The 69,755-nt window shown below is 41.2% G+C and overlaps 1 protein-coding gene across 1 annotated transcript; it reads left to right on the top strand.

Annotated features, from left to right (window-relative positions):
- Positions 1–17,620: 17,620 nt before the first annotated feature.
- Positions 17,621–42,289, top strand: PRFB3 (peptide chain release factor). Its single transcript, XM_089136358.1, has 6 exons — positions 17,621–17,938; positions 19,094–19,311; positions 19,641–19,850; positions 26,949–27,161; positions 28,231–28,414; positions 41,826–42,289. The coding sequence occupies exons 1-6, from the start codon at positions 17,782–17,784 to the stop codon at positions 42,116–42,118; spliced, it is 1,275 nt and encodes a 424-aa protein (XP_088992484.1). The 5' UTR covers positions 17,621–17,781; the 3' UTR covers positions 42,119–42,289.
- Positions 42,290–69,755: the final 27,466 nt, after the last annotated feature.

Raw genomic sequence — 69,755 nt, 5'->3', positions numbered from 1 at the left:
ATAAAGAGTAGAACATGGCTTGTTTATTGAACGTCCATTGCACATATCAAAGACAGAAAAAGAATAATTCCTAGGTAGATGGAGCAAAAACATCAATCAAGTTTTACAATAACTTCATAAAACAATACACGCAAATAAGTGACACACCAGAAAAAGTTCTGAATATAATTATATATTCTTTATTAGAGTCATTTTTTTTGGGAAGAAGATAAGAAAAAAAAACTGCAGCAAGAAAGTATATCTTGGGATTACTCTCAGAATGTGAATTCATACAGCAGTCCACGGTTTGTTCGTCTCCAAGAACCAAGGTGTAATAGGAAGGAGTTTGTGGGATGCAATCTGCTCCATGCATATAGGCTGTATTAATTAAAATCATTAAAGATGGGTTCAAGATCATTTACCTTAGTGATGTTGACTGCAATGGATCTAGATATAGGAGATGCCTCTTTGCATTTTATTTTCCTTGATTTGTCTTGCATACTCTATAAGTTATTCTTCCAAATCGACGAACAATGATGGAGGTTCAAGATTAGCTTATCCCCAACAAGAATTCACAGAGCAAATGAGAATATTCATTAAGTCATCTGTTTCATATTTCATCCCTCTGTTTATAATATTTTTCCTCAACCCTGATTCCTTAATTAGAGTTTTACTTAGACTCAAGTGAAGGAAAGAAATATCAAAGTCCTGCTTAGACTTAACTAAATAATGACGTAGTCATCCTGGACTACATAACCGCTTTACCACCACCTTTGCCGCAAATTGTAGTGGAACCCACCCACTACGATTAGGGGTGTGAACGGTGCGGTTTAGGGCGGTTTCGGGCTGAGCCTAACGGTTTTCGGGCTGAAAAACACCTAGCCCAAACACGACCCATTAGCAAAATAATGGTTTCGGACTAGTTCGGTTTGGTGCGGTTTGGGTTCGAGCTAACTAACGGTTTGGGCTAACGGTTTAGATTCGGGTTGACTAACGGTTTATGGTGTGTAAAAAAAAAGAACAAGAAGAAACAATTGAGCATCCTACAACAAAAGCAAAAATTATATGGAAAGCAAAGTTGCTATTGGTCAATTTCCATTAAAGAAAAAACCCACCCATTCTATAGAAATCAAGAACCTAGATATTAAGTAGTAAAATGATTATTTGATCTTTGAATTCATGCTTAATTTTTTTAATTGACTATACCAACTACCTAATGATAATATAATGATTCAAATCCTATTTAATGTAAAATTACAAAACGGGTTATAATGGGTTGTGGTTCGGTTTCGGGTTGGTGCAGGCTCCACAACCCTCAGCCCAATTACGGCCCATTAAGGTTCGGTTCAGGCCGGTTCGGGCTATAACGAGCCAGTGCGGTTTGGTTTTAACGGTTCGGGCTATAAATTGACACCCCTAACTAAGATTAACATCTCCCACTTGCCACAAGGTGGCGGAGTTATCTAAATGTTTTCATCAACTCTAATCCTTTCAATGCGAAAATGAAACGTGTGACTTAAGAGATGTATCTAGGGTAGGAGTACTATATCAAATCTCCATCTAACCAACATAGCACATCATTCAAAATTATCTCATTATACCCTAAATAATTCAATTATACCAAGTTCCACACTCTTGATCCCTCATGGTGAGCAATGTGAACTATCCTTATATGATGTACTCATGACAAGTCGTCTGGGCAATGAGTCACATCACTATTGGGTATAGAACGAATAGTTTCCCCAAAGAACTCATGCCATTTGGATTATCTCTAACTACTTTCCCAGTCTTGCCCTGCGAGACTGCATCATCCCTGATCCTAAGGAACAAGCAAAACTACCATCATTGAGTTTTCCTTTTCATGGCATAGTCTAAGGTGAAGGGCATAAGTAGGATCATATGAATGTGATCCTGATGGCTCACAAAGTGCCAAAGCAAGGATCCATTCTATCACTCTCATCGTCGATCGACTAACACATATGCAACCAATCATGCATGCTATGGCGTAACTTCCATTCAAATGGGATGTCACAAAAGAAAAAAAAAAGTCATACGAATCTTGGTTCAGTCGCTACCTAAAGTGTCTAACCTGATTCTTTTACAACTAGTTGTCCAACAACCAATTGTAAAATATTCACATTCGGCTTCAACTCACTTAACATGGAAATGTGGTGTCTCCATGTTTGACCAAAGAAAAAGGTCTCATCTTAGTTGTTACTAAGGCGCTCCTCATTGGTTTGAAAGCCCCTTAAAGCCTTACAAACCCATAGGCTCATCTTGCTCGCTATCCACAAGCACCAAGGCTAATTACCCCTGTGAGTGGGTGAATTCAATACTTGGTGACATCTTTATAAAAATATTTGCATCTTTATAAAAGTATACTAACTCATTCATTATAAACATGCGTCAAATATTCATATAAAAAATAAATGATTTCATTATGTCCAAAAGAAGATGTCTTAAAGAAAAGAAAAATAGAAGAAAACATCATCCACGTCCAAGACCCAGACTCCTAACATGTGACAGGAACACATCCCTTAGAGATGTATAAGCTTAGTCAATGGGTCAACCGCCATGTTTGATGTAGAGATGTGTTTTAAGACAACTTATCCCTTCGCAATCATATCTCGGACAAAATGATAGTGGATCTCTATGTGTTTGGCTTTTCTATGGAACTTAGCATCTTTAGAAAAAGCCAAAGTTATCGTACTATCAATGTGTAGTAGCACCACATCATTTTCATGTGAGAATAGGCTGAGACTTCTCAAGAATCTTCTAAGCTAAACTGTCTCTTGAACAATTGTTTAGCATGCAACATACTCAGCCCCCATCGTGGACAAAGCAATGCATGTTTGCTTATTGCTGCTCCAAGTAACAACTCTACCTCCAAGGACAAAAACATAACCTGAGGTAGACTTCCGCTCGTCCTAATCACTCCCCCAGCTAGTATCACTATAACCTCTCAACCTCAAATTTGAACCACTAAAAGTGAGTATGAGATTTGTCATCTCACGAAAGTAAAGGAAAATCCTTTTAACTGCTCACCAATGGGTAAGTCCTGGGTTACTTTGGTAATGACTGACCATCCTAACAGCATAGCATCAGATATCTAGGTATGTGCACATCATCATGTACATCAGACTACCAACCGCATAGAGGACTCTTGACATTTGATTTTTCTCTTCTTCATTCTTAGAGCACTTATCTAGACTAGTCTACACATTTTGTCCATTGGTGTGTCAACGGGCTTGGAATTTTGCTTGTGGAATTGTTTAAGGACTTTCTCTAAGTAAGTTTGTTAAGACAAACCAAGAAAATTCTTTGAGCGATTCCTCACTATCTTGATGCCTAACACAAAGTTGGCTTCGCCCATGTCCTTCATTTCAAATGTGGAGGGCAACCACTCTTTAATGGCGACAATCATGTCAATGTCATTCCCTGCTAAAAGGATATCATTGAAATATAAAGAGAGAACTAAAAATCATTTCTTGGACTACTTTATATACACACAAAATGGTCTTCTTCAGTCACATCAAAGCCATTTGAAGTTATGGTATGATGAAATCTAAAATAACATTTGTGGATGTTTGTTTGAGGCCATATATGGAACGTTTAAGGCAAGAAACTTTGCGCTCATGCCCCTTGGCCTCAAAACCCACTAGTTAATCCATATAGATCTCTTCGTCCAGTTCTCCGTTGAGAAATTGTTTTAACGTCCATTTGAACGAGTTCTAAATCTAGTCTTGCCACAATGGACAATATGAGGCAAATAAATGCTATCCTCACCACAGGGGAGAATGTCTCACCATAATCCACACCCTCTCTTTGGGTGTAACCTTTCACCACAAGTCATGTCTTATATTTGTCAATTGATCCACCAGCCTTATGCTTAACCTTAAGAACCCATTTGTTCCCAATAGTTTTATAATTAGGTGGAGGGTCAATTAACTCCCACACTTAGTTCTTTTCCATAGAACTCAACTCATCTTCTATAGAAACCAACCATTCATCCTTAGCATGTGATGAAGCACTTCCTTTAGGTATGCATGCTCCTCCTCATTAGCTAAGGCACAGAAAAGACATTCCCTTCAATCTCAAATCGACGACAAGGAATATGTCATTTTTTGCTTATGCGCGCATTAAAATCATAGTGGTTTATGGGTGTGTCCCCCACCAGGTACATTCCCATTAGGTTCACAGTCTACATTTGAGATTTTAGAAAAATATTAATGGTAAAATTTAAATTTAACCAAGAAAGTAAATAGAGGGGAGGTGTTTGATATATTTGCTAGGCAAGAGGGGAGGTAAGTGATATTATCCAACTAAGAGGGGGTCTAAGTGCTATTTGTTCAGCTAAGAGGGGAGGTAAGTGATATTTAACCTTTTTTTTTAATTATCGATTCTTGATTTTTCAGTTGGCAATTATAGGTTTTTGAATATGATCATCAGCCTTTTATGGAGAAAAAAATGTTTGATCTAATGGTTTCTCCATAGTTTGGCCAATTGGATATGGACAATTGATGGGGTTTAGGGTGAGTTCAACATTTTAATAGGGTTAATTGGTTAAACTTTCGTGAGGGTCAAAACGTCACCTGTGAGATCATTTATAATTCAAATATTCTATAATTTTCTTTTAAAACAACAAAATTATTTTACTCTAGCTTGATAAAGTCTTAACCAAATATTATCCAATCTGGAAAGTATTTATCCAGTTGCTTATCAAATAGGTACATATAGTTTCTGGTAACAAAAATTTTGAATTCGGACACCCTTAAACAAATACAATAGAATGTGAATTCGGAGGCCGATTTTGACTATCCACTTACAGGCGGTACTCCATCCTTGTGACTTTGACCAAAAAAAGAAAGAAAAAAAAAGGAAAAAGAAAATCCTTGTGATTGGCGTGATGATAAAAAGAAAAAGAGTTTTATTTTGCCCACTTAAGTTGGGCCCAAACTCTTGTTTGCCCACTTCAGTGACCAATATTTTAATTTGCCTAATCTAGTGAACTTGGAATATTACAAAAATTCCAACGATAGTTTTTAACCTTGACAATTAAGTTTTCAAAATTTGAAATGTGTTATGACTTAAATGCCCTTGCCTATTTTGTCAAACTTCATTTGGTTTTTTTTTTTTTTTAAATTTACAAAACAAACTTCTTGGTCACTCAATTGTTGAACAAATGGCAAACTTGACTTAGCGTCATTGGGCGTGTTAGCATTGGCGAGGCCCTTAATATGAGGACCCCTCAGAATCATGAGTTCTAGCCAAACATAATTCAATTATAACATAAGCGTCAATGACCAGAAAAATTGGAATGCATTTCATTGAAATACGGAACAAACGATAAGAAAAGTGGTAAGACCACGTCTTGGAGTTATTTCTCAATGACCATAGTTTCTATCAAAAATCTTAATTCCATGACTCCTTTTCCTTCTTCTTGATATTTGCTGACACCACAGAAGGGCATGGTTAATCTGAATTGGACAGAAAAGGGAAAACAATTAAGTTCCTATTCAACCAAAGGAGGAGAAGCACGACTTTGTTTCTTATTGGTTTCTGATACGGAGAAATTATGATCAAACCGGGTTTATACCTGGTTCGACCCTCGACCCCGGTCGAGGCAGAGGGAACCGACTCGCTCCCGAGCGAACCGGATCCAGAAGATGGCTTGCTGAAGAAGAAAACTGATTCAGCTACAAGCACGCCCTAATCCTACTTATGGATTAGGGTAAATACCCTAATGATGGCAGACTCGAATTGACGGCTGCGGCTAATCATTATCGAAGGGATAATCATCGCATAACCTAAAGAGTTATCTCAGGAGTCCTCTACTAGTCCAAACTAGTAGAAGTCTGTTGCTCAACGGATCTATCTGTTAAGATCCAATGACTACCCGAAGAAGGCTCAAGTGCATCCAACGAAGGAGATTCGAAGGTACACTCTATATAAACCTCACTACCATACGAGGTGAGGAGAGGATTGAAAACACACAATCTGAGACTCAGGTTCAGATACATACTGATAGACTTAAACTATCAGCGGCTTACGATCTAGATCACCTTTCCCAGTTCTTCATTCCTTAGCTCTGTGCTTCTAGCATAGCCGTTTGTGATTAAGTTCATCAACTAACTTAGCCTTCGGAGGTGGACTCCCGACCCCCGCGGTTCGGCCACATCTGACGCTTTCGTTTTGCAGGTCATCGCGAGGAGATCTAAGGGTTGAGTAGATTTTGGACGCATCATTTGGCGCCGTCTGTGGGAAAGACTTGAAAAGCCACGGTGACTAGATCAGCAGCGGCTGCGCAATTCCGGTGTTCAGATCCCTGGAGCGAATAATCCAGATATTCCCCAGGGAAGCCAAAATCCTATCGAGGTAGATGATGGTCAGAGAGGACGTGATCCTCCTGATACATTCCAAGATCAATTGGATCAGGTAAAGATTCAACTTTTGGAGGTGAGCCAAACACTCCGCCTGCTCACCAGACGAGTGGTTTTACCACAAGAACCTGATCAACGGGATTCAGGGAGACGTGCGTTACCACGTGATTAAAGATTTGCTGAAGACCGGAATATTGGTCGAAATTTCGTGAAGGAGACTGAAGAACTAGGAGGATTGATGATCAACCTAGGTGAGACGATTGGTTCGACAGACCGCAAGAGAGTACAACTGATTCAAATACAAGGTTGGATACAGGGGTAAGAACTCACTCACCAACTGTCAAAAGAACCTTTCGCGATGATCGAGCAGTTCGCGACGAGCGGAATGTTCGGGAAGGACGGGTTGTTCCTGATGATCGGATAGCACGGGATGATCGTGTTAATCGAGGTCGTGATCATATTGCTGAAGATCACCCGACCCAGATTTGTCAGGAATTGGCCAACATCAATGAGAAATTAGGGCAGTTGGCTAAGGGCAGGATAGCTGAGGATATTTACTCAGTCATTCGGAAGACCCCCTTTGCCAAGCCAATTGCAGGATATCAGTTTCCCCATAACTTCCGTTTGCCTACCTTTTCTACATTCGATGGCTCCGGAGATCCAACAGCTCACATTGGCTATTACCAACAGACCATGGCAGTTTCAGGTAATTCTGATGAAATTTTATGAAGGGTTTTTGGTTCATCTCTAACTGGAGCAGCACAAAAGTGGTTTTCAAACCTCCCCTTTGGAAAGATCGTAAACTTTGATGAATTGGCGCGCAAATTCATAGGGCAATTCCAGAGTGGAATACATGTCAAGAAAACGGAAGAAACCTTGTTTACTGTCAGACAAGGAAAGAACGAATCAATCAGAGAGTTTCTGAAAAGATTCAACAAAGTAACGATGGAGATAGAAAATTTGGATGAGCAAGTAGCCAAAACTGCTCTATTCACGGGACTCACTAATCGGAAACTCCTGGAGTTATTACTACCTATGGAAGTTCGAGACGATCGGGAAGAAGCAGAGATGCAAAGACCCGAACCAGTGGAGAAGCTGGAACAAATCCAGCTGTGTACCGAGGATGAGAAAAAGAATACTTATATCGGGTCTGAACAGCTGGAGGAATTTAAAGATAAGTTGAAGTTATTTCTTCAATAGAATAAAGATGTATTTGAATGGTCTGCTGAAGACATGCCAGGAATCGATCAGGCTATCGCAGAGCATAAACTCTGGATAGATCCTAAGGCGAAACCAGTGATACAAAAAAGGAGAAATTTCTCCATTGAAAAGTATGAAGCCATTTGTAGTGAAGTTGAAAAACTCAAGAATTCTGATTTCATAGAACCAATTGAATGCCCAACTTGGTTGGCCAACGTGGTAATGGTAAAAAAGGCGAATGGAAGGTGGAGGATGTGTACAGACTACACAGATCTTAACAAGGCTTGCCCTAAAGATTGCTATCCGTTGCCTCGGATGACCTCTTGATAGATGCGACTACAGGATATGAAACTTTAAGTTTCATGGATGCCTACTCAGGGTATAATTAGATCCTTATGAATAAGGAGGATGAGAAGTTTATAGCTTTCATGACTGATCGTGAAAGCTATTATTATAAGGTCATGCCTTTTGGCCTGAAGAGCGTAGGAGCAACATATCAGAGGGCCGTCAACAAGATTTTCAAAGAGCTGATAGGAAAGAATGTTGAAGCTTATGTTGACGACATGCTAGTGAAAAGCTTTACAAAAGCAAATCATATTGCAGATTTGACTGAGGTATTCTCAAGATCTGAAAGTATCAAATGAAGCTAAACCCGAAAAGTGTGCCTTTGGAGTCTCCTCGGGCAAATTTTTGGGCTTCATGGTATCACAGAGGGGAATTGAGGCTAATCCCCGCCAAAATACAAGCTCCGGTTGATATGGAGGCTCCCAAAACTGTTCGTGATGTGCAGTGTTTAACAGGGAGAGTTGCTACTTTGAATCGATTCATCTCCAAGTCTGGAGAAAAATGTTTGCCTTTCTTTAAGGCACTTAAAGACTTAAAGGGCAGCAAGGAAGCAAAATGGACTGAAGAGTGTCAGAAAGCTTTCGAGGAGTTAAAAGAAGCACTTGGACAACCACCGATCTTGTCCAGACCAGAGAAGGGGGAAATATTACAGCTATATCTAGCGACGTCCCGTGTTGCGACTTGTTCGAAAGTAAAAACGATTTACTATGTAAGCCATGGTGTTGCTAGATGCGGAGACAAGATATTCGCAGATTGAGAAGCAGGCTCTGGCTCTCATGATGGCCGCCAGGAAGCTAAGGCCATATTTTTAGGCTCATCCAATTGAGGTATTTACAGCTTTTCCTCTTAGTAAAATTCTTAATAAACCTGATTTGTCTAGAAGGATGGTGTCCTAGTCAATTGAACTCAATGAGTTCCAAGTGAGCTTTAAGCCCAGAACTGCAATCAAGGCTCAGGCATTAGCCGATTTTGTAGTAGAAACTACTGCACCGGTGGAATCCACCATCAAGGATCCCATTATACCAACCACTTGGGAGGTATATGTGGATGGTTCGAGTAATAAAGATGGAGCAGGAGCTGGAATTCTATTAAAAAGTCCAGCAGGATTTATTATTCGATATGCTTTGAGATTTGCATTTGAAGCAAGTAATAACGAAGCAGAATATGAGGCTCTGGTAGCTGGACTTCGGTTGTCAAAAGCATTGTCTATTGCAGATGTTACTATTTATAGTGACTCTCAACTTATAGTCAACCAAGTCCAGGGGGAGTATGGTATTAAAGAACCACGCTTGCAGAAATATCAAGAGATAGTGCAGGCATTTCAAAACCAATTTCGGAATTTGAAGATATCTCAGATTTCGAGGACTGAAAATTCAGTGGCAGATGAGCTATCCCGACTAGCCAATGCCAAAGAAAAGAATCTAGACCCTTCGGTCTATATTGAAGACATAACCTTTCCAAGTTATCATGAGAAAGAAATTTCTTATATTGAAGCAGAGCGTTGCTGGATGGATCCAATAATTGAATATCTAAGAGATGACAAATTACCTGAGGATCCGAAAGAGGCAAGGTTGATCAAGATACGATCAGTGAGATTTGTCATTCAGAATGGGAGACTATACAAAAGATCTTATTCTGGACCCCTTATGAGATGTATAGGCCCCGAAGGAGCAAAATTAGCTTTGGCTGAGGTTCATGAAGGAATTTGTGGAGCTCACATGGGTGGACGAGCCCTGGCTCACAAAATTCTGAGACTTGGGTTATATTGGCCTAAGGTCCAAGAGGCTGCTATGGAATATGTTCGTCAGTGTGGTAACTGTCAAATTCATGCTATAGTATCGAAGTGTCCGGCGGAAACCATGACTTCAATTCTAGATCCCATTCCCTTTGCGATGTGGGGAATTGATATCATGGGCAAATTCACAAAGGCGTCAGGCAGACGGGAATATCTGATAGTAGCAATTGATTACTTCACGAAATGGGTTGAAGCCAGTGCACTGGCAGCAATTACTGAGAGAAAAGTGGAGAAATTCGTGCTTGAATCAATCATATATCGCTTTGGGATTCCAAAGATTATCGCCACTGACCATGGTACTCAGTTCGACTGTCCGCAATTTGAGCAATTTTGCGGAACATATATGATCGAGCATCCTATGTCCTCAGTGGCATACCCCCAGAGCAATGGACAGGTAGAGGTTACTAACCGAACGCTACTGGAGGGAATAAAGAGAAGACTCGAAGCTGACAAAGCTTCTTGGGTCGAAGAACTTCATAATGTACTGTGGGCCTATAGAACTACGGTTTGAACACCCACAGGAGAAACTCCATTCAGGTTGGCATATGGATCCGAAGCATTGGCACCAGTGGAGATAATGGCGGGGACATTGTGGGATCGTGAGTTCGAGGAAAAAGCAAATGAACAAGGACCACTTGATAGTCTTGATCTGTTGGACGAAGTTCGGGCAAAGGCAATAGCACGAACTCAACATTATCAAAGAAGGATAGCGTCTCATTATAATACTCGAGTGAAGAATCGCCGGTACTTAGCCGGAGATTTGGTGTTGAGAAACACCCTAGCTTCCGACCCGCGTCACCAAAGAAAATTGGACCCTTCTTGGGAAGGACCTTATATGGTTGTAAAACCAGTTGGGGTTAAGGAGCTTATAGGCTGAAGAACATCAACACCCATAAAAGGTTGGATTGGTCGTGGAATGCCAGGCATCTCAAAAAGTTTTATCCTTGATGATGATTTCAATTTTGTTTGCGATGTAAACATTTTCAACTCAATCAATGCAATTTTTGGCTTTCAACAAATTATCCTTTGATTGGGGGGCATCATACACCACATTCAAGCACAAGATCCAACTATAAGGCATCGGATGAAAATTCGTGTGGGTCCTTCAACACTTATGGAATTTTTTCGGATCTTCTTAAGTCGAGGCATCGGATGAAAATCCGAGTGAGTTCCTTTTGCAAGGTGTCGGTTTGAAACCTGAGTAAGTTCCTTCAAGACTTATTGAATTTTCGAATAATCCTTAAGTAAAGGCATCGGTTTAAAACCCGAGTGAGTTCCTTCTCAGACTTATTGTATTTCTCCGGAAATCTTTAAGTAAAGGCATCGGTTTAAAACCCGAGTGAGTTCCTTCTCAGACTTATTGTATTTCTCCGGAATTCTTTAAGTAAAGGCATTGTTTCAAACAACTAAGACCTAATTCAACAGCAATGCAAGTGGCTAGCAAAGTTCAAGATGAAGTTAATTTCTTATTTCTTCAAAAGATCTAAAGAGGCCAGTATCAAAACAATTACAAGAGCTGGATACAATCTTTGGTCAAAAAAGAAAGTCATCATCCGTGACTGTTAAGAAGTTATACAAGATCGACACAACTTTGCTAGAACAAACATATGAGTCAACCATTGGTGTAGATTCAAGGAAAAGAAGAGGAGAAATGAGGATTACAAAAAATGTGTTCGGTATGCATAAGATCCTCCGCAATTTCATACTCTTTGTCCAGCTTGTCTAGGAGAAGTATGGTCCTCGACCAAACTTGCATTCAAGACGAGCTCGTCATAATTGACTTCTTCCAGGGGAGAATAAACAGGAGAATCTTCCAGATAATGCATAATATCTGGATCGGAAGGTGGAGGATCAATCTTATCTTTGGTCCAGTCAAGAGGAGGAATACCCAGGTCGGTAAATACTTCAGGATGGCAAACAGCACTGTAGGGAGTCGTATCAAAATAAGGATCCTTCCTTAATATTGATTCCCATACTTCGTTCTCACCATCCCGGACGCCTTGCAAGTTATAAGCATTTAGCATATCAACAAAGGGCTTACTGTGTAAATACTTGAAGACGCAGGCTCTGCGAACATCAGTTGGAAGGGATTCGGGCAAAGGAACGACAACTTGCCTTTGGGGTAACGTTTCAGATCCTTTGGCTCCTGACTTTCCAACTGCTCGCTCCAGTTGCCGGATCTTCTCCCTGGCATCATCCAAGTCTGACTGAAGATGACCGATCATCGAATTCTTTTCTCCTACCACCTCCCAAGCTAGTTTCCGAAGGCGAGCAATCTCAGCATCTTTAGCTTCAGAGATTTATCGAAGCCTGGAAACTTCATTGCTCAACCTACTGAGCCTAGAAACTACTTCCACTTGGTTGTGGAAGTTACCAGTAAGACTCCTGCAAACAACTTCCGAGTTAAAAAGGAGCAGAAGAGTAATTTTTCAGAATCAAAAGATAATGAAGAAAGACTTACATCACCAGTGACTTCGTAAAGACTTCATCTGGAAGTTTGGAAAGAACTGCGCTCTCAGAAGTCATTCGAGCAGCAGTGCACCATTCCAACGCTCTGTCAAACTCGTTTGACACTAATTCGATCGAAGGATGAGCTACATCAAGAGAAGGATGAGCTGCATCACCTATCACCCGACGGCGCTTCCTGGTGGCAAAATCCTCCAACTCCAAAGGAGAGGAGGAGGATGCCAAACAAGCACTAGAATTAGATATAGGAGCAGCGCCTGCTGGGACCACACCTTCATCAGACACCAACATAGTTGCCTCAGATGCCCGAAGAGTCTCCTTCGGGGGTGCACCAAAGGTCTCTGCAGCAGGGGCGTCAGCAGCGCCATCAACAACGGAGTGATCAAGATCTTCCTGGGAAAGACGAGCGATCACTTCGGGCAAAAGAGGCGTATGGGCGGCATCAATAGAAACTGTGGGAATCTGACTTGAAGATTCACCAACAGCAGTCGCCTTACGCTTGGAGGATTCACTAGCTAATACCACCTCACTGGCCCCAACCACCACCGAAGAAACGATTTTCTTGCTAGATTTCGCTCTGATAAAGTTCGGGTTGATCTTGGGAGCCACTATGCAAATAGAAAAGCCGTATCAGTACAGATATCCAACGACAACAAAAAAAAAAGGGAAAACCCTAGTTCTCTATCACTTCTGACAAACCCGATTAACTAAACCCCAAGTATTACTACTATGCAGTTTACTCAGGGGGGAAGTGGGGAAAGAGATGAGTAATCAAAAACAAAAACTCACTTGTTCAAAAGTTGATAGAGCTATTGTTGGAGTACGAGGAATACGGGAGCAGGCAGAAGGACGGAATGTCGCTTTAGCACTTTAGCAAATCTAACTTGCAGATAGCAGGATTGATGGAGAGTACCCATGAAGGCTTTAAATAGCCTCAGGTATTAAGATGACGGTTGAAAGCTAAGGACAACCAATGGCCCAGATCGAAATGACTCTTCGAAATCCGCAGAAAGCAAGATCAACGGCTGGAGGGATGCCACATGGAAACATGTAGAGGTGAGCACCCGATGCAGAGATACCTCCAATCGTCGCACCGCCATTATAATAATGGGTGTATTTCGGATTCATTGGAAACAGTGAATGGTATACCAAAGCAAGAAAATGTTTGGACTTTGCAGAAGGGAAACGTGTGGACTTTGCAATAAATGAAGTAGTGGGGAAGATTAATGCATCTTTCCGAAACACATCTTCACAATATTTCTACAAGATTATTATTCGTCGAGGAATGTGAAGTTGAGTGATAAGTTTTATCATTTAAACTTTGATATTCAAGACAAGATTTCGGCAGGAGACAGGGAAATAGAAAGGCCAACATGAAAAAGAAATGTCTATTCATTAACAAGGAGGTCAATCTTTACAAAAAAGATAACTCCCTAAGCCTCTTCTTCATTGTTGCCCGAGGGACCCTGGTCGGGAGGACTTTTCTCAGGATCTTGAGAAGAGCCTTCCTCAAGAATGACATTGACTGAGTCCTCTATAGCAGCAGCTTAAGACTCGGCTTGTGATTTCTCCTCTAGAAGCGTCGGCTCGTCAGCCAGGTATGCCTCATATTGAGGGTCAGCTGGAAAAGGATCATCTTCTTCCCGACCCCAGTCTGGGAGATCCATGCCAACTTTCTTGAAGACCTCTTTATGGCACACCTCACTGAAGGGAGCAGTATCGAAGTTAGGGATTGATGAGAGAATGCGCTCCCAAACGTCATTCTGCCCCAAGCGATAAGCTTGAATGTTTGAGGCCCCTAGCAGCTCGGAGAAAGGTACGATGTTCAGGTATTTCCGAACACACTCCTTCCGAAGCTCTGGCTTGATATGATCGGGCTTGCTAGGGACCGCCCACTTCAGATATTCTTCGTTCTTCCTACATTGAAATTCAAGCCTGTCACCGAACAACGTGGCAGCTTCTTTTTGCTTCCTGGCCTCGCGCTCGGCAGCAATGGCACGAGCCTTCGAAGCATCAAGGGCATCCTTGAGGGAGATCACTTCTTCCTCATGCTTTCTCTGCAGCTCCTCAGCAGCTGCAGTCAGCCGGTCTATTTCAGAATTGGCCTTGGCCAAGTTCTCTTCACAAGTTTGCAGCAAAGAGCTGTTGCGGCCAACCCGGCTCAATGCTTCCATGTGTTGATAGAAGTTCAACACAACATTCCTGGGAAGGCGGAAAATATCAGAAGAAGTCATAAGAAATTATGAAAAAATAAGTAAGCAAGAAGACCGGTACCTTGTGGATTGACTAACAAGGGCAACGTCATCCAAGTTTTCAAATTCCTGGCGATCAGAAGGAACAAGACTGAGGGAGCTCCACTCTGCAGCTTTCTCAGGGTCCCGAGTCACCCTATCGGTCAACTTCAGGGTCCACTGGGGGGAGAAGACCTCCTCACAATCCGTTGAAACTTGGGATTTTTTATGGGAGGAAGCATCAATTGTATCATGCCTCCTTTTGGTTCGGGCGGAGGAGGAGACATTAGAACTCTCCACCATTGGCTTCTTCCCTTTACCCGAAGCATCAGCCACGGGCCTGATATTCCTGATACCCCTATAAGAGGGGTCGGGAGAGGGAACAAAAGCCTCTTGATCTACAGTCAAGGCTCTGGGTGATCGTTGCTCAGCTGTCGCAACGGCCCTAGCGGCCTTCACTCGCAGGTTCTCGGGGTTCATTCTTGGAGGCACTGCAAAGAAGAACAAGGGTCATAATTAAAGACATATCACTTCAGTAAAATTAAAGAATGATGGTTAGAAGCTCACAATGAGCCAAGCCCCAGTACTGAAGAATGGAGTTATACTCCACCTCAAGTCCATGTATTTCTTGATACCATGGAATGGATTTGATCTTCCTGATGGCAGCCTCGTCTTCTTCCGATAAGGGGAGGCCTCGGTTATTCTCGGAAGAAGAAGTACACCGCCTCCAGACGGTTGGGAAGTTAAGATCCGATGGAGGCGCTCGACAGAAAAACTATCGTTCGCGCCATCTTTTGTGGTTAGAAGGGCAAGTTCCTTTGGCAAGGATGCTGCCCCTCCAATCAAGTTCAGCCATATTGCTTTTGGACAGAAAAACCCATCCAGGAGGATGAGAGATAGAAAGAACATGAAAATGTACAAAGAGAGAAAGAGATGGCGTAATGCCAAGTTCAAAACACAAACCCAAGAAGCCGACGATGAGACGCCAGCTATTGGGAAGGAGCATTCCGGGACAAATGTCCCAATGATTTAGAACTGCGGAGAACAAAGGATTAAAAAAGGGAAAGCGAACCCCGCTTTCCAGTGCATCTATGTACAGAGAAAATTCACTCGAAATGGTTGAATCAACCCTCTCATCAGAAAGGGGAGCCCTAACCTGATAAGAGGAAGGAAAATCAAAATCTTGGATGGCTGAAAGAAGGGTTTCCTCATTATAAATGGAGGGAACAGAGCCGAGTCCACCATCGGACTGGAAGTTTGAAGTCTGCCTAGAAGACTCGACAATCTTGGAAGATCTAGACTCGAGGAAGGCAGGAGGAGTTTCGGTTTTTCTCTCTAAACCTTTTTGAGAAACTTCAGCAAACTCGCGCCAGAGGGTAGTTAGGGTTTTGTTATCACTATCTGACTGTTCGAAGGCAAGAGAAGCAAAAGCTTCACTGCTATTACCAACACTGGGTACCAGAGAAGCCCCATTATCCGCCATTACTTGTTTCAGTAAATTACAAAAAGAAAAAGACCAGTAAACTTACTGATTCAGTGAGGCAGAAGCTTGAGAGCAAGAAGGCGCGAAGCAGACAACAAAGGTTCAAATTCCAGACAGGAAGAATGAAACCTACGAAGACAACGAACCGCTTTTAAAACACCCGCACGAGTGTTCGGGAATCTGAACGATCAAGATTGATTCAAAATCGACGATCGAGATTGAAAGACGTTTTGAAAGTTTGAACTCACGAATCCGAAACAGGCGTTCGGAAACCGTCGCTTGGATTATGTGAGCCACGACAGATCGACTGCAAGGTGACACGTGGCCTTACCCTCACAACGCTCGAGGAAAAGTGACCACCGCATTAAATGTGATATGACATTTAATGGAGCACGCAGAGTCTATCGCCTGACGAAGAACCCAGTTAAAAACCAAGCCCTCGGGATCGACCGAACGCTTGGTCTGGGGGGCTCGTGATACGGAGAAATTATGATCAAACCGGGTTCATACCTGGTTCGACCCTCGACCCCGGTCGAGGCAGAGGGAACCGACTCGCTCCCGAGCGAACCGGATCCAGAAGATGGCTTGCTGAAGAAGAAAACTGATTCAGCTACAAGCACGCCCTAGTCCTACTTATGGATTAGGGTAATTACCCTAATGATGACAGACTTGAATTGACGGCTGTGACTAATCATTATCGAAGGGATAATCATCGCATAACCGAAAGAGTTATCTCAAGAGTCCTCTACTAGTCCAAACTAGTAGAAGTCTGTTGCTCAACGGATCTATCTGTTAAGATCCAACGACTACTCGAAGAAGGCTCAAGTGCATCCAACGAAGGAGATTCGAAGGTACACTCTATATAAACCTCACTACCATATGAGGTGAGGAGAGGATCGAAAACACACAATCTGAGACTCAGGTTCAGATACATACTGATAGACTTAAACTATCAGTGGCTTACGATCTAGATCACCTTTCCCAGTTCTTCATTCCTTAGCTCTGTGCTTCTAGCAGAGCCGTTTGTGATTAAGTTCATCAACTGACTTAGCCTTCGGAGGTGGACTCCCGACCCCCGCGGTCGGGCCACATCTGACGCTTTCATTTTGCAGGTCATCACGAGGAGATCTAAGGGCTGAGCAGATTTTGGACGCATCAGTTTCCAAAAGTTTGACTTAGAAAGGGATGTGATCTATGTTTGTTACGTGTGCCTCTGTCGTCAAGAAAATGAGAGGGGTTTGGCTCCTCTCTTCATTGGGACTTTTTTTATATCAGAAATTGGTGAACAGAGAGATGAAGAAACCTTGTTGAAAAGGGGAAAAAATGAAAAATACACAGAAAGTCAGGAGAGACACCAAAATAGTAGCAAATACTGCAAACTCTTCATTTATAAGTGCATGCTTCATCCTTGCAGGTTGCAATGAGGAAGACAAAAATAGCACCAACTTGAAAGAAAGAAGGAAGATAATAACCTGAATCGGGTTTTGCACACACTTCTTTTGTAAATTTGAAAAAATCAAATAAAATTTTGTATAATAAAAAATTTATATTTCCACCCCCTTCACCCCATGGGTAAATGGTAATCTTAAAGTCAAAGTTAAAAGAAAGCTAACATTGAATATGTTTGTAATATTTAAAGTTTACAAGAGTTGTAAAACTGAAATATTGACCAGTAAAGTTGGGCAAAACGAAAAAAAACATTAAATAAAAAAAATGGGAGAATGATGCAATGACACACTGCACCCCATGTTTCCTAATTTTTGTGGACGAAATAGATTACACTTGCAGCCTTAGACCCTATACTGCAAGAGCAGACCTTATCGGCAAACTCCTCAATTTTCGGCTCTGGCAATTTGAAGAAAGAAAACTGTGTCACTCCATGCTTCTTTTTTGGCGGCAAAAATGGTGGTGGTCGAGGGGATAACCGTAGGAAGAGCCACTGCAACTCCATTCTGGTTGAACCGTGGAGCTTTAAAAAGAATACAGTTTCAAGTAGTGTCTTCAACTGCTCGAGCTTCTCAGTCAATGGAGGACAAGGATAAGGTCTACAAAGAATTGGGTAAGTCTTCTCTACCTCTAGCTTTCTCCGTTTCGCTTCCCCTCCATTTGCAATGGTTATGTTTCATAAAAAGTTACTTCTGGCTCTAATTCTTTCCCCTTTTCGTGCTTTCGAGCTTCCCAATTTCAAATGTTTGCACGGATATCAGGGGAACCCAGTTTAGATCTTAACTTATTTGAAGTTGATTAACTTCAAGACTGCTTTCCCTTCTTTTTCAACATGTTGTGTGGCCTGTTTTTAGTGGCCCGTTAAATGATTAACTTTGTTGTTTTGGTGGCATTGACTATGAGTAGGGTTGTTTATTCAATCGACTGCTCTGAGTTTTGATAAAGATTTTTCCTGTGTCGGTAGATTTTCTGAAATAAAGATGTTAGTCGGTGTCAGAAGGTATATTTGTAGTCTTGGTTTTGGAATAGAATGGTTGTTGTAGTGTTTCTTGATGGTTTTGTAGAATTAATGATGAAATGGGAGCCACAGTTTTGAATTCTGACAGTATTTAAATCTATTGTAAAATAGATCAATAGTGGTTTCATATGGATTAGGAAAGCAGTAGAGAATAAATATCCATGGGATAAGGAAATGTATGTGAAACACAGGGAATACATAGGCAAAGCTAAACCATATTTTCTTGTTTCTTTTGCCTTTTTCCGTTCTTGTTTTGTTGGGTCCTTGTAATAAGTTGGGATAAGGCTGAGTTTGCTGTTGTTGTAATATCTTTTTCTGTTTCTGATCCACATAGCACATCTTGGACAAAATTTCAAAATGAACATAATTGGTGAATAGATTGACTGAATTTGAGAAATATGGTAAGCAAGATTGAGAATGAATGGCTTACTAATAATGAAGAATTGATGCAGCTATACAAAGTGGGGAACAGAGCATCTCCAGCAGCCAGGAATGCCATTTCTGCAACAATATAAGTGATCATTGTTTAATGACAAACTTGCTTAAAAAGTGAAAAACTTACTCAGATGGTGGAAGCGTACGTTGGAAGAAAAACAATTGAAGTAATATGAAAGTTAATGCTGGATTTAAAATTATGTTTATACTTTCTCTTTACAATTTAGTTGGGTAAGCAAAATTGCTGAATGTTTCAATACATATTTTTTGAACTGGTTTTAAAATTTATTTCCTTTCTATTTTGGATATTTCTAGGGTTGTTTTCATTAAGAAAGAAGATTGAAGATGCAGTCCTCCGTGCCGAAGTTTTGACATCAATAGCACTTGAGTCAGAAGAAGCAAAGCAACTAAAACAGGAGCAGATGATTCGTAAATATAATCTTTGGGATGACCTTACTAAAACAAATGAAATTCTTTTTGAGTTAGCTGATAGTACCAAAGTGGTGGATGCTCTCAGAGACATGCGATACAAGGTGCTGTCCTACATGCAGTTGCTATATGTGAATTTAATTCAAAGAAGTGGAAAATTCAGTTGAGAATTAATATGACTCTGTTACATATTTCTTTGCAAACATACTCACTAATGCTCATTAGTGTTACCTTGATAGCTGTAGGAACTGAATGTTAAACTCGCATTTACGAACATCTTTTGATTTTTGAGGTTCTGCTTTAAAAATTAATGTAGAAAGTTCAGTCAAGTCAATCTTGAGTCTAGAGCAAGAGCCTTTATTTTTTTCTTCTTTAGTAAACGTGTAGATTGCCCATCATAGTCTCTATTTGATAGTAGTGCTGCTTCTTGCAGGCTGAAGAAGCAAAATTGATTACACAGTTAGCAGAAATGGATGCCATAAACTCCAGGCTTTTTAAGCAAGCATATAAAGCTTCTGTAGATATGAGCAAGTTCCTGGATCAATATGAGATGTCCAAGCTTCTTGGTGGACTATATGACATGGAAGGGGCTTGCGTGATGATTCAAGCTGGTCAAACTGGATCTAAAAATGTCTACTCTGAGGTTTGCAAAGCATGTTTTACCCTTTTATTTAAATACTATGGAGCTCAACCAGACTTCCCATTTTTTGGTCCGCATCTCCTATGTATGATCTTATTTGTCCAAATGCACTACTAATGGGGGGATAAATCATTGGCCCTCGAATCAACCCTAACTTGTTCATTACAAACAACAGATCGGTTGGTGCTGAATTTGTACCATTCACACACGAGTACATGACAAGTTGTATGAAACACCTTATCTTGCAACAATAGGTACAAAGAACCCCACGGTAATGTATACCCAGTGTGCACACCTATGCTGCAAATAATAAATTCCAATAATATAAACACCTGCGCACTTCACTACATGGCAAAATTTCACGTAAATTTTGAATATTTAGTCATTTTAACCTCCTTAACAGAAAGCATCATAAAAACATAAAAAACCCAAAACAGACAATGTTCTAAATGAAATCTAAAATTTTTTCATTCATGTCGTTTTACAATCTCGCCAATTTTGGATTTTAAAAAGCATCTGATAAGATCCTTAATCAAGCCCTAGATTAAATGGATAAAACCCCTTGCAACCAGCTGCTCTCTCATGCCAAATTTACCTGAATACCTACTCTTGGCAGTAACTTGCATTTTCCTTCAGCACCAAGCCACTAACTCTCCAATCTTAATTCATTCACTCTTTCACACTCAAATACTACAATAAATTAGTATAAAGAGGAAATATAAAGAGAAACACTTCAATTATTTAGCACTAAAAATGATTGATCAAACTGTAATGCAAGGCTTCCTGAACCCCTGAATTCCCTATTCAAACTGCTCCTAACATGAGAGATTTCTTCCTCCTGCAAGCTCAGCTCACCCCTCATTTACTCCACTTCTTCCTTGCCTCTATCCCATCCCCTTCCCTCTAATATAACCCAAACCGAACTCGTAATTAACTACTTTCCACCTTAGCCATACCCTCTGAAAAATCCTAATTAGATAGTGGCTGCTCCCCAATGAATCCTTGTGACCTGTCCTTGTCCTTTGTTCTTGTCCCCTACATGATCCAATGGGCTTGGTCCCTTGTATGCCTTCGCTTCCGCCCGTTGTGGTGTCCCTCTATGCATGAGTGGCTTAAGAATACTTCCCTCCAGTTTCACCTTGCCTTCAAGGTGAACTTGATCTTTCGGCTTCTGTAGCCACATCCATGCTTCTCCCTTCTCCTGTCTCAATCATTGGGTCCTCATCCTTTTCCTCGTGTAATATTAGGACCTTGAGTTGCTTGTTAGGACAATATTGGGTCTTGGAATAAGGCACATTACAGTGAAAACACAAGCCTTTTTCCATGTTTCCCTTTATTTCCTTTGGCATTAACCACCATGAGCAATTGTTCCTTCTAGCGGTGGTTGTCACTGCTTGAGAAGACGAAGCAGAGGATGTTGGATTGGTCGTTGTAGGGTTTGAGGGGATCTGGGTCAGATTGAAAAAGAGTCAATCCGGATTTCATTCAAGTGTGCTGGTGCAAGGCTAGGCTTTGGCCCACCTGAATTAAAAGCATTAGAGTTCATGTAACACTGGCTCTCCCACAACCAGTGGGCTGGGCTGGTAGCCCATGGACATTTGCGGGCCTCAGAGAGCCTGGTTCCTCGCCTCAATTGTTTGGGCAAGGTCCATAAGCTGGGCCAATTTACCCTGTTTGAAGCCCAGTATTTCTGTCTGTATCTCTTTGACCAGTCCCAACATAGTACACCCTTCAACCAGTCTTCATCCCTATCCGGTGACAGCCGCTGGGGTTCAAGGTGAGCTCTATACTCTCAACCAAGCTCCCTTGCTAAAGGCCAATTTACCACTTCTTGCGGTGACTTCAGCTGCAGCAAGCCAAACCTCTCCTTATTTCCTCCTTCAGCTCTGACCAAGATGTGATGGGAGTCTTTAACTCCCTTAACTGAATACATCCCAAGGCTGGTCCACCGAAGCATATAACTGCTGCTCGTAACCTCTCTTCTACATCGAGTCCATGTAGGGTGAAATACCTCTCTTGCTGCCCACCTGATGGGATCTTCTCCTGAGAACACCAGTGTTTCCAGCTGCTGTGGAAGAAATTCACAGCATGTCTCAGCTTCTCTGACTTGACCCAGCTAGCCTAGGTGTCACCCAAACAGCTGGTCCACTGTTGTGCATTGGCCTGATCCTGCCCCCAGTTCCTTTGTGACTTTCGGTGACAATGGACCCACATCTACGGCCTTACCCACAGCAAGTATGCTCACAGTTCATCCATAATTTGTTGGATACTTTTTTTCCCCCCTTCCTTCTCATATGTTGAGTGAGTGAACCCAACCTGGACTCCAGAGCAAACATCTGCACCTGGAGCTCCCTCATGATAGTCTCAAGATCTTCCAGTTTTTTCTCCATTCTACTCCGGACCAATGCCTGAATTAGACCAGCTCTGGTGCCAATTGATAAAAACCTCAACGGAGCCCTGGATTAAATGGATAAAACCCCATGCAACGAGCTCCTCTCTTATGCCAAATTCACCTAATTACCTACTCACGGCAGCAACCTGCAAGATCCTTCACCACCAAGCCACTCACACTCCAACCTTAATTCATTCACTCTCTCTCTCTCTCTCACACACACACACACACACACACACACACACACACACACACACTACAATTGAATAGTATAAACTGGAAATATAAAGGGAAACAATTGAACTAATTCTGAGCTACTATGGTTGAAAGGCTTGCTAGAAGATATTGGAGTCCAAATTCCAAATAGATGTTATATTGTGACAACAAATCTGCCATTAGTATTGCCAATAATCCTGTACAAAATGATCGAACTAATCACATTGAAATTGACAGGTTTTTTGTTAAAGGAAAGCTGAAACAAGGGCTTAGCTGCATGCCTTTTGTGAGGTTTGGAGACCAAGTGGCAGATATTTTTACTAAGGGTTTGAAAGAAGGAGATTTCCTTCCTATTGTAGGCAAGTTGGGCATGACTAACATCTATGCCTCAACTTGAGGGGGAATGTTGGTTGAGTATTACTAAGAGTCCAACTCTATTAGAGTTTTTATTCATGTAATTTTTTTATTTTCTTGTTACCCAAGTAAGGTATTTATGTAATAGTGTTCTTTCCACTTTATCTTAAATAGTGGGCTTGAGATCACATTGTTCAATACAAGCCATTCTACCAACATTGTGTTTCTCAACAGCCTTCAAGAGTTCAAATACAATTTGAGAGACAAGAAAATTGTCCTCTAAAAACAAAATTATAGCTTAAGGACAAAACTTACTAATTTTTTAACTCCGAAAATCTGTCCAAAATAGAAACTAGCAGAAAAAATAGAAAGCATTCACCTAACTCTCCTAAACCTTATGTACCAAGATTCCTTCACCAAAAATAGAAAGTCAGCACCAAAATAGAAAGTAATGTAAAAGGCAACTATTGCCAAGGCTTGCAAACTCAGGCAACATCCTTGGAATCTTTGTGCAACTCTTAACACTCCCCCTCAAACTGGAGCATACAAGTTTTCCATGCCCAGCTTGCAACAGATAGGCTAAAACTAGGTCTAAATAGAGCTTTAGTGAAAAAATCAGCTAGCTGATTAGTAGAGCTCATAAAAGGAGTCTCGATAATCTTTTTCTTAATTGCATCATGCAAAAAGTGACAATCTACCTCTATATGCTTCATCCTCTCATGGAACACTAGGTTACTGGAAAAGTGACAGTCTTCTTTTGTTATTGCAATGCAAGGATAAGGGCCTATTTATAGCTTGAATAAAGTTTTACAAGAAAAAGAAACTTAGTAGACTGAAAGTAGAAACTAATATCCTAGTAACTAGTGACAATATAGTTTTATGGAAATATAAACTAATTAAGATTAGAAACTAAACTAAGGTCCAAAATCTCCTTAGAATAAAATATTCACACGATATGATTTTGGGCCCCACAAATCATCTATGAAATGTACCCAATATACCAAATAATGGGTCATGACACTATTCACATGAACAATATTTGGCCTCCCTTCTTCATGTTTTGTCCCATTGTAGCCATTGTGCTCGATTGGTCAACATTGTGGAGCAAGTGGACCTTCTAGTTGGACCAACTGGCTGGCAATGTTAGTTTGAATGGGCTCCTAGCTGGTTGTCTTGCATCAATTTCTCTCTCTTAAAAAATTCGCCCTCGAGTTTCATAGAAAAAGTTTGCCTCATGATTGGCACCACAAAAAAAATGTGACAAGTGGTTGTAGCATTTTTCGGTTACAATCAATAAGAAAAGAATTAGGGGAAACTAAAAGGAGGGAGGAAAGGATATAAGGGATAGAGAGATCTCAATGAGGAGAAGAAAAGTAGGGAAGAGAGACTAGAAGGATACACAAACACTAAGATAGAGAAGAGATTTACCTAGGTTTGGGCTTTGATACCAATTAATGTGGGATGGAATAGAGAAAAAGAAGGATAAAGAGGATAGGGGACAAAAGGGGAAATCTGAGAAGAATTAAACTTGAGGAAGTGGAAGAAGGAAAAGAACACTTATAAGAAGAAGAGAAGGGGAGGAGAGAGAGAGAGAGAGAGGGAAGGGGGAGAGAGCTACAATAGCACAATGTTAAAGCTTCAACTCATACTTTTCTTTCTCTCCAAGAGTCTTTTTTATTTATTTGTTTATATTGCAATATAAGGGCCTATTTATAGCTTTGACTAAAGCTTTATAATAAATAAAAACTTTGTAGACTGAGAATAGAATCTTATGGAAATATAAACTAATTAAAATAAAAAACTACCAAAATAGAAACTAGACTAAAGCCCAAAATTTCCCAATAATAAAATCTTCATGCAATATGATTTTGGGCCCTACAAATCCTCTATTCAAATATTCCCAAAATGCCAAATAATGGGTTGTGACATTGTTCATATGAACGGTGACGTGAACAGTAATTTTGCATCCCTTCTCATGTTTTGTTCCATTGTAGCAGTCTTGGTTGATTGGTCAAAATTTTGGAGCAAGGGGACCTTCTAGTTGAACGAGCTGGTTAGTTTGAGGTGGCCTTCAATGCTGGTTCGAGTTGGTTCCGAGCTTGTTGTCCTACATCAGCTTTGTCCTATTTTATATATATATATATATATATATATATATATATATATAATAGACTAGGATTACTCCTCTATTTTTGTGACCATTGTAATCCTAATTTTTTTGCCAACCCCTGACCCATTTCTTAAAATGGCATCCCAATCTCAATGTTGTCGTAGAAGTTACCCTCTTATATACCATACTGATAACCATGGTGGGTGATCTCGCGAGATATCTCGGTTTTTCATAAATTGAGACGAGATAAAGATCAAGTTCTACAAAATGGGATATCTTGCTTGAGATCTCGCCATCTCCCCCCACATCTCGCCGTATCTCGCTGGAACTCTCAATTTTTGCAGGATTTTTTGCATATTTCAGCTGGATTTTCACTTGTCTTAGCACATGTAAAACATCAAAGGAAAACCAATCATTCTTTGCTTTTCTTAAGAACTTATGAGTTAATCACTTATATAGAACTTCTAATGGTTGTATAATTTTATTATTCTCTTATCAAAAGTCGAGATTGTGATTCTCATATGGATGGAATTTTGATGACATTTAAGTTATTTGATGTATTTGATACGCTTGCTTTCATTTATATGTCATAAAGGTTTTATATTGAATGTTGTATAACCTTGCATTCTCTAATCCTATATTATTTAGGTTATAAACTATTTGGTAGACTTAGAAATCATATTTAGGGTTGTTTTATCATAAATCCAAGGTCACCAGTGTGTTCAAAAAGCCTTGAATAGGTTAAATAGCACATTTAAGCCCAACTGGGACCCTAAAACCCACTGAGATGGGCCACCGAGTTGATGCCAAAAAAATCACACATTTCGACCGAGATCTCTCCAAGATGATTGAGATCTCGTTTTTTCAGGGTGGTGAGATCTCCCTCGAGAGCGAGATCTTCTACCATGCTCATAACAGTTCAGTTGAGCATTGTTCATTTACAATCCAAAGAATAAGTGTCAGTACTACTATGACAAGTATCCCACCTTGTATAAGGTTAAGGTGATCCATACTGCTCGGCCATCACAATTGATAGTACTATGTGTGGAACAAATATAGTTTGAATTTTCACAAAGACACACACTTATGTCCACTCACATTTCTACCCTGTTGCTTTTCTGACTAGGCAAACCGAATGTAATGACTATATGCTAAGGGGTTCCCAACCCAAACCCTAGTCATAAGTCTTGATTACCAATTTAGTATACAGATGGATACACTTTTGCTCATGGTTATTAGATGATTAATTGTGAAGGCCGAGTTGAAATGTTACAAGTCTTATGATTACCACTCACCATTTAAGAACCAGTGTGAAGATATGATGCATTCTGTTCACTGACCCCACTTTGAACCTTGCAGTTGCAGGTTTTAGTTTTTCCCACATCCCTTGCCTCTTGTTTCACAATGGCAATGCCATCTCATGCAATCTAGGACTTGCATCTGCCTCATCATCATGATAATTATATTTGTAATTGCCAAAACAGGACGATTCCAACTGGACCAACTCTACCTACTGTTGTTCAACTCACGGATAGTGTCACTGCCACCTCATTCTGATTTGTTCATCATTCATGCTGTGGATTTTCTGTTGATTCTAACATCATAAGTATATATTTCCTTATTGTGAGAACATATTAGATTCCTATTTTTGGTTGCATTGTTATTTGCTTAAATTTGACATCTATGGACTTGGTAAAATGCTTCACTTTTTAACTCCTTGTCAAGTAACTTGTGTCCTTTATCCATGATATATGCTTATCATTAATGTGGACAGGCTTCCTCATGCTTCAGCTAATTTTCCATATGACCATACAATTAACTTCTTATTCATAGGCATACTTGTCTGTTCCTTGGTATAGACTGAAATTGAAAATTTGAGAACCGGAAAAGTCTGGTTTTATGTTGAAATGAGTCAGTTAGTTTGCGGAACTATTCAGAATTTTTATTGTTTCCCTTTCTTCTTCTGTCTCTGTGTCTTTGTATGTCATCGTTTCTTTTCTGATGCATAATGTTGCAAAATGAATTTCAGATATGGGCTGAACAGCTTTTAAAAATGTATACCCAATGGGCTGAAAAGCATGGTCACAGAGGAAGGGTTGTTGAGAAATTTCCTGCTAAGTATGGGGGTATCAAGTCTGCAATTGTTGAGTTTGAATATGAATATGCTTATGGATTTCTTTGTGGAGAGAGAGGCATCCACAAGATAGTTGGGATTTTTGATGATAGATCTCGTCTGTGTGAGGTAAGTAATCACCTTTTTGGCCTCTTTTTGAGTACTTCAAAGACTTGCTGAGACTCCTCTCTTCACTCCTGAACTATCTTTTGTTAAATTACTGCCGTCATTTTGATTTGCCTGATTTTATCTCAATGTCTTTTAAGTGGATTCATACTATTATCCAAGATAAATTTGCCTGATTTTATCTCAATGTCTTGAATCCCATTGACAACCCGAAGCTTAAGCTGGCTGGCATCATAGTGACCTTTTTAATTAAATAATGAAAGAGAATTATGAAAAGCATACGGATTGCATCAGTGACATAAAAGCTGTGTATGGTGATGTATATGGGGAAAGGAAGAATCAGTACCACATGAGTGCAGCTTACATGAGGCCATGGAGAAAATGTTGCATCCACTGGAACTCTTAGGGGGCAAGTTTAGGGATTGTTGCTTAACATGGTTTACCCTTCTGCAGGAAAGGCCTATAATTTCTAATAGTGAGAGGAAGTAATGTGGGGGCAAGCTGAAAGCCTAAAATGATTACAAAGGCCATGTATGACTTAGTTCAGTATTAGACATAGCTACTGAATTCTTGCTTCTTGCCCCCACCGCCCCCCCCCACCAAAAAAAAAAAAAAAAATAAAAAAAAGAAAATGGTCACCGAACTTATGCTTTACCAAACTTGGTCTTAAGTAGCTGATGCACTCGGTGACTGCCTAGATGAGTTCAGAAAACAAACACAACCATTAGATAATAACTGAAATTTCATGTGCATATCTGCCAACTTATAGCATATAAACATTGCAAAATTATGCGTAAAATATAGGGAGTAAATGTTTTCTGGCTCTTACTACTTTTGTATAATTTTCAATATTTTTGATACAGGGAAGCTTTTCTACCTGTTCATATCTAATAAACATTAAGAGACTAGAGTTTCCTGTGCCTTGGAATTTCCTTTATCTTTGTGCTTGGGAAACATTTTCAGTGCCACTGAATGCCCAAATTGGCTACTTGCTTTTGGTTTTTACAGCAAAGCTCTCGCAGATATTACAGGATTTCTTTTATCCCTCTTTCCTGATTATAATTTCTTGCAGACTAGCTTGGCCAGAGTAGATGTTAGTCCCCTCTTCCTTCATAAAGCTTCTGACCTGGAAATAGATGCAGAAGATTTGTTGATATCATCCATGTCGCATTGCGGAGGAGAGAAGTTTTTCAGTCAAACTGAACCTGCTGTTAGTATTCAACATATTCCAACTGGCATCAAAGTCCAATCTTCAGGTATCCCTGAAGTATCTTGAACTTATTATGATGATTTCTCTGGTGCGAACCACATTTCTCTTAATTGGCTTTTTTAGATGTTAGCTTAATTATCATTTCCAAAGTAGAGAAGTGGATCAGAGAGGAGATGTAAAAGGCAAAGAGAACACATGTAAATGAAATAGGAAGACATTTTGGAAAATTTTAGGAGTTTCCTTTTGATATATTCTTTCAGTTTTTTCCACCTTATTTATCAAATTCCTCATCCCGGGCATATATTTCACTTCTAACCCCAGTTAATTTTTGAAATAAAAAAGGACGAAGATTTTATTTCAGAAGGGAACTTTAAAGCAGTAATTACATATCCACTTCTTACCTGAACAGAACTTCATCCTCTACCTTTTCCACCTTTAGGGTACCAAGTAGGTAATGTCTTTCTTGAGAATATGAAAATAGCAAGAGTAGAAAAACATCTTCTGAAAAAACATGAAACAAAATATGTAAACAAGTTGATATGTGATACGGATAAAATATGATCGAACTTGGTTCATTCTTGGTTCAACCCTCGACTCCGGTCGGGACGAAAGGAATCAACTTGCTTCCGAGCGAGCAAGGTCCATGAGACAGCTTGCTGAGGAAGAAAACATACTCAGTCACAAGCACGCCCTAATCTGATACTTTCGGAGTAGGTTAATCAACCTGATGACGGCTAGCAGAATTCGGCGGCTGTCAATCATCGCTATCATATGGATAACCATCAGATAACAGTCGGGTTATCCTAGGACGGTTATCCTAGGAGTCATCTACTAGTCCAAACTAGTAGAAGTTTATCACTCAACGGATCTACCAGTTAAGATCCAACGACTATCCGAAGAAAGGCTCAAATACATCCAACGAAGAAGATTCGAAGGTACACTCTATATAAGACATTACCTACCCACAAGGTGGAGGACGGACGAAAACACTCAGATGCTTACTATTTGAATTGTATTCTTGTTATTCATTCCTTAGCTCTGTGCTCAAGTAGAGCCGTTTGTGATTAAGTTCATCAACTGACTTAGCCTTTGGAGGTGGACTCCCGATCCCAGCGGTCGGGCCACATCTGACACTCTATTTTGCAGGTCATTCTCAGGAGATCTAAGGGCTGAGCAGATTTTGGACGCATCATATGGCGCCGTCTGTGGGAAACGTTTCAGAAAGCTATGGTGACTAGATCAACGGCAGCAGCAGCAACTGCTGCACAGCGAGATGCTGGTGTCCAAATTCCCGGAGTAAACAATCCGGATATTCCTCAGGGAAGTCAACCGCTCGAAGTAGATGGTGGTAAGGGAGGTAACAATCCTCCAAATTCACTCCAGTATCAATTGGATCAACTGAAACTCTAGATGCTGGAGGTAAGTCAGGCACTCCGTGCACTGACCAGACAAGTGGTGATACCACAAGACCCTGATCATCGTGATACAGAAAGGCACGCATCACGGCGGGATTAGAGATTGATCGATGAACAAAATGTCGGTCATAACTTCCGGGAAGGCGACCGAATACCTAGGAGAACTGAGGATCTCCCTAGGCGCGGTAATCGGTTTGACGGACCACAAGGGTGTACTACTGATTCAAATACAAGGTTGGGTGCAGGAGTGCGAACTCACTCACCGACTAACAGACATGTCGCTTGAGATAATGATCGTGTCGCTCGGGATAATGATCGTGTCGTTCGGGAGAATGATCGTGTTGCTCGAGGGAATGATTGTGTAGATGGGAATCGGTCCGCACATATAGGTCAAGAATTGGCCAATATCAATCAAAAGCTCGGACAATTGGCGAGAGGGAGAATAATTGATGATATCTATTCAGTTATTCGAAAGACTCCATTTGCCGAGCCCATTGCCGGATATCAATTTCCTCAAAATTTCCGTTTGCCAACTTTTTCCACGTTCGATGGCTCTGGAGATCCCACGGCCCACATCAGTTATTATCAGCAGACTATGGCAGTTGTAGGTAATTCTGATGAAATCCTTGCCAGGGTCTTTGGTTTGTCCTTGACGGGAGCAGCACATAAATGGTTCTCGAACCTCCCATCAGGAAGGATCCTGGATTTCGACGAATTGGCACGCAAATTCATAGGACGATTCTAGAGTGGAATTTAGATCAAGAAGACCGAGGAAACCTTGTTTACCATTAGACAAGGGAAGAATGAATTGATTCGGGAATACCTGAAAAGATTCAACAGGGTTACAATGGAGATAGAAAATCTAGATGAGCAAGTAGCTAAAACTGCTTTGTTCACTGGACTCACAAATCGATGACTCTTGGAGTTATTACTTCAAGATATGCCTACAACTTATGCTGAATTGGTACAGAGATGCCAAAAGTAGGTAGAAGTCATGGAAATCTTAGAAGCATGCCAGGGGGACAATAAAGCCTCTGCGAAAGAGCAAAAGGCTCCTGAGAACAAGTAGAAGCAGAATATTCGTGATCGAGTCGGAAAGCCTCATCAGGCGTGGCGACAGAGATCTCCCGACAAAAGTGAGTATACTCCATTAAATACTCCTCGGGCTGATATTTTAAACATTATCAAGAAACGAAACATCTTGAAGTGGTCTCCGAAGCTTCCTATTAAACCTGGGGAGCAAGATTGGGAAAGGTATTGCCGTTTCCACAAGGATTACGGTCATTATACCAATGATTGCAGATATTTAAAGGCGGATATTGAAAGATTGATATCCCAGGGACATTTGTCCAATTTTGTCAGCAGAAGACGAGAGGAACCACGTGATACAGGGACCAAAAGGGACCATTCGGTTAGCCCGGACCAATCGAAGGAGGCTCCAAAGTCTAAGAAGGGTAAGGAAGTGATTGACGTTACTCGGTCACCGATCTTTACAATTTTTGGAGGTCCCGAGCCTGAATCACTCCGGAAGCTGAAAGCAAAATCCAAATTCGTTGGGACCGGAGAAACGCAGAAGCATAAAAGGCCAAATGGTGAGGGTTCGATCACCTTTGGCGAAGAAGATGAAAGAGGCGTTTGTTTACCTCATGATGATGCTATAGTCATCAAGGTAGAGATTGCACGCCGAGAAGTACACAAGGTGTTAGTTGATACCGGGTTTGCTGCAGATCTTTTATCTTATGCAGCTTATCAAAAACTTAAGGTGGATGAAGACTTGATGGAGCCATCATCCACGCATCTATATGGCTTTGCAGGATCGTCTGCAATAGCGGAAGGATCAGTCTAGTTGGACCTGTCAATTGGAAGCTTCCCCAAAGAAGCTATCGTTCGGGTAAATTTCTTAGTGGTTCGAGAGCTCCCAACTTACAATGTAATCCTTGGGAGACCATCCTTATCAAAGTTAGGTGGTATCGTTTCTACGAAACATCTAAAAATAAAATTCCCGACAGAAATGGGAATCGGTCAAGTTTCATCTGATCAGAGAATTTCTCGGCAATGTTATGTTGCCTATCTAAAAGATAAGGAGGGCCCGAGGAAGGTAACGGCGTTACCAATTGAAGTACGAGATGATTGGGACGAGGCAGAAATGCAAAGGCTCGAGCCAGTAGAGAAATTGGAGAAAATTCAGTTGTATCCCGATGATGAAAAAAGAGTTATTTATATAAGGTCTGAGCAGCTGGAAGAATTCAAAGGGGAGTTGAAGTCTTTTCTTCAACAAAATAGTGACGTGTTCGCGTGGTCTGCAGATGACCTGCCAGGAATTGATCGGCATGTTGCAGAGCACAAACTTTGGATAGATCCAAAGGAGAAACCAGTTATCCAGAAAAGGAGAAATTTCTCTATGGAAAAATACGAAGTCGTTCGGGGCGAAGTTGAAAAATTGAAGAGTTCTGGTTTCATCGAACCAATTGAATGCCCAATCTGGTTGGCCAATGTGGTAAAGGTCAAAAAGGCAAATGGGAAGTGGAGGATGTGTACAGATTACACAGATCTTAACAAGGCTTGCCCTAAAGATTGTTACCCGTTGCCCTGGATTGATTTGTTGATAGATGCAACTGCAGGATATGAAACCTTGAGTTTCATGGATGCCTACTTAGGATATAATCAGATCCTCATGAACAAGGAGGACGAAAAGTTTACGGCTTTCATGACGATCGTGAAAGTTTTTATTATAAAGTCATGCCGTTCGGCCTGAAGAATGCAGGGGCTACTTATCAGAGGGCTGTCAACAAAATTTTCAAAGATTTGATCGGGAAAAACGTCGAAGCTTATGTTGATGATATGCTGGTAAAGAGCATTGCAAGGACGAAACATATTGAAGATTTAACGGAGGTATTTTCGGTGCTGCAAAAATACCAAATGAAGCTGAATCCGGAGAAATGTGCCTTCAGAGTTTCTTCAGGCAAATTCTTGGGCTTCATGGTATCACAAAGAGGTATTGAGGCTAATCCTGCCAAAATACAGGCTTTAATTGATATGGAAGCCCCCAAAACTGTTCGGGATGTGCAATGCTTAACGGGGAGAGTTAGCCGCTCTGAACCGTTTCATCTCACAGTCAGAAGAAAAATGTCTTCCTTTTTTCAAAGCACTCAAAGACTTGAGGGGCAGCAAGGAGGCAAAATGGACTGAGGAGTGTCAGAAAGCTTTCGAAGAACTGAAGGAGACATTGGGAAGACCACCGCTATTATCTCGACTTGAGAAGGGAGAAATCTTGCAGCTATATTTAGCAGCATCTCCTTCGGCAGTCAGTGCAGTACTCGTTCAGGAAAAAGACAAGAAGCAGTGGCCAATTTATTATGTTAGCCACGTACTACTTGACGCGGAGACATGGTATTCTCAGATCGAGAAACAGGCTCTAGCTCTTATGATAGCAGCTAGGAAACTACGGCCATATTTTTAGGCTTATTCCATCGAGGTATTTACTACTTTTCCCCTTAGTAAAGTTCTTCGTAAACCTGATTTGTCTGGACGAATGGTGGCTTGGTCGGTTGAACTCAGTGAGTTCAAAGTGAGCTTTAAGCCTCGAACGACAATCAAAGCTCAAGCACTAGCCGACTTTGTAGTAGAGACTACTGCACCAATGGAAGACATTGCCGAACCCACTATCCCGACCATTTGGGAGGTATATGTGAATGGTTCGAGTAACAAGCAGGGAGCAGGGGCTGGAATTCTCCTAAAGAGTCCAGCAGGATTTATTATTCGGTATGCATTGAGATTTGCATTCAAAGCAAGTAATAACGAGGTGGAGTACGAAGCCCTAATAGCTGGACTTAGGTTATCAAAAGCATTGGCGATAGCAGACATAACTATTTATAGTGACTCATAGCTTATTGTCAATCAAGTACAAGGGGAGTATGGCATTAAAGAACCCCGGTTACAGAAATACCAAGAGATTGTGCAAGCATTGCGAAAGAGTTCAGGAATCTGAAAGTATGTCAGATTCCAAGAAAAGAAAATACAATGGCAGATGAGCTATCCCGATTAGCCAATGCCAAAGAAAAGAATTTAGACCCTTGGTCTACATATAAGAGATAACATTTCCAAGTTATCACGAGAAGGAAATTTCCTATATTGAAGCGGAGCGTTGCTGGATGGATCCAATAGTAGAATATTTGAGAGATGATAAACTACCAGAGGATCCGAAAGAGGCGAGATTAATCAAAGTGCGATCAACGCGATTCATTATGCAGAATGGAAGGCTATACAGAAGATCTTATTCTGGACCCCTCTTGAGATGTTTGGGTCCCGAGGGATCGGAATTAGCTCTGGCTGAGGTGCATGAAGGAATTTGTGGTGCTCACATGGGCGGTCGAGCCCTGGCACACAAAATTCTGAGGCTTGGGTTGTATTGGCCTAAGCTTCAGCAAGCTGCTATGGAATATGTTTGCCGGTGTAGCAATTGTCAAATCCATGCTACGGTACCTAAATGCCCAGCTGAAACCATGACTTCGATTCTAGATCCCATCCCTTTTGCGATGTGGGGAATCGATATCATGGGCAAATTCACCAAGGCGTCAGGCGGAAGAGAGTATCTTATAGTAGCAATTGACTACTTCACCAAATGGGTCGAGGCTAGCGCCCGGCAACCATCACCTGAAAGAAAAGTGGAGAAGTTCGTGCTCGAGTCAATTATATATAAGTTCGGGATGCCAAAAATAATTGTGATAGATTATGGCACTCAATTCGACTGTCCACAATTTGAGCAATTCTGCGGAACTTATTTGATTGAGCATCGTATGTCATCAGTGGCATACCCCCAAAGCAATGGTCAAGTAGAGGTTACAAACCGAACGCTACTTGAGGGAATAAAGAGAAGACTCGAAGCTGACAAAGCCTTGTGGATCAAAGAATTGCAGAATGTACTGTGGGCCTACCGAACTACGGTTTGGACACCCACAGGAGAATCTCCTTTCAAACTTGCCTTTGGGGTAACGCTTCAGACCCTTTTGCCCCTGACTTCCCTGCTCCTGTTCCAGCTGACGGATCTTCTCCTTGGCATCATCCAAATCCGAACGAAGACGTTCGATCTCGGAATTCTTCTCTCGTGCAATCTCCCAAGCTCGATTTCCAAGACAAGCAATCTCAGCGTCTTTGGCTTTGGAGTCTTCCCAAAGCTTGGAAACTTCATCACTTAGTCTACTGAGTCTAAAGGCTGCCTCCACTTGGTTGTGGAAGTTACCAGTGAGACTCCTGCAATAACTTCCGAGTTAGTCAAGAGCAAAAGAAAAATCTTCGGAACAGAAGGTAATGAAGAAAAACTCACATCATCAGAGATTTCATGAAATCTCTGTCTGGGATCGTGGAGAGGGCTTTGTTCTCAGCATGCATCTGAACAACAGTGCACCATTCCAATGCCTTGTCAAAATTGTCTGTCACCAAGTCAGACCTCTTCAATGACCAAGAAGGATGATATACATCATTAGCCAACCTAGGGCGCTTCCTGGTGGCAAAATCCTTTGGCTCCAGGGAAGGAGCGGAGGAGGATGCCAAACAAGCACTAAAGTTGGAAATAGAAGCGGCACCAGCAGGGACCGCATCTTCCTCGGATGCCCGAAGGGTCTTTATTATGGAAGACCGAACGGTCTCTTCAGGCAGAGGGAGCGTAGGAGAAACATCAGCAGAAACTGTGGGAATCTGATTTGAAGATTCACCAACAGCAGTCTCCTCACGTTTAGAAGATTCACCAGCAGCAATCACCTCAGAGGGAGCAACCTTCGTCGGTATTGGGGCAATTTTCTTGCAGGAATTCGCTTTAATAAAGTCCAAGTTAATTCTGGGAGGCACTACAAATACAAAAAAAAAACAGTGTCAGTACGAGAATCCAACAACATACAGAAAAGGAAAAACCCTAGATATCTGTTGAACATGAACCATTCAGAACTTCCATTAAGTAAACCCCAAGTATGAATACTGTGGAAATTACTTAGGGAGAAGAAGAGATTCGTGACATGGACAGAGCAGAAGACTTACTAGTTTAGATTCTGATCGAAGATATTGTTGGAGGACAAGAGTACGGATACAACAAAGGAAGACGGAATGTCGTTTTGCAAATCTATCAGACATAAATAACTTGCAGATAGCAAGAGGTATCCTTAAAGGAGTTTAAATAGCCTCAAAGAGAGATGCGATGGTTGAAAGCCCAAGATAATCAAGGGACAGGATGGAAGGAACGCTTCAAATTCCTGAATATGCAAGATCAATGGTCAGGGGATAATGGCGCTTCGAAGGTTGAACAAAGTTTCCACGTGGAACAGTATACACCTGATATGAGGATACTGCCAAATACCAACCGTCGCACCAACATTAAATAATAGAGTATTTCCAACTCCTTGGAAGGAGTAATTGGTATATAGATACGAAGGAGACGTTTAGACTTAATTATAAATAAAGGAGCCGTTGGGAGATAAAGGTTTAGATGGCACAACAAGCTCAGAGGCCAAACATGCCTCTCCCGAACACATCTTCATGATATCCCGAACGTTATCTCCCGTTAAGGAACAAGTTAATCTATGTGATAGCTTATATCATTCACATATTGTTCTTAAGACAATTTTTTGGATATGAGATGAGGAAGTATTAAGGCAATCATTGGAAGAGTTTCGAGAAAACGAAGATTGATTTCCATTTCATAAAAATTGTGGAGGGCCAACCCTTACAAAAGAAAAAAGAAAATAAAAAGATGGTTTCCTATGATTCTTCCTCATTGTCGATCGAAGGGTCTTTATCGGGATCTTTCTCCGAAGCAGGCTGTTGAGGTTCTTCGGGAAGAGGCGGCGAGTCAGCAAGATACTCCTCGATATTCGGGTCCGCTGGAATAGGATCCTCCTCTTCTAAAACCCAGTCAGGGAAAGGCAACTTAAGCTTCCCGAAGATTTCCTTGTGGCACACCTCTTGAAAGGGAGTCGTGTTGAAGGAAGGATTAGATTCAAGGATCTTTTCCCAGACGTCATTTTGCCCTGCTCGGTAAGCTTGAAGGTTGAAGGAGCCCAACAATTTAGTGAAGGGGACGTTGTTTAGATACTTCCGAATGCAGTCCCTCCAAAGATTTGGTCTAATATGTTTGGGCTTGCTAGGAATTGCCATTTTCCACACGCGCTCATTATCCAAGGACTTAAACTCGAGGCTCTCGCCAAAAACAATAGCCTTATTTTTATGCTTCTTGGCCTCACATTCAGCAGCATTAGCACGAGCAATTGACGAGTCAAGTTCCTTTTTCAAGGAATTCATCTCCTTATCGTGCTTCTCCTTCAGCTCTTCGGCTGCTTTCTTCAGCCGGTCCACCTCAGAATTGGCCTTCGCCAAATTCTCTTCATAGGTCTGCAGCAAGGAGCCATTGCGACCAACTCGGCTCAATGCCTCCATGTGTTGATAAAAGCTCAACACAACATCCGTGGAAGGACGGGAAGATTATTAGAGAATCTTATGAGAGATTACAAAACAATTTGCAAAAGATCAAGAAAAATAATACCTTGTGGAATGACAAACGAGAACGTCATCCTCCAGGGCTTCAAAGGCTTGACGATCGGCAAGCAAAAGACCGAGAGAGCTCCATTCAGCAGCCTTCTCGGGATCCTGTGTTGCCCGATCTGTTCGCGTTAGCGTCCATTGAGGCATGAAGATCTCCTCAGAGTCTTTATTCTTTTTGGACTTCTTTGGGGCGGAAGCATTAGCTGAGTAATGCTTCCTTTTAGTTCGAATGGGAGAGGGGAGGTCTACCTCCTCCACCATTGGTTTTTCCCTCTCCCCGAAGCCTCAACCACTGGCTTCAGGTTCCCAATACCCTTGTAGGAAGGGTCTGGAGGTGGTGCAAAAGCTACCTGTTCTGCAGTCAAGACTCGAGGAGACCGTTGTTTAGCAGTCACAACAGCCCTAGCAGCCTTTACCCGAAGACTTTGGGGATTCATTATTGGAGGCACTGCAAAGAAAGATGAAAGTCAGAGTTGAAAGAATTCACAGTATTTTCAGGAAAGTGATACGTGGCAGTTAAAAAGCTCACGTTGAGCCAACCCCTAGTACTGAAGGATGGAGTTGTATTCCATCTCATATACATGTATCTCTTGATACCATGGAATTGACTTGATCTTCCCGACGGCCATTTTGTCTTCTTTGGATAATGGAAGGACCCAGTTACCCTCAGAGTATGAAGTGTACTGCTTCCAAACGGTCGGGAAGTTAAGATCTGATTGAGGCGCTCGGCAGAAAAAATACCGCTTGCGCCATTCTTTATGATTGGAAGGGCAAGTTCCTTTGGCAAAAATGCTACCCATCCAGTCAAGCTCCACTTTATTGCGCTTAGAAAGCACAACCCAACCGGGAGGATGGGAAATAGAAAGAACATGAAAATGTACAAAAACAGGAAGAGAAGATGTGATGCCAAGTTCAAAGCATAAACCCAAGAAGCCGACGATGAGACGCCAGCTATTGGGAAGAAACATTCCGGGACAAATGTCCCAATGATTCAGAATGGTTGCAAACAAAGGATTGAAAAAGGGAAAGTGAACCCCGCTTTCCAGTGTATCAATATACAGGGAAAATTCGCCCGGAAGGGTCGAATCGACTCTTTCATCAGAATTGGGAGCCCTAAGATGGTACGAGGAAGGATAGTCGACGGCTAAAGGGAGATTTTCTTCGTTATAGGAGGAAGCAACAGAATCAAGTCCATTGGCGGATTTGGTAGGTTGTCTTGACTCCACAGAAGATTCGGCAGTCACCTTAGGAGTCACAGATGGTCCAGACTCAGGAAGGGAAGAAGAAGTCTCAGCTTTTTCTTCTACTCTTCTCTGTTGGCTGACTTCTGCGAAGTCACGCCAGAGGGCAGTTAGGGTTTTCTTGTCACTATCCGACTGCTCGGAGGGGACAGAAACAAAGGCCTCATCACCATTATCGCCTTTACAAGCGCTAGGCACAGGTGAAGTCTCAGAAGAAACCCTACTATCTTCCATTATTGAAAGGTCTGATTGTGGTTTCTAGAGAAAAAGAAACCTGGAGACGAAAGTAAACTTTGCAAGGGAGACAGTAAACTTACTGAATCACTGAGGCAGAAAGCTCGAGAACGGGAGGATCGTGAAGGTGCGAAGAAGACGACACGGTTTCAAAATCCCAGACAAGGAGAATGAAACCTACGGAACGAACCGCTTTTAAGCACCCGCACAAGTGTTCGAGGACGTGTGTGATCGAGATGAATTCGGCATCAACGATCGAGATTTGAAGACGGTTCGAAAGTTTGAACTCACGAATCCAAAGCAGGCATTCAGAAACCGTCGTTTTTGATTGTGTGAGCAACGATAGTTTCGGCTACAAAAGGACGTGTGGTGTCACCCTCACAATGCTCGAGGAAAAAGCGACACAACCGCATTAAATGTGAAATGACATTTAATGGGTTGAGGATTATGCAAGACTATTGTTCGACGAAGAACCAGTTAAAAACCAAGCCCTCGGGATCGACCGAACGCTTGGTCTGGGGGGCTCGTGATACGGATAAAATATGATCGAACTTGGTTCATTCTTGGTTCGACCCTCGACTCCGGTTGGGACGAAAGGAATCGACTCACTTCCGAGCGAGTCGGGTCCATGAGACAGCTTGCTGAGGAAGAAAACTTACTCAGTCACAAGCACGCCCTAATCCGATACTTTCGGAGTAGGTTAATCAACCTAATGACGGCTAGCAAAATTCGGCGGCTGTCAATCATTGCTATCATATGGATAACCATTAGATAACAGTTGGGTTATCCTAGGATTCATCTACTAGTCCAAACTAGTAGAAGTCTATCACTCAACGGATCTATCAGTTAAGATCCAACGACTATTCGAAGAAGGCTCAAATACATCCAACGAAGAAGATTCGAAGGTACACTCTATATAAGACATTACTTACCCACAAGGTGGAGGACGGACAAAAACACTCAGATGCTTACTATTTGAATCGTATTCTTGTTATTCATTCCTTAGCTTTGTGCTCAAGCAGAGCTGTTTGTGATTAAGTTCATCAACTGACTTAGCCTTTGGAGGTGGACTCCCGATCCCAGCGGTTGGGCCACATCTGACGCTTTATTTTGTAGGTCATTCTCAGGAGATCTAAGGGCTGAGCAGATTTTGGACGCATCAATATGGATACTGAATCGGACAAATGAGATGATTGAAGCCAGAAGGATGCCCTGGTAAGAATACATCTTGAAGAGGTATCACCATGCCCTCCGCCGACCCCAGTGCCCCTGATCCTCCTCTCTCCTCTTCTGCAAGTTCCAATAACCCTTCCACCACCCCCCTTGTCAACCTCCTCCACTAAAAGCCTGGAACTCATTTTTCTTCCCCCTTCCCCTTTTTACTCCGACTCTGACTGCAGTCTCTCTTGTATTCTCTTGTATTTTCCCTACCTCTACTAACCCTGTTCCTCTTGTGTGTTGTCCCTCCTCTGCAACTATAGCTGGCATCCATCGATGGCAGTCTGCCATCATTGGCCAATTCTTAAGTCTAGGCCCTCCTCTTGGCATTATCAAAGCATCCCTCTCTAGACAGTGGAAATATCAAGGTCTGATGGACACCTTAGTCCTCGATTCTGGTACTTTTCTGTTCAAGTTTGCTTCCCTTACTTGCAAATCCAAAGCCCTTGAGGGCTCACCTAGGTTTGTTGGAAATTCCCCCATCTTCCTCAGACCTTGGGTACCTTCAATGCCTCTCTGCGGGGTTGACTTCAGCTCTATCGCCCTGTAGATTAACCTCCCTGGCCTTCCTCTGGAATTTTGGAATGCTGATTGCCTCAGCCGTATTGGCTACGCCATTGGTCGCCTTTTATGCTTGGAACAAAAGACTCAATATGTGGCGTCTCTCTTATGCTCGCATCTGTGTAGATGTCCTTGCTTCTATATTGCTCCCTCCTTTCATCTCCATTGAAGATGAAAATGGTCTCTGTTATAACCAAATGATTGTGTATGACTGGATCCCAACAAGGTGCGACATCTGCTTGTCTTTTGGTCATGATCCAGATCTGAAGCCTTTGCCTGCTGCAACTGAATCTTCAATTCCTCCTATTAATCTTGAAGAATTGTTCACTGCTGAAGATCGCATGCCCCAGATTGAAGCTGCTGCCCCAATTCCCTCCATCGACGCTCTGAAACAAGTCTCTGTGGAAGTCATCGTCCATGATTCTACTGTTGTCTCTGCCACCATCATCGCTTGTTCAGCCATACACGGTCTGCATGCGACGACAACGACGACCTACTATTATTCCAGTGACTGCTCTGGCAGGTCGAAACCTCAAGAATTGGAATCGGCAGGCCAAGAATCTGGCTGCGATTCAGGCCAAGAATCCTGCTATGACTCTGGCCGAGATCCCTGCTGCTATCGGGGACGAGACCGGCAACGAGGAAAGGAGAGAGGGAACGCCGGCGCCGCCTCGCCCCAAACGACGGGAACAAACCAAAGAACGCAAGCAAACACAGAACACACAAAAAAAAACGCAAAGAAACAAAAAGGATACAGGAGAGAACGAAGCGAACAAGAGAACAAGAAAGCAGGGCCAACCCGCGGAACGCACAGCGGCAAGGAGCCGGGGCCCAAGGCCACGGAGGAGGCAGGGGCACGGGGGCACCGGGCGGCGCCGGGCTGGGCGGTCGCGGGCGGTCTCCCACCATGATCACTGCCATCCCTGTGGTTGCTGACATAAGAAGATTTTATTGTAGATTTTAATAGTAGTGTGACTGGTTTTCTTTTCTTGTTGCTTAGGTGGTTGCTAAGCTTGATGCCTCTTTGGTTAATTGTTAGTTGAGCCCTTTGGCTCTCTTGTTTGGGCTTTTGCCCCTTGTGCTTGTGTTCCCCTCCCCTACTTTTTATTCTATTTGGTAATGAATTTCTTTATTCATCCCAAAAAATGAAAAAAAAAAAAAAAAAGTGCTTTCTCTGGTTTCTTCATGTTTTCTATTCCATGAAACATGTAAAGTTATGTCATAGGTGAAACAGAAAAGGAAGTAATAACTTGATCTGCAGGTGAAAGGAGCCACTTTGCAAATAAAATCAAGGCCCTTAACCGTCTGAAAGCCAAACTGCTTGTGATTGCGATGGAGCAGGGAGTATCCAACGTGAAGAACATCAAGAAAGATTCAGTTGATGATTTGTGGCATCGAGAGACTCGAAGGAGGTATATTTGTCATCCACATAAGTTAGTACAGGATGTAAAAACTGGCATCCAGGTGCCCAACTTGAATTCTATTTTGGATGGTAATATTGAACCTCTTATTGCAGCTCATATTGGTATTAGACGTACAAGTGACTTACTTTAAACTGTATCAGCTTGTTTATTTGTGACCTTTCAAAAATAGAGATTAATTTCTAATTTTATTTTTTTATCTGTTCATAATTCAATCACAAACTTCTTTTTGCCAGCTTTTCTTAGTTCCTGTATGATGAAGAAAGGATAATCTGAAGCTATGATGCATTTCCTTGAAATTGTGGGATAATAATTTTTAAGATTATAAAACACCTTTGTAGGTAGTAATATTTAACAAGAAGTTCTCTCTTCTGCATAGTTTGTTATTGCATCAAATATGTTTAGTGCATGTTTCATTGTTTTGTGGAATAACACAGATAAGTTTATTCTAAATTCACATGTTTCACCCTCTAATGAGAGTTCCTTGTAGTTTAACATTGATGCGTATTTTCTTAATTATGGCATGCCTCCTATTAGGTTCCAGTTCATTCATTTTGTACACCAAAATGTTGAAGGATACGTTGTTAAAAAAGATTTGAATACAAACTTTCTGTTTTTGGTGGTCGTCGACCATTATTTGGGCTTTGTTTTCTTCGTAGGTAAGGTTGTTCTATTTTTGTAAACAAAATTACCTCATTTATCATCAGAGGTAAAAAACCCCAGAGAGATGCACTGAATTTTGGAATTTTGAGATGGGTGGGGTGGAAAAAGGTCCCAGGTAAAGAGCTTACACATGCCCATGTATATATTTCTACTTATAGTTGCTGAGGCATTGCCTAAGCTTCCAGGTACCATAGTGAGCTTGTTTGTGGTGCCTTGCATCTCGGCTTCCTCTGACGCTTTGGGTTGCCTATTAGGCATGGCAGCCATGTTTTCTTGCCCATCCAAAAACAAGATTTTCCATGCTTGGTGACTTTGTCATTGTTCTTCCTTTTAACCCCCCCAAAACACAGATTGAGTAGAAACCTTATCCTGGTCTACCACATACTTAAAAAATTGATCATTCCATTGTTTCCTATTTTTAAAGAAATCCATATTTCTGAACATGTTTTTCCTTGTTTGTAAAGTCAACCAATTTGGCCAAGAGATGATCAACCTTTGTTTTGTTGATGGACTCCGACATCATTGTGTAGTTGCCAGATAAATGATCTTGGCTACTACTCAAAAGAGGAAACTTGCTCCAACCCTGCTACAATTTGGTCAAATTGAGAACCTTAATCATCTATCTTCATCTGAACTTACTGCATTCGTTGAGTTGGAATTATGCACAGAAAGTACCTCCTCACCAGGGAAAAAAACAATTTCGCTTGAGACTCACGGGCAAGTGTAGCTTAGTGACAGATTGCAGAGGTCTGGTTTATTTTGTTTGGCAGAGAGAACTTGTCTTTCTCAAGATCTTAATTCTGTAACTTGAAAGGTAAAGGGGTCTATCACAATCGTATTTTTAAGAGGAAACATTTTCAAAGACACCGGAGGCTAAATTTCTTTAATCCATGTGATTAAGAATAATTTTAAGATAAGTACATTTACATTTTAATGTTGAGTGCTGCTCCAAAATAGAAACTTCAGTTGCTTCCAATTAAAAGGAAAATACACAGAAAATACCTTGTAATATAATTGAACAGACGCAAGATTTCAACTTTGATAACAATATTGCCTAAATCATTAATAATTCCAAAAGGCCGCTTTCAAAATTCCCAAATTTAATCTAGACAAGAGGCCTAGAGATGTTGAACCATTAATGGGTATCACTAGGTTTAGCCACCGAGACTTTTGTTGTTCATTTTCCCCCCCTTTTTTGGTAAATGGAGATTTTTGTTGTTCATTTTCCCCCTTTTTTGGTAAATGAAGACTTTTGTTGTCGCAGCTTACCTTACTCTTTCCGTCAGCACCACAACCATCTGACCAAAACTGTCTGGGATGTGTTATTTCCCCTCTTCCATAGCACACCTAAGTCCCAACTTAGCATCATATCCATCTACTTCTATTGGTTCAAAATCAATTCCAATGGTTTCAATTCGGATGGCCCACAATTGCCTTCTTCCCGCACTCCAGGTTTTCAGACCTGCAATATGGATTTTTGGGTTAAGGTTTTGAGGGATTTCATAGTTACTCCCTTTACTTGTCAGACCAATGCCAGGCAATGAACTGCTTCTACACTTGGCAACCTCAGCTTCAACAATCATTGTAGTGTTCATGAATGATGAATCGTTGGCAGAACACCTAGTATAATGTGTTAGACATTGTCTACTCAGAAGGAAGAATGGTTGGTACAACATTGAGACTAGATATCCCAAGGTGGAGAAGCAAGGTGAAGCCTTGATCACTATGGCTTAGAAGCTACTTCCCAACCTTCAAGCTCATGTGGTTGTGGTTCTAGCAAACTTTCCCCTTAAAAAAAATACAGCCATTGGCATGATCTTGTGGGTCACATGGTGGACTAGGTGGTAGAAAATAATGACCATCAGGTGGAGTTCACACCTCAAACAACTATCAAATACAGGCTTTGGTAGACTTTGTGGTCGAGTCCAACTCCCTGCTAGCAACTGACATGGAGATGGATGGTGGTGTCCAAATCTTAGAAGGATCGATGCTACATGTTAATGAGTCAAGCAACTTCTCAGGGAGTGGAGCAGGACTCATACTGTAGAGCTCAATTGGATTTGTAATACATTGTGTTCTAGTTAAAGTTCCTGGCCTCAAATAACGAGGCAAAGTAAGATGCACTACATGCGGGCTTCAACTAACTTAGGTGGTATTTACTCGGAAACTCAAAATTCAAATGACTCCAGCTTATGGTGAACGAAGTTCCGTAAGCCTATGGAGTAATGGAGGAAATTAAAGGGCCTGGTACCTAGCCAAAGTCAACCAATGTTGCGCATACTTTGACTTTTTTGAGGTGTTTTGAATCCCCTGAAAAGATAAAGTGACAAGCAACACCCCCGCCAATGAGCATCAACCAGGTACACAGAGTTTGTATCGCTAGTTAGACCTGTAAATGGATACTCCGAATTCGCATTAGTATTTGTTTAAGGGTATCCGTATCCAAATTACCAATCAATAATCGGATAGCTTATCGGAGGATTATTATCGGAAATCCGATAAGGTTCCGGATTCGAATTCGGACGCCTTCTTTAAATTTATGCCGGATTCGGATAGCGATTTTGCTAATCGGATACCGATTCGGATACTGGTGTATCCGGGCCGAACCCAATTCGTTTACAGGTCTATCGCTAGTGCACGTTAAGTAGTTCATTGCCCCGAGCGTTGAAGAGCTGCAAAGAAGGAGGCCCCTCCTAGATGGACCCAATCATACTCTATCTTTGGACTACCAGCTCCTCCAGCAATCAAACATCGAGCAACCAACTACACTCTGAAGGATGGACAATAGTACAAGAGGTCAGCCAAAGGGCCACTCCGACCATTGGGAGCTGGGTATGCATTGGTCGAGATCCATGGGGTTATCTATGGAAGTCACATAGGAGGTTGAGTGCTTGCTTATAAGGTAGTCCAACAAAGTTTTTACTGGCTATGGATGCAATGGAGGCTAATGACCACGTTCAAACATGCTCACAGTGCCAGATTCACACACCCGTACAGAGAAGGCCCTCCGAGTCCATGACATCAATCGTTTTCCCCATGGCCTTTTCCATGTTGAGACTGGATTTCCTCAAAAGTTTCATTTCGACATTGGAAGGAAGGAAGTTCCTGTTGGTCACCATTGATTACATCACTAAGTCGTTCGAAGCCGATTCCCTAGCCACCATCACCTAGAAATATGTGGAGAAGATTTTTCAGGAACAAGGTGATCTACTAGTTCTTACTTCTTACTTTGTAGGATTTTGCTCACTGACAATGAGAAATAGTTCGACAACCTAGCATTCTGAGCCTTCTGCAAGCATATAACATTGACTTCAAGATGACTTCGATAGCATACAAATAGTGCAATGTATAGGTGGGGGTGATCAACTAAATACTACTCAATGGCATCAAGAAAAGGTTGGAAGATTCTAAGTCCTAATGGGTCAATGACTTTCCAGTGTACTCTAGGCGTACCAGAACACAACTCAGACTCCGACTAGAGAGAAACCTTTTTGACTGGCGTACGACTAAGAGGCCCTGGCCCCGGTCATGGTGCTTGTAGTAGGCTCAGCTGGAGTCCAAGAGTTTGACAAGGTCACAAATGAGGAGGTACCATGAGCCAATTTAGACTTCTTGGACGAGGTTTGTGAGAGGGGCCCTAAAGGGACGAGTTCAACCAAACTCATGAGGAGGTAACAAGCACAAGTATGTGTATGCAATACGTCTTACATGCCATCAAGTCATCATGTATATAATGCAAATCTCTAGCTTAGGTAACATGCTTTAACAAATAACCAATCCTCAGGGGCAATCTCTAAGCCCATGAAAAGAAAGCGCTCGACTAGGGGGTAAAGTGGGTAAGGGTCACACTCCGCACGACGACCAAGTCAAGGGCTGGTAGGTCCACACTAGGGTTGCACACTCATCATCCCCACCCATCATTGAACATGACTATTGGTATGGATTGGTGAGTGTGCTGGGACTTACCAAGCCAAATGCATGGTCTATACTCTGAGTGCACCTCCATGGCTTGGAGATAGGCCCTTAATGTCACATCCCCCTAACTGGTACCCTATCTGGAATACATGGAGGTGTGATCCACAGCCCCAAAGATCAAGTTTAGGGCGATCATATATCCACATAGCACAATAATATATATAATCAAGAGCAAGAACAAATCATTGTATTCAAGTAATATAAGAAATAATCAAGTATAGATCTTAGAAGGATCACTAAAGAATATCAGAGTGTGGAACAAAACAAAATTCGAGTTATAAAGTATAGCGGAAATATACCCTAAAATCAATGCAGAAGGTAGATCGAATCTAAGATAATATAACTGAAAGAAATAACGGAACCAAGAATCGTTCTAAAACTAAACATAAAGAATATCTATGTCCATCAAACAATCTCTAGACTCAAATGTCTCCATCTCCAGTACGGAACACTCTAGCTCCATGGTCCGACTAATCTAGTATGCTACGTTGTCATACGGGTATGCTTCACTGTACTTCTCGTAGTCGCCAAAATCTTAGAAACCATACGAGTCAGATGCCGTGGCTTAGTTGTTCAGGATCTCGCAGTCATTATTACCTACAACACAATCTAAAGAAAATATGTCCCCCAAAGGGTGAGATCAAAAGAACTCAGCAAGCAGTTCAAACATAATTAACAATTATGACAGTCACAAAATCAAGAACAAGGACAAGGCATGAATGCAAATGACATGAAAAAATATGCAAGTATGCTTCTAACTCTATATATGCTGGTTTCTATTGGCTGACACACATTAAGATAAATCACCATACTCCTCTGGGTAGGTCTCAAATCACTCTCCCTTAACCTTCCCGGTCTAATGGGATCTCTGCGGTAGTTGGGTCAGGGCATCCTTCCCCAACATTCCATGGCTGGAGTTTAGGTCAACACTATCATTCACCACCATTGGTATGAGTATTGGCGTCTGTCAGGGTTATACCTAGCCCAATGCAAGTCATCTACTGAGTCACATCTACTTTAGAGTCTGATATAACCCTTCCTCGCTTCCCGTGATCCTTTTCAGTATCTTTCCCCCTAGAGTCATAGTCTCCTTCCCGGCTACGTAGACTCTTAACCCTATCGGTCATCCACATATAATAAACGAGAAGCTCTTGTGTCCCCTCATGCTTCTCACCTTCTTGGGGGCCCATGAGCCCAAGCTTATTAAGTGCAACCCTATCAATGAATGGCCCCCACAATGTGATTTAAGTCCTCTCATGGCTCTGATGCACATCTTTGAAGGAATTCCCATTGCTGCCATGGGTTACTCGGTCTTAATACCCCTTCCGATAGGGTCAAATATGAAAGGGTTTCCCTAGCCAAACACTTCTAGACATGTCCTACGTATGTCAACCAGTAAGTAATCAGGGAAAGCACCAAGGGGCACTATAGAAAAGCGTTCCATACCACCTCCATTGGTGTCCTGAGTCAGAAATGCCAAAAGGGCATTCCCCATTCCCTAATCACAACTTAGGCAATCACATCACATCATGATTTCATAAACATCACAATATAGTACAACTCACAATCCCATCATTCACATTCAATACAAGTATGTAAATCACATCATGAATAGCATACTGTAATTACAGAAGTAGAACAATATAGAAAAGAATCTAAACAGTAGCTATCACGTGCAAACAAGATCTAACAACATATAGAATGCAATAATGTCAATTGTGAGTGAACGTACTTACCTTATAGTTAACTTCATAAACTCCAAGTAAGAGATCAAAGAGCAAGTCCAAAATAACCAAAATAACTCTAAACAAACATGTATAGAACATGAGGAACAAACCCTAATGATCGAAGATGAAACGGAGTTAAAACAGGGCAAAGTTGCTGTCTTGGCACCCTTTGGTCAATTGCCTTGGTTGATTGGATTGACCAAAGCTATTGTGTACGTACAATAACTTCCAACTTTTTTGGTCAAAAATTCTTCAAACAACATCGAAACATTCTGAAATTAATAGGAAAATTCTAAAATAACATCCTAAGACTATCTATGATGATCTAAACATCAAACAAGGCCATTGGAATAGAAGTCCAATAGATCACTTAATAGGCTTGATCTGCGGATTCACATGGAAAGACTAAAATGAATGGGGATTCATTCCAAAGATAAGAAAACAATAGATTATGCATAGAAAACAACCTAGGAATAGATCTAACATAGATTAGAATCAAGTAACAACAATAGGAATAGATCATGGTCTCATGCTAGATCAAAACATTGAAATCACACCGTATTGTCTACGGAAAGAGTAGAGTGAATGGAAATTCACTCTAAGACTATGAGGATCTAAGATTAGGTCATTGCAGTAGTACAAGACCTTCCTCACAATCACAACAATGGTTTAGAACAGTAGAGAGAGTAGATTAAGAAAGTATAGAAATGAATACTAACCTTGTAGAAGAAGATTCAATGGAGGAACTTCGCTTGGATGCTTGGGGGTCTTCCTTGGGCTTGAGGAGGAGGCTCTAGGGTTCTTCTCACGTTCTCCAGAGGCTTAGAGGCAAAGTGTTAAGAATTAGATCGAGGTTTGAATATATAGGGCTCCCAAAACCTAAAATTTCCTAAAATAGTCAATTTTTCCCTGAGGGATGCTTTGGTCGGTTGCCTTGGTCAATTGGGTCGACCAAAGGGATCGACCAAGGGATCTCCTCTTGATAAATGCTGAATTTTGGGTTCCCGTAAGCCAACTCTACCACTTGGGTCCTCGACCAACTTAAGAAAGGGTCTTACATGACTTCATAGGACCTTCCAAAGGTGTCAACACCGTATTCTTGGTCCGTCTTTCTAGTCAACCTTCATTCAAGACACCTCTTCCTCCAAACTCACTTGGGGTTTCCATACTGGGATCTTCATTATCAATGTAATACCCCCCGTATTTCTAACCTCGAGATCGGTATTCCAGGTCCGAGAACTCGAAGGTCTAGTCGGGTGAACTTGTGGAGTATCCGGATTGAAGCCCATGATCCATACCCAGGACCCATGGATCTGGATCCTTTATTTGAAGAGTTTGCCTTGGCTGGAGCTGGGAATTCCGGAAGTCAGGTGTTGTTCAGAGATGTCCGGAATGAAGGTAAGATCTCCCCCATCTCTTATTTAGGGCTAGGTTGGCCTTGGGTATCAAGCCCCTAGTAAAAGCACCCTTGTATGGAAAATTACATGGGGGCAGTTACTAGTGGCGGTCACTCAACCTAAGCGACCGGCCCAAGCGACCGCCCGGTCTGTTTTCGGGGATTTTGCCCTATTTTGCCCCCTAACTTCTATATAAGGTAACCTCCGTCTAATTAACGAATACTTTATTCGTGGTTGCTTATTTGGGAGGTTAGATGGCTGCGGGGAAGATCCGAAAGAGTCTCTGGAGTATTGACAGTGACTTGGAAGATCAGTTCTTTTCTTCTTTGGCTTTCTGGTTTGAGGTATTGAACTAACCCTTCGTTCTTTACTCTCTTTTCTCCGTTAGATTGGTTTTACCCTTTTTCCCTCATCTTTGTGATTACCCCTTGGATATTTTAACTCTCTTTTTAATTTACTTGAGATGGAATAACCGTAAACGGAACCCCTGCTTCGTGAGATGGTTAATCCAATCAAGGAGAGGGTTATGGGTAATCTATTGATGGTAATGGTTAATTTTCTCTTACCCTTTCGGTAAAGAGTGTTTAATTTGAGACTTAGGTCAAGATTACTCGAAATCCGGATTGAAATTGAGTAATCAGAAGCCTGAGTTTCTAATTGAAACTCACTATTTTTGGGGCGGTCACTAGTGGCGGTCGCTTAACCTAAGCGACTGGTTGGTAAACAGTGACCAATTGGATTTCGGTTCTGATTTAAATTGATTCATGTGACTTATATTTTCTAATAACCCTGTGTTTAGGTGATTACTGTTTAAAAGAAAAGTCTACTAATAGTTACTAGATTCCATTTTATGGACGTTTCAGTTATATGCAAGTAAGGAAAGTCTATCTTATCTATCTACATATACTTGAACATGTTAATCTGATAGTTGTTAGTCTTAATTTCTATTGTTATATGCTGTTGTAGTTGTATTTATTTCTAATATACTACTGTTGTTTGCTTTGATTTCATAATTACTTGGTGAATTGTGAATGTTATATGATTATGGTAATTGGTATATGGTAATGGTAGTTGGGGTGTTCCTTTTGGGATATCTTGGCTGATGATATCAGAAGGCTGTGGAATGGGACACATGCCTGCTGATACCTTCAGCACTATCATGATTAATTGATGACATTGCTAGGATGAATCTAGATTGCATGGCTAGGTACCCCACATGCTACTACCCTTTCGGTAGGGGGATTGAAATTGAGTGACCCATGATGACAGTGATGTGACTTGGTGGTCCACTGTTGGTCATGAAATGGTAGGGTTGCATATGTTAGGGTTGGACTCATGGATGTCCAAGGACCGGACCGGGTGTCATGAGGAATCATGAGAGCATCCGCCCCAATAATATGTGGATGACCATAGGGTTAAGGAGTAGAGTCCAACAGAGGTAACCAGTCCGTGAGGATTCTTACTCCTAGGTTGCGAAGGATACTGAACCGAGTTGGTTGGTGCCATAGGGGATGTATCTGGACTTCATGTAGACATGTAACCATTATGACCTTGCATTGGATTAGAAACCCCGACATGCGCCTACTCATTACCAATGGTCGTGGTGAGAGAGTGTGGACTTAACCCCTAACCATGGTTTGTGAGCCAAGTGTGGACTTTCCCTTTTTCCCTAGATCCCTACAGAGGTAACCAGTCCTTGCCGGATCGAGTGATGAGACTTACCCGAGGAGGAGGGCTGGTGTATATCTTAAAACATGTCGGCTATTAGAGACTTGCATAGTTAGAAATCATAGCATCATTCATATTTTGCATTCATTCATATTCTTTGTTGTATCATGGCATTTTTGGATGATGGATGAGATATATGATTGTTTCTTACTGAGTTCTTTAGAACTCATTCCTTTATTCTTTGTATGTTTTTAGCCTATACAGAAGAAGGATTTATATCTGAAGATGGGCTGGTTTCCTATGAAGGAACCATCCCGTTTGAAGAAGATGTGGCACCGCCAGTGGGAGATGGAAATAGCATGTGCGGGAGTTCCTGCGGGTGCATGGAGTGTGCTTATCGCACCGGTTGATGGCCAGAGGCGAAAGGTGGTCAGGCAGTTCGCACAGAGGTTGGAGAAGAATTGGAGGACCCCTCACCTTATTAAACTGGAGTCTAAGTTCATTGACTTAGAAAAGCAAACTGGAAAGAAACTGATATAAATACTTTTGAATTATTCCGCTGCCCTCATTTTTGTTTTATCCTTTATTCTTTATTTCTTTCCTTTGATATTGGAGTATTTTGGGCTCCTGTAATTCATTTAATTCAGTTATTGAATATTCTTTGCTCTTGATTATCTATATTGTCTTAAATATTGTTGATAGACTAAAACCTTGGATCTTGTGACGGATCGCACCCACGGGTTGTAGGGCGGGTAACCGAGACCGATGGGTGGGGTGTGACAATCAACACCCAGGATTCTAGGTCAGACCTAACGGGTTCAAATTTTGAGGCCCCTTAACTTTTTTTTTTTTCTTTTTTTGTCTTTTTCTTTACCCTAAAATTATTTTATTATATTATTTATTTTATTAAAAAATTTTATAAAAAAAAATACTCTACTTTTTTTTTTGTGAGTGGGAGATGTATATTAATATTATATGAATTACAATTCAAATATTTGAATTTGAACTACAACTTGTTTACAATCAAACTCTACAAGTTGTTAATACTTTAACTATAATTCAAACTCTTCTTGATTAGTTGGAGATAAGATCAATCGAGGATAGAACTAGTTATGTTGGATTTGAATTTGAATTTGAATTCAGAGACTTATCCTTTACACTCCCCTGCAAGGTCATTGGTTGAGAACAGACAGTGAGCTTGGACTTTAAAAATTTGAATCTTGGAGCAGATAAGCCTTTGGTGAGAATGTCTGCGATTTGGTCTCCTATGGGAACGAATCGGATTGAAAGATTTTTGGTGGCGACTTGTTCACGAACAAAATGATAGTCAATCTCGATGTGTTTGGTTCGTGCATGAAAGACCGGATTAGCAGCAAGGTAAGTAGCTCCAATATTATCGCAGTATAGAGTTGGTGCAGAAGTAACAACCCCAAGTTCAAGCAGTAGCTGACGTAACCATATCAGCTCAGCGGTAGCATTAGCAACCCCTTTGTACTCAAATTTTGTAGAGGAGCGGGCCACAGTGGGTTGTTTCTTGGAACTCCAAGAGATCAAGTTAGGGCCCAAGTAGACACAATAACCACTTGTAGATCGTCGATCAATAGTTGAACCGACCCAGTCCGCATCACTAAAGGCAGTGAGAGAAAGATTAGTTGTTTGCCGAAATAGAATTCCATGGGATGGGGTCTCTTTTAGATAACAAAGAATTCGCTTAACTGCAGCCCAATCATCAATTGTAGGGCAATGCATATATTGACAAACCCTATTGACAGCAAATGCTATATCAGGGCGTGTGAGAGTCAAATACTGAAGGGCACCCACTGTACTTCTATATTGGGATGGATCATCATAGAGGGGAGGTTCCTCAGTGGTTGCTTTGGTGATGGAGGTCGGGGTTGCTACTGATTTTGCTTCATGCATATTGGTCCTTCGCAGAAGATCTGAAGAATATTTTGACTGGCAAAGATGTAAACCATTAGATGAGCGAGTGACCTCGACCCCTAAAAAGTAGTTTAAGTCACCAAGATCTTTGATGGCGAATTCCTTGCCAATGGCCATAATGACAGAATTAACCTCAGAAGAACTAGATCCAGTGAGGACAATGTCGTCCACATATACAAGAAGATAAATTGTTTGATGTGCTGAAGTACGAAAATATAGTGCCGTATCAGATGAGGACTGTGAGAATCCCAGAGTGAGTAAATAACTGCCAAGCCGATGAGACGATGCTCTAGGGGCTTGTTTTAAACCATATAAAGCTTTCTGAAGGTGACATACATAAGTAGGTCTCTCTAGATCAATGAAACCCTGTGGTTGAACCATGTAAACCTCTTCAGATAATTCACCATTTAAAAATGCATTTTGAACATCCAATTGACGAAGAGTCCATCCTTGGGCAACTGCTAGCGATAGAATCAAGCGTATGGTAGTAGGTTTGACAACGGCACTAAAAGTGTCAAAATAATCAATTCCTTCACGTTGATGAAATCCCTTAGCAACCAAATGAGCCTTAAAACGTGAAATAGAGCCATCACTGTTTCGTTTGATTTTGTAAACCCATTTATTTCCAATCAAATTCATGTGGGGCTGATGAGGAACTAGACTCCAAGTGCCATTACGTAAGAGAGCATCAAATTTGTCACTCATAGCAAGCCTCCACTTGGGGTCTTTACTGGCAGTGGTATATGAGGTGGGTTCTGTTTCAGGATTATCAACAAAAGAGGTGACTAGGAGGTTCAGTTTAGAGATGGGTTTAGGATGACCCATTTTGGATCGGGTTTGCAGATGATAAGGTTGAGGTTGAGTTGGTTGGGATGGTGCAGGTGAGTTATGGGCTAGGGTTTCAGATGGGTTATGGGCTAAGGTTTCGGGTGCTGTGAGAGGTTGTGATAGAGTTTCCGAAATTTCAAAATTTGAATTTGAATTTTGACTGGGAAAGGAGAGTTCAAAATTTGAATTTGAATTCGAAGTTCGGGTGGGGGGGTGGGAAAATTCAAAATTTGAATTTGAATTGGAATTTCGGGTGGGATGGGAGATTTCAAAATTTGAATTTGAATTTGATAAGAGATTATCAGCTGTAACTATGGTGGGAGTGGAGTGAGAGCGGGAAGGGTGGTTAAGAGGTTGAGTTGCAAAGGGAAACTTAGTTTCCTCAAAAACTACATGTCTAGAGATGTAGGATCGGCCAAGAGTTGGATCATAACATACATATTCCTTGTGTGAGTTGTTGTATCCAAGAAAGATGCATTGTCTGGAGCGATATTGTAGCTTGTTTTTGTTATAAGGCCGTAACCAAGGAAAACATGCACATCCGAAGATTCTGAGAAATAAAAGATCTGGATCTTTGTGATATAACACCTGAAATGGAGATTTGTTCCCAAGTACCGGTGTAGGCATTCTGTTGATTAAGAAGATAGCCATTTCAAAGGCGGCTGGCCAGAAAATAAGGGGGACTGAAGCACGAGCCATAAGAGCGAGGCCTGTTTCTACTATATGTCTATGCTGCGTTCCGCTCTCCCATTTTGTTCAGAAGTGTGTGGGCATGAATACTGATGAAATATACCATTCTCTTTAAAAAATTGATCAAAATGATCAAAATATTCATATTCCTTGGCACCATCAGATTGAAAAACTTGAATCTTGGAATTAAAGATATTGGCCGCATAATAATAGAATTGCTTGAATACTAAAATTGCATCAGAACGACGCACAAGTGGAAAAATCCATGTAAATCTGCTGTAATCATCCAAGAAAGAAATATAATAACTATAACCTTGCATAGATGGTGACGGAGAGGGGCCCCAAATATCAGAGTGCAATAATTGGAATGGAGATACTACCCTTGATTTATTCAACTTGAAAGGCAATTTATGCGATTTTCCCATCTGGCATGGGACACACAAAACTGGTGAAATAGATGAAGGTTGGTGCAGGCCAGAACTGCGAAAGAGAGAGTCCAAAGTTCTCTTCAACAGATGCCCTAATCGGTCATGCCACACTTCTTGAGACACACGTTCGCTGAGATGAACAGAGGGAGATGCGGATGGTGGATGGAAGCGATAGAGGCCAGCTTCAATTGATCCTTGAAGTAGAACAGTCCCCATTTTGAGATCCTTCACAAAGCACGAACTTGGATGAAATTCCATATAAACATCATTATCACGTGTAAATTTACTCACAGGGAGCAAATTTTTAGTAATAGAAGGAACATGTAGCACTTTAGATAAAGTAAGAATTTTAGCGTTGATAGAGAAGCACTTCCAATATTTTTTATATGCAAACCTGAACCATTACCAATGTGAAGTTGATCAATACCATGGTAAGGCATTGTTGTATCCATGTGGGTTACATTGGATGTAACATGATGAGTGGCACCTGAGTCAGGGTACCAAGAAGGATCAAATGAAGTCGTGGGTCTTGCCAAGAAAGCTTCTGGAGAAGAATTCAGCTTGGAGGCATTGTCACCTGGTGCATAGAGAAAATAACATTGCATCGCTGTATGATTAGTTTTGTTGCAAATTTGACAAGCAACCATAGGGGTAGGGAGGAGAGGTGGAAGATGTTTTGCATGTCGACCACGATTGTAGTAACCTCGAGCTCGTCCTTTGCCATAGCTGTGAAAGGGGCCACAATTGCGGTTAGTGGGTGGGGGGGGGGTTGATCTGGTGGATAGATTAACTTCAGATGAAGGCAAGTCAAGTTGTTGTCTTGTTTGGTCTTTGAAGATTTCTTGATTCAGTAAAAGGCCTATGAAATCATCAAGGGGAAGAGGGTCAAGATGGGAGGTAATTGAGGTGGCAAAGGATTCATATTCATGGCCTAGGCCACGAAGCATTGTGAGGATATTATCCGCATCAGAAACTGAGTGAGCAGCGGCGGCAAGATGATCAACAATAGATTTAATCTTCTGAACATATTCGGCCATAGAAGAGTGGCCTTTGCGAATTTGCAAAAGTTGGTATTTCAATTGCATTATGCGGGCTTGAGAATTGGAGGCATAAGTCCGTTCAAGGGAATTCCAAGCAGCGTGGGAAGTGGTGAGACCAACGATTTGAGAAAGAGCACTTTTAGAAAGAGAGGAGATGATCCAAGATAAGATCATTTGGTCTTGCTTGCGCCATTGAGAATGTGCAGGGTTAGGAATGGAGGTTGATGTGGGTGATGTGGTGGAGGGATTGGGTATAGTTTGAGGAGGAGCTGGATTGGTTCCATCGACATAACCATAAAGGTCATGTGCATGAAGTAGAGGAAGAATTGTGATTTCCATAGGAGATAGTTGCTTCGATCAAGTTTTACAGGTAGGAAAGAAACGATGTTGGTAAGGGAAATCAGAGAAGAAGCCATGACAATGGTGGAGCTGCTCCTGAGGATCATGTAGACGGCGGTCAAAGGCTGAAAAACTGATACCAAGTTAGAATTTCGTTTGAGAGAGAATTCTTCCACACTCAGATTTTGTGAGTGGGAGATGTATATTAATATTATATGAATTACAATTCAAATATTTGAATTTGAACTACAACTTGTTTACAATCAAACTCTACAAGTTGTTAATATTTTAACTATAATTCAAACTCTTCTTGATCAGTTGGAGATAAGATCAATCGAGGATAGAGCTAGTTATGTTGGATTTGAATTTGAATTTGGAATGGGGGGAAAAAATTTTTTTTGGGGGGGGGGTAAATAAAAAAACTTGGGGGGGGTGGGGGGGGGTGGGGGGGGGGGGGGTAAAAGAAAAGTGTTTTTTGGGTTGGGGGGGGGGTTTTTTTTTGTGTGGGGTGTGGGGGGGGGGGGGGGGGGGGGGGGGGAACAAACCAAAACCACGCCGGGGGGACCACCTCAAATCTCACTATCTTGGTAGTACATGAATGGTACACTAGGGTACCCGGTGTCCCCTCATGGTTCCCATTCTGTCTATTGGGAGTCCACTAGTACCACTACTCTGTACCACGAGTTGCCAACCTTAATGCCCCTGAAAAGCACTCCTGAGTTATATCCTAATCTAATACAACTATATGGCATGTGTTCATATGCAAAGGATGCATGAGCATGTTAGATGTATGAGTGTTTGGTGGCAATGGCCATAGCCACCACCCCCATCATAGCTTAAGATGCAATTCTCATTCACCCGTGATCCATATTCATTCCAAATAAGTAGCATGATATTCCGAAGTAAAGCATATACATGTAACATATTGTGTGTGATAGGAGTGGGACCCCTATGTTAAGTCATGGATGCATGTCTCATGTCATACATGATTATACATTTACATAATAGCATACTCATCAATCATAGCATGTTAACTTACAGAAGTATCATCCTAAGACCAGCATCCAATTCCTCCTCATCTTGCTAAGTTGTTAATTTGATTCAAGCACGGTTCTATAGCAAGTTGTTGGACTCCAAACTTCACCAACCTTCCCTTTCTATAGTGTTTTCTAGGTAAGATAAACAGTTTTCAATCCCCAATAGGGCTTGGTGACCCTAGGTCTTGATATCTTCTCCTTTTTCTCTCCTTTAACCACTTCTCCACAATGTTTCCCACAAAATGAGGGCTGTCAATAGGGCAAGAGTCATATTATTACCATTTTACCTTAAATTTTTACCCATTAACCAGTGGAACCTAGCGGTCGATGAGACATTTACTAGCCTATCCTCCTGCCACTCTTCTAGATCTCTAGTGGTTCCACACTCCTTCTCATGTCCAATACTCTCTTGCTTACTTTCCAAGGTCTCCCCCTTCCTCTATTGTCTCTTTAAGTCCAACAAAATCTTTTTCTCCATCTCTAAAGTTAGAGATCTACTCACAACTGGTCAGTCCCTTGCAGTTCTTGGTTAACCCATGACCAAAGGTTGGGCTAAAATGGGGGATGTTATAGAAAGATGTCTACATCTAAAGTTGCTATGCAAATGGACTTTTTTTTTTTGGGCTCATTCTTCTTCTGCCTTTTTTTTTGGGTCAAAGGATGAAAATATTCATTAAATGAAAAACACCAGATCTAAGGATCTGAAGGAGAGAATAGAATAGTTAATTACAAATATCGGTGGAATGCTCCGCCAAAGTCTAGATAAACTAAAGCTACAAGCCCCTTAGGCTAAAAAGTCCTCAAATGTGTTATCCAAATGAGGGATAAAACAAAAATAAACAAGTCTAAAGTTTGCTTCAAGAGATAAAATTTCAGAAATGAGTCCCATGCTCAACTAATCAAGGGCAATTTGTTTGCCCTGCAAGATAAACAACTGCTTGGCAATCAAAAATAAGTTGAAGATTCTGGATTCCTAAAGATATGGCCATATTTAGGCCATCATATGGCCTCCAGTTCAACTAAAATTGTTGAAGCTACTAGACTATTTTTGCACTGAGCCACTAAAGAGCCATCCTCTAGATTCCAAAGAAGACAGCCTCCACCAGCAGCATGAGACTTCTCCCAAGAACTGTCTACAAAGAGCTGGAAAAGACCATTGCTATCTACCGTATGTGGGTATTCTTCTTGTTGAGTATAAAAAACCCCTATAGTATTGTAAACAATGAGCTAGATTTCAACAATTAAGGATTGAAAGGTAAGCATGGTATTATGAACTGAAGGAGCAGAATATTTTAAAAAAGTTGTATTCCTAGATTTCCATATACAAAAGGCCATTGCACTCCATATTTGATCCACTAAATGCATATTACTAGAGATACTAAAATGAGAAGATACAAATTCCATCCAATCATGCAAAGAAGTCCCTTGAAAAGAAGAGGTATCTATACAAAGAGGTGATTGTCACATCCCCCCAGCTGGTACCCTATTTGTTGGATTACCTAGAAGTGTGATCCACAACCCCGAAGATCAAGCCTCAACAATCATCCTCCCACATAGCACAATAGTATAATCAAGAGAAAGAACAAATCATTTTAAAAATGTAATTAAAGGTAACAATCAAAGGATGGATCTCAGAAAGATCTCAAAACATAATTAGAGTGTGTTGTAATGAGTACAGGGGCATTTTAGTCTTTCCATAGGTTTTGGGATTGGCTTTGTCTTATTGATTTGTTTTAGGGGCAGGGTTATCTTTTCCTAATTCTATTTGTATGCAAGAATTGGGGGTTAGGGTTCAGCTCATTCATTCGATCAAACACACTCTCTCTCCTCTCCTCGGTTTCGGTTTTCTGGTTACTTGAAGAACCGAATGGTTGCTGGCTCATGTGTTTGAAGCTGCTGGATACAAGATTGATAAAGTGTGATTGTTGAAGCTTGCTTGCTTTTGAAGGCTTGAGAGAATCCCTGGTGTTTGGTGGTTCGGTTGCCTTGAAGAAAAGGATTGGAACTCTGCTCTAAACAGGTGCCTTCGTTCTTGTTTAGTTAATCCTTTTCTTGTATCATGCTTGGGCTCTTGTTGGGTAGATTTCATAGTGCTGTAACCACCTTCTTTGATATTCTTCGATTGCATAAGCTTGGTGAGAGCATATCTCATCCTTGGATGTAGGTCGAAAGACCGAACCAAGTAAAAATCCTGAGTTGTGTGTTTGATTGTTTCCTCTCTACTGTTCTATGGTATTTATCCGCTGCGTAATGGTTAGAATTCCTAACAGTTCTTGGCATCAGATCTCGGTTCTGTCACTGGCTGCAACTGTTAACCATTGATTATTATTGAATACTCTGTTCTTGCTTCTTTTCATTAATTCTTTCATCATATATGCTTTGCAAGTTCTGCTGATACACTTCTCACATTCGTTTTCAATTTTTTTGGTAACCCTGATCTCAGATCGAAACCCTAGTCTAGGGTTTTGCTAAATTGATTTAGGGCTTTTCATGTAATTGATTGGATGATGTGATTTGTATATAAAATCCCTAATTCTTGATCTGATTTTGCAATTATTTTGGCTTTGTTAACCTGTACATAGGTTCGGCCATTAGGGTTGCTTGTATATAATTTGGGGCTTTTGTTGAATGCAGGCTGATTGTATGAAATTGATTATAATTTCATGTTTATAATCTGATGTTAATCAAATCTTGATTCTCAGATTGATTAATTGCATATAAATTTGAATTTTTGATTTGTATTGTCACTTACTGTTAACATCATTCTTTATTATTATTGAAATATAATATTCATATATAGTCTTGAAGATTCTGTTATCTTGTTTCTTGTCTCAAATCTGATATTGGTTTACTATATATTTCAGAAACTGTTTTTAGTTAAGTTCTGAATTTATTTAGTAGATAATATCAATTGTGTTACTGGTTTACTTAATTAGATATAATCTGATTGTATATTCCTTTATTCTTTTATCATGGCCCCAATCCGGTATGAGTTGGAGAAATTTGATGGTAAGGGAGATTATATGGTATGGAAAAATAGGATGCATGCTATTCTTGTACAAAACAAATGCCATAAGGCTTTAAGGACTAATAAAGAGATCTCCTTGACCATGACTGATGAAGAAAATGAAGATTTGCAAGATATGTGCCATAGCACTATCATTTTGCACTTGAGTAACACCGTGATGAGAAGGGTAAGAGAGTGTAAGACGGCTGCCCAGGTTTGGCTTAAACTTGAACAATTATATATGGCTGCTTTTATTCCTAGTGTTACATTATTGAAAGAAAAATTATTTAGTTTCAAGATGGATGCTTCTAAGTCTTTAACTGATAATGTAGAAGATTTTTATAAATTGTCATGTGATTTGGCTGATTTGGATGAAGAGTTATCTGATAATACCCTTGCTGTCCTATTATTAAAATCTTTGCCTGATTCTCGTGTTGGTGTCAAAAATGCTATTAAATATGGTAGACAATCTATAACCCTTGATGATGTGATGGAAGCATTGAAAATTAGGGATATAGAATTGAAATGTGAGAAGAAGGGAAAGCATGCTAGTGAGGGTTTGTATGTTAATTCTAATAGTAGAAGCATGTATGAAACTAAGAAGAAGTTCAATAATAGTAATAAGAAAAAGAAGAAGTTTGTTGTAAAGAATGATAATGTTAGTGTAAATCAGAATTTTAATGGAAAGTCCAATAATAACAAGAGGGTTTGTTATTATTGTAAGAAAGAGGGACACATAAGAAAGTATTGTAGAGAGAGACTTCAAAAGTTGCAAAGTGAGAATGGAAATGAGAGAATGGAGGCTACACATGTAGCTGATGTTACTAGTGATGCACTAGTGGTTTCATCATGTAGTGATCATGATGCTTGGATCTTAGATTCAGACTGTTCCTTTCATATGACTCCTAGAAGGGAGTGGTTTATCACTTTTGAGTCTATTAGAGGTGGTAAAGTATTAATGGGTAATGATCATGCTTGTGATGTTGTGGGGATTGGATCAATAAGACTTAAATTGAATGATGGGACTGTTAGAGATTTAAAAGAGGTGAGACATGTACCTGGACTTAGGAGAAACCTGCTGTCCTTGAGTTAGCTTGATACTAGGGGTTTTCATTACACCTCTAGGGATGGTTCTCTTAGGGTTATGAGGGGTAGTAGTGTAATTCTAACTGCTGATTTGAAGAATGGTTTATACTTCTTGAATGGAAGTGTGGTTTTAGGGGCTGCATCAGTCTCTAGTGGGGTTCTTAGTGAGGTGGAGTTATGGCATAGGAGATTGGGTCATATAAGTAGTAAAGGGCTTGGACACTTGTACAAAAGTGGCTAGATAAGTCTTAAGAAATTTAGCCCTTTGACTTTTTGTAATGTGTGTGCCATGGGTAAGCTCCATAAGACTAAATTCCCTCATTCTTCATGTGCTTGAATATATACATTCTGATTTGTGGGGAAGTCCAAATGTACCTTTATCTCTTTCTGGTGCCCAATATTTCTTGTCTATTATTGATGATTACTCTAAAAAGACATGGCTGTATTTTCTTAGGGATAAATCAGCTGTCTTTGATAAGTTCCTAGAGTGGAAAGTATTGGTTGAAAATCAAACTGAAAAGAAAATCAAGAAACTTAGAACTGATAATGGTCTTGAATTTGTGAATGAAAAGTTTCTAATTTTTTGTAAGGAACATGGTATTATTAGACATAGAACATGCACCTATACTTCTCAGCAGAATGGAGTGGCTGAGAGGATGAATAGGACAATCATGGATAGGGTTAGATGCATGTTGATTGAATCTGGCCTAAGTAAGAAATTCTAGGCTGAAGCTGCTAGTACAACTTGTTATGTCATTAGCAAATCTTCTTGTTCCTCTGTTGATTTTGAAACACCTGATTTTAGGTGGAGTAAAGTGCATACTGATTACAATTTGTTGAAACCCTTTGGTTGTGTTTGTTTTGTTCATCAAAACAAGGGTAAACTTGAGCCTAGGGGTAGGAAGTGTATCTTCCTAGGGTATCCTTTAGGTGTTAAAGGATATAGGCTTTGGTGTTTACAACATTAGAAAATTGTAATTAGTAGAGATGTTAAATTCAATGAACTTGAATTTTTGAAAATTGATTCATCTAGTGTTAGACCTAACTCCAATGATCTAGACAAGGCTATATTTGAGGTGGAGTTAGAGGATAAGTCTGAGACTAAGGTTGATGAATCTGATCCTAAGGTTGAGGATGATGATCTAGAAGTTGGTAGTGATTCTTTTGATATTAAAGAAGAGCTTAAAGATGAGGATCCTTTAGATGGTTATTTATTGGCTAGAGATAGGTCTAGAAGAGAGATAAAGAGACCTTCTAGATATGCTAATATGTGTGAATCTAATGGGAGTCCAAATCTGATTTCTTATGCTTTAAATGTAGCTGACCAGCTTGAGGGATGTGAGCCTAGAACCTATAAAGAGTCTCTTGGATGTGGGGACAACAAGCTTTGGCTTGTTGCCATGGAAGATGAAATGGAATCTTTAATGAAAAATCTGACTTGGACTCTTGTAGATAGACCCAAAGGAAAGAAACTTATTGGTTGTAAGTGGGTTTATAAATTTAAGGCTGATATTCCTGGTGTTGAACAACCTAGGTATAAGGCAAGACTAGTAGCTAAGGGGTATTCCCAAGTTGAGGGAATTGATTATATTGAAGTGTTTTCACCTGTTGTGAAACATACTTCTATTAGAGTTCTTCTTTCCCTAGCTGCTCTCTTTGATCTTGAACTTGAACAATTAGATGTGAAAACTGCATTCTTGAATGGTAAGTTAGATGAGCATATTTATATGGTTCAGCCTGAGGGCTTTGTTGTGAAGGGGAGTGAGACAAAGGTCTGTTTATTGTTAAGGTCATTGTATGGCTTGAAACAATCTCCTAGGCAATGGTATAAAAGATTTGATGAATTAATGCTTAAGAATGGTTACAAGAGAAGCTCCTATGATAGTTGTATTTATTATTGTGAGTTTAGCACTAATTCTTTCATTTATCTTTTACTTATGTTGATGACATGCTTATTGCATCAAAGGATAAATCTCAGATTTGTAAGTTAAAGTCTATGTTGAAATTTGAGTTTGAAATGAAAGATTTAGGGGCTGCTAAAAGGATTCTTGGCATTGATATTCATAGAGAAAGACCTAGTGGTGTTTTGACCTTGTCTCAGGTTGGATATATTCATAAACTTGTTAACAAGTTTGGACATGATAATATTAGGACTGTTAATACTCCTTTTGGTGCTCATTTCAAGCTTAGAATGGATTCTATTGCTGCTGTAACTGATAAACCATATCAAGAATGTGTTGGTAGTCTCATGTATTCTATGGTTTGTTGTAGGCCTGATGTTGCTTATGCAGTTGGTCTTGTTTGTAGATACATGAGTAGGCCATGTGATTCACATTGGGATGCAATTATGTGGTTATTGAGATATCTGAAAAATTCTGCATCTTATAAAATTGTTCATTATAACTCTTGTGTTGATAAGTTAGACATTGTTGGATATTGTGACTCAGATTTTGCCTCTGATTTGGATAAGAGAAGGTCCATTATTGGATACTTGTTTACTCTTGGTGGGAATCTAGTGAATTGGAAGTCCACCCTCCAACATGTGGTGGCTCTTTCAATCACTGAGGCTGAGTACATTGCTTTGTCTGAGGCTGTGAAGGAATGCATGTGGCTTAAGGGGCTTCTAGGGGAGCTTGGTTTTCATGACTTGCATTCTCTTGTTTATTGTGATTCCCATAGTGCTTTGTGTCTTGCTAGGAACAATGTGTTTCATGAAAGAACAAAGCATGTTGATGTTAAATTGCATTTCATTAGAGATATAATTGCTAAGGGTTTAATTGATATATGTAAGATAGATACTTCCATTAACCCTGCAGATATTATGACTAAGGTTGTACCTGTTAATAAGTTTAAGTCTGCCTTAAACTCATTGAAGTTATTATCTCTATAATTTGCTTTACATTGTTTTATATTTTATTTGATGGGTTGTGTTTCTCTCAGGTTTATGCATCGGCAAAATAACTAAGTCAAGGTGGAGAATGTTGTAATGAGTACAGGGGCATTTTAGTCTTTCCATAGGTTTTGGGATTGGCTTTGTCTTATTGATTTGTTTTAGGGGCAGGGTTGTCTTTTCCTAATTCTATTTGTATACAAGAATTGGGGGTTAGGGTTCAGCTCATTCATTCGATCAAACACACTCTCTCTCTCCTCACTTTCTTCTTTCTCTCCTCTCCTCTCTGGTTTTGGTTTTCTGGTTACTTGAAGAACCGAATGGTTGCTTGCTCATGTGCTTGAAGTTGCTGGATAGAAGATTGATAAAGTGTGATTGTTGAAGCTTGCTTGCTTCTGAAGGCTTGAGAGAATCCCTGGTGTTTGGTGGCTCGGTTGCCTTGAAGAAAAGGATTGGAACTCTACTGTAAACAGGTGCCTTCGTTCTTGTTTAGTTAATCCTTTTCTTGTCTCATGCTTGGGCTCTTGTTGGGTAGATTTCATAGTGTTGTAACCACCTTCTTTGATATTCTTCGATTGCATAAGCTTGGTGAGAGCATATCTCATCCTTGGATGTAGGTCGAAAGACCGAACCAAGTAAAAATCCTGAGTTGTGTGTTTGATTGTTTCCTCTCTATTGTTCTATGGTATTTATCCGTTGCGTAATGGTTAGAATTCCTAACAGAGTGTGAAAAAACGATACCAATATAATCAGAGTAAAAGAGTAAGCATAAATAAACTCTAATAATCAAATGCAAAAGAATAGTCAACTTGTCACATCCCTCCTGTCGGTACCCAATTTGGAATACCCGGAGGTGTGATCCACAGCCCCGAAGATCAAGTTTAGGAATGATCATATCCATTAGCACAATAACATAATCCAAAGCAAGAAAAATCATAGTATTCAAGTATTTTAATAAACAAAGTCAAGAAAGGATCTCAGAAGGATCACAAAAGAATATCAGAGTGCGGAAATAACAAGATACCAATCAGAAGAAACTGTAGAGTATAACGGAAATATACCCCACAAACATATGCGGAAGGTAGATCGAAAACTAAAGCAAAGCTAAGCTATTACAAATAAAAGGAAATAGTCTAAAAGAAAAGAGACAATCTAATCAGCGTCTTCCATTGGCTCTTCTTCTTCTTCAATCTTCATCTTCTTCACCTTTGGGTTGTGCTCTTGTAGCTTTAGGTCAGCATCTTACTCATGATCCCATTGGCGAATAAGATGATGTCGGCTGCCGTCAATAGGAGCTGTCAGAGTAGTCCAAACCTTTGTGCTGGCTGCCCCATTGGTCATAACCTTCTCCAGAGACTTCCAGAGCTGCACCATATAAGGAAGGGTCCTACGTACCATGGCACGGGTTCTCTTCCGGACCTGCAAAGTTATCTAAAACAAGTCCCCCGAAGGGTAAGCTCAAACGAACTTAGCAAGTATATCCAATCACAATAAACATCTTCACACACAATCAAAGGCAAACATAAATGCAATGATATGAAACAATATATGTAGGTGATGCATCCAAAATCTGCTCAGCCCTTAGATCTCCTCGTGATGTCCTGCGAAAAACGAAAGTGTCAGATGTGGCCCGACCGCTGGGGTCGGGAGTCCACCTCCGAAGGCTAAGTCAATTGATGAACTTAATCACAAACGGCTCTGCTAGAAGCGCAGAGCTAAGGAATGAAGAACTGGGAAAGGTGATCTAGATAGCAGATCCCTGATAGTTTAGGTCTATCAGTATGTATCTGAACCTGAGTCTCAGATAGTATTCTTTTCGATCCCCTCACCTTGTATGGTAGTGAGGTTTATATAGAGTGTACCTTCGAATCTCCTTCGTTGGATGCACTTGAGCCTTCTTCGGGTAGTCGTTGGATCTTATCAGTTAGATCCGTTGAGCAATAGACTTCTACTAGTTTGGGCTAGTAGAGGACTCCTGAGATAACCTTTAGGTTATGCGATGATTATCCCTTCGATAATGATTATCCGCAGCCGTCAATTCGAGTCTGCCATCATTAGGGTGATTACCCTAATCCATAAGTAGAATTAGGGCACGCTTGCAGCAGAATAAGCTTTCTTCTTCAGCAAGCCATCTTCCGGATCCGGTTCGCTCGGGAGCTAGTTGGATTTCTCCGTCTCGACCGGGGTCGAGGGTCGGACCAGGTATGAACCCGGTCTGATCATAATCTCTCCATATCACGAGCCCCCCAGACAAAGCGTTCGGTCGATCCCGAGGGCTTGGTTTTTAACTGGGTTCGTCGTCGGGTGATAATCTCTGCGTGCTTCATTAAATGTCATATCACATTTAATGCGGTGGTCACTTTTCCTCGAGCGTTGTGAGTGTAAGGCCACATATCTCCTTGCAGTTGATCTGTCGTGGCTCACATCATCCAAGCAACGGTTTCCGAACGCCTATTTCGGATTCGTGAGTTCAAACTTTCAAAACGTCTTTCAATCTTGATCGCTGATTTTGAATCAATCTCGATCGTTCAGATTCCCGAACGCTCGTGCGGGAGTTTTAAAAGCGGTTCGTTGTCTTCGTAGGTTTCATTCTTCCTGTTTGGAATTTGAACCTTTGTTGTCTGCTTCGCGCCTTCCTGCTCTCAAGCTTCCGCCTCCTTGAATCGGTAAGTTTCTTGGTCTTTTTCTTTTTGTAGTTTCTTGAAACAAGTAATGGCGGACGATAGGGCTTCTCTACGGTACCAGTGTTGGTAATAGTAGTGAGGCTTTTGCTTCTCCTGCTCCCGAACAGTTGGATAGTGATAACAAAACCCTAACTGTCCTCTGGCACGAGTTCGCTGAAGTTTCTCAAAAAGGTTTTGAAAGAAAAACCTAAACTTCTCCTGTCCTTCTCGAGTCTGGATCTTCCAAGATTGTCGAGTCTTCTAGGCAGCCTCAAACTTCCGGGTCTGATGGTGGACCTAGCTCTGTCCCCTCCATTTACGATGAGGAAACCCTTCTTTCAGCTGTCCAAGATTTTGATTTTCCTTCCTCATATCAGGTTAGGGCTCCCCACCCTGATGAGAGGGTTGATTCATCCCTTTCGGGTGAATTTTCTCTGTATATAGATGCACTTTGGAAAGCGGGGTTCGCTTTCCCTTTTTTAATCCTTTGTTCTCCGCAGTTCTGAATCATTGGAACATTTGTCCCGGAATGCTCCTCCCCAATAGCTGGCGTCTTATCGTTGGCTTCTTGGGTTTGTGTTTTGAACTTGGAATTACGCCATCTCTTTCTCTCTTTGTACATTTTCACGTTCTTTCTATCTCCCATCCTCCCGGATGGGTTTTTCTGTCCAAACGCAATAAGGCTGAACTTGATTGGAGGGGCAGCATCCTTGTCAAAGGAACTTGCCCTTCTAACCACAAAAGATGGCGCGAACGATACTTTTTCTGTTGAGTGCCTCCATCAGATCTTAATTTCCCAACCACCTGGAGGAGGTGTACTTCTTCTTCCGAGAATAAACGAGGCCTTCCCTTATCCAGAGAAGACGAGGCGGCCGTCAGGAAGATCAAATTCATTCCATGGTATCAAGAGATACATGGACTTGAAGTGGAGTATAACTCCATCCTTCAGTACTGGGGCCTGGCTCATTGTGAGCTTCTAACCACCATCCTTTAATTTGACTGAAGTGATATGTTTTTAATTCTGACTCTTGTCCTTCTTCTTTGAAGTGCCTCCAAGAATGAACCCTGAAAGCCTGCGGGTGAAGGCCGCTAGGGCCGTTGTGACAACTGAGCAACGATCGCCCAGAGCCTTGACTGTAGATCAAGAGGCTTCTCTTCCCTCTCCCGACCCCTCTTATAGGGGTATCAGGAATATCAGGCCCGTGGCTGATGCTTCGGGTAAAGGGAAGAAACCGATGGTGGAGAGGTCTAATGTCTCTTCCTCCGCCCGAACCAAGAGGAGGCATGACACAATTGGTGCTCCCTCCAATAAAAAATCCAAAGCTTCAACGGATGGTGAGGAGGTCTTCACCCCCCAGTGGACCCTGAAGTTGATCGACAGGGTGACTCGGGATCCCGAGAAAGCTGCAGAATGGAGCTCCCTCAGTCTTGCTCCTTCTGATCGCCAGGAATTTGAAGCCCTGGATGACACCTCCCTTGTTAGTCAATCTACAAGGTACCGGTCTTCTTGCTTAGTTATTATTTTTTTCATAATTCCTTATGACTTCTTCTGATATTTTCCGCCTTCCCAGGAATGCTGTGTTGAGCTTTTATCAACACATGGAAGCATTGAGCCGGGTTGGTCGCACCAACTCCTTTGCTGCAAACTCCGTGAAGAGAATTTGGCGAAAGCCAATGCTGAAATAGACCGTTACTGACTGCAAGCTGCCGTGGAGCTGCAGAAAAAGCATGAGGAAGAAGTGATCTCCCTCAAGGAGGCCCTCGAAGCGTCGAAGATTTGTGCCTCTGCTACCGAGCGCGAGGCCAGGATGCAAAAAGCAGCTGCCACGTTGTTTGGTGACAGGCTTGAATTCAAAAGTAGGGAGCTCGAAGAACATCTGAAGTTGGCGATCCCTAGCAAGCCCGAGCATATAAAGCCAGAGCTTCGGAAGGAGTGTGTTCGGAAATACCTGAACAGCGTACATTTCTCCGAGCTGCTAGGTATCTACAACCTTCAAGCTTACCGCTTGGGGCAGAACGACGTTTGGGAGCGGATCCTAGGATCAATCCCTGCGTTCGACACTGCTCCTTTTCGTGAGGTGTGCCACAAAGAGGTCTTCGGGAAAGTTGGTATGGATCTCCCGGACTGGGCTTAGGAAGAAGATGATCCTTTTCCAGCTGACCCTCAATATGAGGCATACCTGGTTGACTAGCCGGCACTTCCAGAGGAGAAATCACAAGCCAAGTCTAAAGTTGCTGATGTAGAGGACTCAGCCGATGCCATTCTTGAGGAAGGCTCTTCTCATGATCCTGAGAAAAGTCCTCCCGACCAGGGTCCCTCGAGCAACGATGAAGAAAAGGATATCTTTTTGTACAGATTTACCCTCTATTTAATGAATAGACATTTCTTTC

Source organism: Hakea prostrata, chromosome 10 (genome assembly GCF_041222555.1).
Source record: "Hakea prostrata isolate BN-2017 chromosome 10, UWA_Hpros_2, whole genome shotgun sequence".
Taxonomy (NCBI): Eukaryota; Viridiplantae; Streptophyta; class Magnoliopsida; order Proteales; family Proteaceae; genus Hakea; species Hakea prostrata.
This window is presented reverse-complemented; position numbering and strand designations above follow the sequence as displayed.

Coding starts and splice junctions, on each gene's coding strand:
- PRFB3 (XM_089136358.1), top strand. CDS start 17,782: ATGGTGGTGGTCGAGGGGATAACCGTAGGAAGAGCCACTGCAACTCCA. Junction 19,312..19,640: donor TCAGAGACATGCGATACAAG/GTGCTGTCCTAC, acceptor TGCTTCTTGCAG/GCTGAAGAAGCAAAATTGAT. Junction 28,415..41,825: donor CATCAAAGTCCAATCTTCAG/GTATCCCTGAAG, acceptor CTTGATCTGCAG/GTGAAAGGAGCCACTTTGCA.